The sequence below is a fragment of the Beta vulgaris genome, chromosome 5 (assembly GCF_026745355.1).
Source record: "Beta vulgaris subsp. vulgaris cultivar EL10 chromosome 5, EL10.2, whole genome shotgun sequence".
In the NCBI taxonomy this organism is placed as follows: domain Eukaryota; kingdom Viridiplantae; phylum Streptophyta; class Magnoliopsida; order Caryophyllales; family Amaranthaceae; genus Beta; species Beta vulgaris.
This window is the reverse complement of record NC_079206.1, coordinates 28,452,881-28,524,969: the sequence shown is the minus strand read 5'-3', so window position 1 is coordinate 28,524,969 and position 72,089 is coordinate 28,452,881. Positions and strand designations below refer to the sequence as shown.

At 37.1% G+C, this 72,089-nt stretch overlaps 2 protein-coding genes and 1 long non-coding RNA gene across 4 annotated transcripts; 1 reads left to right on the top strand and 2 right to left on the bottom strand.

Moving 5' to 3' along the window:
* The first annotated feature begins 46,478 nt into the window (after positions 1 to 46,478).
* Positions 46,479 to 64,602, top strand: LOC104893386 (probable zinc metalloprotease EGY1, chloroplastic). Of its 2 annotated transcripts, XM_010679488.4 has the most exons (10): positions 46,481 to 47,140; positions 52,692 to 53,156; positions 53,609 to 53,749; positions 54,279 to 54,380; positions 60,450 to 60,661; positions 62,523 to 62,573; positions 62,668 to 62,737; positions 63,854 to 63,922; positions 64,008 to 64,058; positions 64,133 to 64,602. In XM_010679488.4, the coding sequence occupies exons 1-10, from the start codon at positions 46,730 to 46,732 to the stop codon at positions 64,289 to 64,291; spliced, it is 1,731 nt and encodes a 576-aa protein (XP_010677790.1). In that variant the 5' UTR covers positions 46,481 to 46,729; the 3' UTR covers positions 64,292 to 64,602. The 2 variants fall into 2 exon arrangements, with proteins under 2 accessions (XP_048500611.1, XP_010677790.1); XM_048644654.2 differs by lacking the exon at positions 52,692 to 53,156 and having other exon boundaries at positions 46,479 to 47,140.
* On the bottom strand, positions 46,907 to 52,122 carry LOC125497522 (uncharacterized). Its single transcript, XR_007274383.1, has 2 exons — positions 50,551 to 52,122; positions 46,907 to 50,243 (listed from the first exon to the last, which is right to left on the bottom strand). It is a non-coding gene; the product is annotated as an uncharacterized LOC125497522 (long non-coding RNA).
* A 729-nt stretch (positions 64,603 to 65,331) lies between the features above and the next one.
* LOC104893387 (DNA-directed RNA polymerases II, IV and V subunit 12) lies at positions 65,332 to 68,157 on the bottom strand. The gene is made up of 4 exons (XM_019249589.3): positions 67,927 to 68,157; positions 67,671 to 67,718; positions 67,451 to 67,543; positions 65,332 to 65,669 (listed from the first exon to the last, which is right to left on the bottom strand). Exons 2-4 carry the CDS (start codon positions 67,708 to 67,710, stop codon positions 65,647 to 65,649), a joined length of 156 nt encoding a protein of 51 aa, XP_019105134.1. The 5' UTR covers positions 67,711 to 67,718; positions 67,927 to 68,157; the 3' UTR covers positions 65,332 to 65,646.
* Between the last annotated feature and the right edge of the window lie 3,932 nt (positions 68,158 to 72,089).

Sequence of the window (72,089 nt, the reverse complement as noted above, 5' to 3'; positions counted from 1 at the left end):
AGCATGAAGATAACAGTCTAATAAACTAGACTTGATAGGAAGATAAGAGACCGACACCTCCCAAGCACTCGGGATTATTCCCTCGTCCTCTTCCTATAAGATGCTCGAGCTGGATAGAAGGAATGCCTCGGGGACAGAAAGAGGGTCCAGATAGGGGATTTGAGTACTTAATAAGATGCCATCAACTCCATAAACCTCCTCGAAAATTTTGCACTGAGGAGGCATGGCAGAGGAAGCATTCGATACTGACCACGAGTCCATCTAATAGGGGAGTCGGTCAGGAATAACCCACATTAAAAAGAATAAGAAAGAAAAGGAAAACGGAGCATATCTCTTCGAGGTTGGTCTTCAAACTCGGACTTGCTAGAAGGAGGGAGGTTAAGAGAGAGATAAAGAGTTCTTGAGAGAAGTTGGAGAAAATGAGTGGTACAAAGAAAATGACAAGATGAGTGATCACATATTGGATCTCTCTCTCTCCTCCAACGCAAACTCCTCCGCGCCTCATAATCGGCCATGCCAGAAGTCCTACTAAGTGGGCCTTGGCCTATACAATGATCCATTTATAGGAGAAGCCTAGTCCAACTACGTATCCGAAAAGTTGACTCAAATAAACTCAAATCGCTACTTCATCACAGCTCGGTAAATCTCGAACCTGTTCGAGTACAGGTAATCTCACCCATAGTCCTCGGTCTGGCTGGGACTCATTAGCCTCACCACGATTCAGATCTATCTCTCCCCCTTCCTCGGGGTTGGAGGGATCTCCCACTTGGCGAAAAAGACAAGTTGGCTATTCGAGAATCAGTCGGAGACGAGTAATCTCACCCATGGTCCTCGATCTGGTTGGGGATCATTAGCCCCATCTCCCAATCAGGTCTATCTCTCTCCCACTCCCTTGGGGTTGGAGGGATCTCCCACTTGGCTAAAAAGCCAATTTGACTATTCGAGAATCACTCGAGGATGAGTGATCTCACCCATGGTCCTCGGCCTGTCTAGGGCTCATTGAACCAACCCGAGTCAAATTTATCTATCTCCCCTACATCGGGATTAGAGGGATCTCTCTCTTGGCTAAAAAGCCAACTTTGCTATTCGAGAATCACTCGGGGACGAGTAGTGTCACCCGTGGTCCTCGGCCTGGCTGGGGCTCATTAGCCCCACCTCCAAGTTAGATCTATCTCTCTCTCCCTACCTCGGGGTTGGAGGGATGTCCCTCTTGGCTAAAACGCCAAGTTGGCTATTCGAAAATCACTTGGGAGAGATTGATCTCACTCATGGTCCTCAGTCTGGAAGAGGCTCATTAGCCCCACCCCCGATCAAGATCCATCTCTCTCCCCCTACCTCGGGGTTGGAGGGATCTCCCACTTGGCAAAAAATCCAAGTTGGCGATTCGAGAATCACTCGAGGACGAGCGATATCACCCATGGTCCTCGGCCTGGCTGTGGCTCATAGCCCCACCCACGAGTTCAATATATCTCTCTCCCCCTACCTCGGGATTAAGGGATCTCCCACTTGGCTAAAAAGCCAAGTTGACTATTCGAGAACCAATTAGTGACGAGCGATATCACCTATGGTACTGAGTATACCTGGGGCTCATTAACCCTGTTATTTCCCTAGGAACACTACAAGAGGGGGTGAATTGTATGTGTAGAAATAAACGTAACTTTTTGCGGAAATTTAAACTTAAACGAATAAACAAGCTAGAGGAACACAAGGGATGTTTACGAGGAAAAACTTCTTGGGCCCAACAAGAGGAAATAACCTCGACCACTAAGGATTTTAAACTCAACTCTTTCACTAATTAGGCCAAACAACTTTGTTACAACCTAATTCTATTCTCGAGTCACACCTTGAGTTCCTAAACTCAAGTTCCTGAGCCACTGTTCCCTTAACAGTAGTTCCTCTCAACTTCACTCGAAGTTTTTCTCACTCTTACTAGCTTTACTCAAAGCTTCTCTTTTACAGAACTTCAATCAAAGTCCCTTACCCCAAAAACCAAAATACAATTGATCGAAATAAGCTTAGAAGAATTAGAGTAAGAAAGCAAAGAACAAATGGCTATTATGAGAGAATGAAGGCACTGACACTTAATTAGTTAAACTCACTTAATTACTTAGTCAGACACACTTTGGAACTTATTTAGACTTCAATATTTATAGTGACAAACACATAGAACGTGGGAGTTAAAATCCAGTTCATGTTAAATCCATTATCCCATGATGTTCCTTCCCTTAAGGAACACATTCCTTATCATGTCCCATGATCCCATGATCTCTTTTTGGACGTGGATATGTTTTGGCCACTGCTCCTAAAGATAAGGAGTTTCTTGAGCTTTATCCGAAAATTAGTTAACCTTAAGACAGATTTGATATTAAAACTGAATTTTAATCTTTAAGAAAATATTATCTTTTAAATAAAATCTTCTTATAAACCGGATAAATATTTTCTTATCTTTTTCGAAAAACAAAATCTTTTCCTTAAAAGATTTTCTATTAAAACTGATTTTCACTTAGATAGAACTGGTTTCCTAATATTTAGGCATGAGTTACTCAACTTCATAACTGTACCGTTATACTATTTCACGCCTAAGTCTAGTTCCTTTTATATATCAAGTTCCTTTAACATATTCGTTTAGTGCCATTTAGTTTGTTCCTTAGAAAGGAACAAACTCTCATTATCAAATAAGACTACCAATGTTCCTTACCATCCTTACTTGTTCCTTTTACAATGGAACTAGAAAATAAAACGCCTTGCTGCTCCAGTATCAACTTCTAGAAACATCTTTACTTAGTCTTTGAAATCCTCTCTTGACTTCTTCCTTGACTTCGTATTCTCCTAGTTCCTTTCACTGATACCTTAAAAATCATACACTTAAATAACTCATTAGTTCACTACTTAGTTTGCATCTTTGTTTCTTTGTCATCATCAAAACTAGGGTTCAACAATTTCCCCCTTTTTGATGATGACAAACAAAGGTACAAACTAAGGAAATAACAAATAATATAAGTGAATGAAAAAGATAAAACAATAAAGCAGAAAATGAAAAATAAAACAAAATTTTGATTTTTCACTTACCTTAACCTATTTTTGATTTTTCATTTTTAACCTATTTTTGATTTTTCATTTACCTTAACTTATTTTATGTACAGTTTGTTCCTTAAATCTTTTTCCCCCTTTGTCATCCTCAAAAAGAATAGACTCTGCGTGAAGTTATAAATTGGTTGTAAGACCTTAAGACCAAAAGCAAGCACCAATTTTTGGCTAAGTTAGAATTGCAAAGGCTAAACTTGCTCAAACATCAATCACAGAATACTAGCCATTCCAAGGAAGAAATTATGCATAAATAATCACAAACACAGACAAAATAACAAAAGTCATTGTTATATAGCACTTGTTCCAAAAAAATCAAAGAAAGAAAAAGAAAAGAAACTAAACAACAGTCTTGTTCCTTGTAAGAGAAACATGAACTAAGAACTAAGAAAGGGAAGGGGAATTGTGTTCCACAACAACTTCTTCTTCAACCACATCCTCTAGTTCTTCATCACTTCACCATGATTGACACCAACTCTCTCCTTCAAATCCTCCAAGGCTAGGGCCATTGATTCCATCTTCTTTTGTTGCTCAATCACCGTATCACTTAGAATTTTCATAAGACCCAGCATGTTGTCAGTTTTAGCATCTAATGTCCAGTGTAGGTGATTATAGAATTTTATCATATGTTGTGCAGGAAGACAGACAGCATTTATCCAACCACGGTCATCCGGAGAAGCTTGTTCCTCACCTTTGGAACCAGAGGCAGTAGGAGGTTTTGGTGGAGGAACTGAAGTATGGTGGGTTGAATGGTCATTGGTTCCGGGAATGGAAACAGATGGAGAAGTGTTATAGATGGAAGGAAGAAAAGGTGGTGTTGGTGGAAGAGATGTAGAAGTGGAGGCAAAGGGGTGAGGTCCAGTCAACTCATCCTTAATCTGTTCAAAACTGGAAGAAACAGAAAAGGATGAGGGAGAGATAGAGGTAGTTTGGTGAAGGAACAGAAAGCTTTGGAGATGTTGGTGGAGTGGGTTCCTTGAGAGTGGGGTGTTCCTTTTCCTCCGCATCAGAAAGGACTAAAGGTGAGTCCTTGTTGGAAAGAACAGAGGCAGAACGAGCTATTTTCAATCTAGTGCTCTGCCTCACTCTCTTAGAAACAAGAGGGGTAGGCTTTTTGGCAATGTGTTTACACCTCTTTGGTTTAGGTTCCTCCGGTGTAGGAATTGGTTCCTCCAGAATAACATCACCAGTTCCTCCATAACTCCCTTAGGCAGTTTCCTCTTGCTAGAGGAACTGGGAGTTGTGCTCCCTTGAGTGAGTACTCCCTCTTGGACAGAAAGATCCAATCCATTAAGAGTTTCTCATTCAAGATGTTTCCCTACTTAACTCCTAAAGTGGGCCATCCAGTAAGTCTCACTTCAAAATGATGAAGGAGAGATGTAATCAAGGCTCCATAACCAGTAACACAGTTTTTCTCGATACAGTGGGTAAGATGTTGTATAAAGAGAGAAGGAAAGTTGATTTGTATGTGGTGGTCTAAACAGAACATGTAGCACATGTCTAAGAGACCCACTTCATTCCTCTTTTCAGTGCGAGGAATGAGTGCTCTCCATACTAAGTTGAACAGGACTTTGTGAAGAGGAGAGAGTAGGTTATGGTTTATTTTGTTCTGACCAGCAGTTCCTCCAAAATATTCAACAATTTTGATCCGAGGAAAATTAGGAAAGAAACAGTTCCTTTCCTTTTAAAATACAAATTGTTCCTTTGCAAGGAACTTCCCAAACTCTTCCCAATGTTTCTGATTAAACTTAATTTTCTTCCCCTAACTCAGTTGTGCAAAGACCATTAGTATTGTAAAAATTCGCACAAATTCATCCATTGCTAAAGGAACAAGTGCATTGTTAAACGCAATTCAAAAAGAATTCCATACCCTGTTCCTTTAGAATGTTGTTAATTCATGAAATTTACTTATTTGCCCATTCTAGATCTACGCAAAAACCTAGCACATACCTGATTCGCTTCTTTCAACCCGTTTCTTGAAGAAGAAGAACAGTTCCTTTGGAAGGAACAGGTGATTTCTTCTTCCCCCTGAGTTTGTTCCGGGGTTCTTCTTCATCATCTTCCCCAATTAATTTCTTCTACATACTCCTTCTTGGAGATTCTAATTTTTCTCTTATGGGGTTTCTTGATTTTGGTCGATTTCAGGGTTTTGGTAGGAGAAGGAGATTTTCCATTTTAGAGGAGTTGGAGTTTTTGATGTTGGAAAAGGAGATTTCGTGAGGTTTTTGCCATGATTTGAAGTAGATTGGGGTTTTTATGGTTGTGAAGAGGTGTGATGAGGTTCGTTAATGGCGAAGATGAAGAGTTAAGGAACACGGTTTCTAGAGAGATGAATTAAAGAGGGAAGGATTGCATGTAAACAGTGTTTTGACACGCGGGAAAAAATAAAAACAATAAAAAGAAAAAGAAAAAAACGAAAAGAAGATAAATGAGAATCAAGATTTAATTAAATCTGATTCCTATATTTTTGGGATTTTTCGGATTTTTTTGAATTTTTATGAGTTTTAATTTTTGGAAAGAAAATAAATGCTAAGGAACTTGTGCTATAGGAACAACTAATGCTACATATCAATGTCCTTCATATCATGCATGTTTCTTTACCTTAGGAACAGTAAGGGGAGTATTATGTGACATTTGTGAGTTGTTTAATTCCTTTGAATTCATGTTTATGTTTTGTAACATTCCAATTTGCAATGGTCTTAGGCAATTAAACACAATTATTTTTAGCACACAAAGTCACTCAAATTGATTCAGACATGGGGGAATGAAATAGGAACAATCACTTAATTTTTATTAACCTAACTCAAGCCTTAATTTTTCATATCTATCTCTTTGCAAAGGCTTAGTTAGTATATCAGCAATCTGTATTCCTGTTTGACAAAACTCAAGTTTAATCAAACCTTTTTCAACATTTTCTTTAAAAGTGATGTCTGATATGTATATGTTTACTCTGAATGATGCACTGGATCTTTAGAAATACTATAGCACTAGTATTATCACAATAAATAGGAACACAATCAAAGTTTATTCCATAGTCACTAAGTTGTTGTTTTATCCAAAGCATTTGAGAGCAACATGCAGCAGCTGCTACATATTCTGCTTCAGCAGTGGATAAAGCAACTGTGTTTTTTTTCTTGGTACTCCAAGAAACTAAACTATGACCAAGGAATTGTCCATACCTGAGGTGCTTTTCCTATTTACAAGATCTCCAGCATAATCTGCATCTGCATATCCTTTTAGCTCAAATGTATCACTTCTTGGATAGTAGAGTCCAAGATCATCTGTTCCTTTAAGATATCTAAGAATTCTCTTCAAGCATTAGGTGAGACTCTTTTGGATTTGCTTGAAATCTAGCACACAAACCAACACTGAAAGCTATGTCTGGACGACTAGCAGTTAGATACAAAAGTGAACCAATCATTCCTCTATATTTTGTTTGATCAACACTTGTTCCTATGGAGTCTTCATCTAATCTAGTTGAAGTTCCCATAGGAGTGTGATTTATCTTTGAGTTTTCGAGGCCATATTTCTTAATAGTTCCTTTATGTATTTTTGTTGGTGAACAATTATTCCCTTTTCAGTTTGTTTGATTTGTAATCCAAGAAAGAAATTTAACTCACCCATCATACTCATTTCAAATTCATTACTCATGAGACTTGAGAATTCTTTGCACAATGTTTCATTTGTAGCTCCGAATATGATGTCATCAACATATATTTGAACAAGCAAAATGTCAGTTCCTTTGATTTTAGGAACAAGGTTTTATCAACCTTTCCTCTTTTAAAATTGTTTTCTAAAAGGAACTTTGATAATCTCTCATACCATGATCTAGGCTTGTTTTAACCCATAAAGAGCTTTATCAAGCTTGTAGACATGATTGTGGGAGATTATTGTTTTCAAAGCCTGGGGGTTGTTCAACATATACATCTTCATTTAGATAGCCATTTAAAAATGCACACTTAACATCCATTTGATATAATTTAAATCCCATGTAAGCAGCAAATGCAATTAAAATTCTAATGGCTTCTAATCTAGCTACAGGAGCAAAGGTTTCTTCATAATCTATTCCTTCTTGTTGATTATAACCTTTTACTACAAGTCTAGCTTTGTTCCTTACAATGGTTCCATATTCATCTAGTTTGTTTCTAAACACCCACTTTAAGCCAATTACTTTTTGTTGTTTAGATGAGGGAACTAGATGCCATACCTTGTTTCTTTCAAACTCATTTAATTCAGCTTGCATAGCAGTAATCCAATCAGAGTCAGTTAAGGCTTCTTCATGATTTCTTGGTTCCATCATTGATAGGAACGCATGAAATGCACAAAAGTTCCTTAACTGAGATCTAGTTTGCGTACCTTTGGATATGTCGCTGATTATGAGTTCCATTGGATGTGACTTTTGTTGTCTCCAAGGTTTTGGTTGAAACTCTCTTATAGGAACATGTTGTTCCTCATGAGTTCCTTGAGTAGATGAGGAACTCTGATCAGTTGTTCCTCTTTAGCCTCGGTGGACTCATGTTCCTTCATTTAGGAACAGAACATCTTCTCCTCCTTGAGGAACAGGAACATCATGATGTATTATTCCAATTTCTCGTTCCTTTCCTCTTTACTTCTTCTTCTTCATTTGAATCTGCATTTTTCTCACTTGGTTGTACCAACCCAATCTCATAGTCATCAACATGTATGCTTGGATTGTACTTGTCAGATTCATCAAAGATTACGTGAATACTTTCTTCAACACACACTAGTAGAATAAATGCTATTTGCTGCGGTGGTATTGCTGCGGTTTTACCCATACGCAGCAATATATCACGTAAAAATAAACATAAAATATAAAATAAAGATATTGCTGCGGTTTCTGCTTAAAACCGCAGCAATATAGTATTAACAGAAAAAAATTTGAAAAAAATTGACTATTTGACAAGACATATTGCTGCGATTTTTGTCAAGAACCGCAGCAATATACTGAAATATTATTAAAAAATAATATTTTAATATATTGTTGCGGTTCTTATAAGGAACCGCAGCAATACTATTTTAAAAAAATATAAAACGCGCATCATTTCCCACGCCTCACTCATCAGGGTTATTTCCCACTCCTCACTTCTTAACCTCCTCTCAGCCTCTCAACCTCTTCTCTCTCTCTCAACCTCCTCTCTCTCTCTCAACCTCTCTTCTCTCTCTGTCTCTCAACGTCCCTTCTCTCTCAACTTTCACCGGCAATCTGTCCACCGGACTCCACTCCTCCTGACCCGAGCGACAATTTCACCGGCTTTCTGGCACCGGATGCGTTCTCTCTCAGCCTCGACTGCAACGAAGCCGCGTTGCTTCGAACGGACGTCGCGACAAAGCCGCGTCGCTTCGAACGGAGCGACAATTTCACCGACGTTCGCGCACCGGACGCGTTCTCTCTCAGCCTCGACTGCAACCTTCGAACGGACGACGCGACGAAGCCGCGTCGCTTCGAACGGAGTGACAATTTCACCGGCGTTCTATTTTCAGATCTGAATTTCACCGTTGTTGTGTCTTTTTTTCGTTTTTATGGATCTGAATTTCTTTTCTTTTTTCTCCTCCTCTACTGTAATGGAATTCTTAGTGGTGATGTTTTTATTTTTTTATTTTTTATTTTCAGATTTTTGTTTGTAATATATTTTCTGCTCTTTTGTTTAATTTTGTAATTTCACCGTTGTTGTGTCTTTTTTTCGTTTTTATGGATCTGAATTTCTTTTCTTTTTTCTCCTCCTCTACTGTAATGGAATTCTTAGTGGTGATGTTTTTATTTTTTTACTTTTTATTTCCAGATTTTTGTTTGTAATATATTTTCTGCTCTTTTGTTTAATTTTGTAATTATAATTTTATTACAGTGAATTTTTAATATATTTTCTGCCTTTTAGTTTCTTTTTATATTGAGTTTTTATAACATTGTTGTTGCTAATATAACATATTATAATAATGTTTCTATAACCACAAAAATTTAGGCCTTGAAAAATTAAAAAAGAAAAAAAAAAATTTACCTGCTTGGCGCCTATTGCTGCGTTTTTGGGCCAAAAACCGCAGTAATATTACGTTTTAACCAGATAATAAATGATAATATTGCTGCGGTTTGGCCTAAAAAACCGCAGCAATATTACGTTTTAACCAGATAATAAATAATAATATTGCTGCGGTTTGGCCTAAAATACCGCAGCAATATTGGTATATATTGCTGCGGTTTAAAACCGCAGCAATATTATTAATACCTATTGCTGCGCCCTTAATTGCTGCGCGCCCAAAACCGCAGCAATAGGGCACTTTTTAACCGCAGCAAATAGCATTTATTCTACTAGTGATACATAGTTCTCTTGTTATATACTCTATAAGCTTTACTGTGTGATAAGTATCCTAAAAATATTGCTTCATCACTCCTTGCATCAAATTTCCAAAGTTTATCTTTTCCATTATTATGCACAAAACACTTGCAACCAAATGTTCTAAAATAAGTGATATTGGGTTTCTTTCCAAAATAAAGTTCATAAGGAGTTTTGTTAATGATAGGTCTCATCATGGCACGATTAATTATGTGACAAGCAGTATTAACAGCTTCAGCCCAAAAGTTTCTGGGAAGCTCACTAGCAATTAACATTGTTCTAGACATTTCCTCAAAAGTTCTATTAATCCTTTCTACAACACCATTTTGTTGTGGTGTTCTAGGGGCAGAAAAATTATGATCTAGGCCATTATCTCTGCTTAAGTCATCAAATTTATAATTCTCAAATTCATTGCCATGATCTGATCTAATGTGCATTATTTTATGACCACTCAAGTGTTCAACTCTTTTAGCAAAGACAAGGAACTCATCATAGTCTCATCTTTACTAGTGAGAAAAATAACCCAAGTATACCTAGAGTAGTCATCTACAATAACTAGTACATACCTCTTTCCACTTCTACTTTGAATTCTCATAGGTCCACATAAGTCCATATGAATTAGTTCTAATGGTTTAGTGGTACTTACTATCGTTTTAGATTTGAAAGAGGATCTTGCTTGCTTACCTCGTGCACATGCATCACAAACTTGATCAATATGAAATTTTATGGATGGTAATCCTAAAACAAGATCTTTTGATCTAAGTTTCTCAAGTAATGAAAAGCTAGCATGTCCTAGACGCTTGTGCCAAAGAAGAGAATCATCTTTAATAACACTAAGACAAGTTAAATTGATTTGAGGAACAAGGTCAAGATCCACAATGTATGTGTTCCATTTCCTTGTTCCTTCCAAGATAACCTTCTTAGTTTTAATGTTGATGATCAAGCATTTTTCTTTATCAAATTTTACAGTATTTCCCTTGCCACAGAATTGAGAAATACTCAATAGATTATGTTTTAGACCTTCAACTAAAAATACATTTTCAATGGAGTGTAGTGGTGACTTACCAACCTTGCCCATGGCAACTATGTTACCTTTCTTATTGTCACCAAAAGTTACACTACCACCTTCATAGGTTGTGGGTGATAAAAACTTAGTTTTGTCTCCTGTCATGTGCTTGGAACAACCACTATCGAGATACCATGTGTTATTCCCCCTCACTCCAACCTGTAAAAATCAACTAATTGTTAGTTGTAGGAACCCCTTCTTTACTGGGTTCCTGTTCTTGACTAGGACTTGATTTGACAACACATTTCTTGTTACTTATCTTCACATTCTTGCCAATCATTTCAGTTTTTAGTTTGCATTGATTTATGTAGTGACCTACCTTTCCACAGTACATACAAAATTTGTCACTAGGTAGATCTACATATTTTTTGTCTTGTTCCTTTTCTTGTAGTTCTCAAAACCAAGACCTTCTTTTCTTTTGGTCTGTGGTTTCTCAATCCACTTAGGAATAGCCATCATTTTGCCTCTGTTCCTTGCAACAACCAGTTCCTTTTTAAGATTGCAGATCTGTTCCTTTAAAGAAATTTTTTCTTTATTTAAATTTTCAATCTCAGATCTGTAACCTTTCAAAGGCGTTGATCTTATATCAAAGGAACTTAGAACAGGGACAAACTCCTTCAAGTGTGAAATCTCTAAATTGATTAGATAATTTTCATTTTTCAAACTTTCATAGCATTCTTTGATTTTTAAGTTTTTATCAAATAAGTCAAAGAATCTTGTTTCAACATCTGTTCTCATTTTCTTAAGCCATTCTATGTGTTCTTTGCAGACCTTTATGTGTTCAGTTTGTTTATGTTTTTCACGTTCATCTCTACATTCAAGAATTGCATTATAAAGAAGATCATATATTTCAGACCTAGTTTTACAATCTAAGTCTGACTCAAGACCATGTTGGCTTACCTCAACCTTTTCTTCATCTTCTTTTTCATCAATGTTTGCCATGAGGCAAAGGTTTGCTGTTTCTTCAGTTTGTTGTTCCTCTTCTTCTTCCGTCTCTAAGTCTCCCCAAGCAGCTATCATTGCTTTGCAAACGTTTGCTTTAGAGAAGGGTGCCTTGGATTCTTTGTTCCTTTCAGCAAAGCGTTCCTTGTTCCTTTCTTTGGTTTTGTCATTTTCCCAAAGTGGACATTCCTTGATGAAGTGATATGTACTACCACATTTATGACAAGCAGTTTTGTTAGAAAATTTCTTAGTTTTACCTTTGAAGTTCCCGTTCTTCATGTTCCTATACATCTTTCGAAATTTTCGAACCATGAGGGCTGCTTCTTCTTCTTCTAAGTCTGAATCATCTTCGTCATCTGCTTTGAGAGTAATGGATTTTGATTTGGAGCTTTCACCATATTTAGTATCAAGGTGAAGCTCATGAGTCATAAGTGACCCTGCCAGCTGTTCTAAGTTGAACTTAGTGAAGTCTTTTGTTTCTTGAAGAGCAGTGACTTTAGCCATCCATCTATCCTTAGGAAGACTCCTAAGAACCTTTCGAACCTGTTCGTCAGATGAAATAAACTTTCCAAGAGAAGCTAACTCATTAATAATGTTAGTAAAACAAGTAAACATATCTCAAATGCTTTCCTTAGATTTCATGGAGAACAGTTCATATTGATTCATAAGTAAATCAATTTTGGATCTTTTGACTTCATTAGTTCCTTCATGGGTTACTTCTAGTAAATCCCATATTTGCTTTGCGAATTTGCATCCCATGATCCTATTATGTTCATGGGGTCCAAGTCCACAATGCAACAGTTTAATAGCCATGGCATTTACTTCCATCTTTTCAAAATCAGATTTGTCATAATCAGAGAGGGGTTTTGGAGTTACCTCATTTTTGTCATTTGTAGTTATGACTTCAAAATCACCAACTTCAATGACTCTCCATACCTGATAGTTTTCAGCTTTGATGAATATCTCCATGCGGTTCTTTCAGTAGTTGTAGTACTTCCCATTGAACATAGGAGGCATTTGAGTAGAGTAACCTTCCTCAAGTTTCTCGGTGGTATTCATTGTTCCTTGGATCTTTTTCTCAATAGGGTTTCCTATCTATCGTGAGTTCTAGCTCTGATACCAATTGTTATTTCCCTAGGAACACTACAAGAGGGGGGTGAATTGTATGTGTAGAAATAAACGTAACTTTTTGCGGAAATTTAAACTTAAACGAATAAACAAGCTAGAGGAACACAAGGGATTTTTACGAGGAAAAACTTCTTGGGCCCAACAAGAAGAAACAACCTCGATCACTAGGGATTTTAAACTCAACTCTTTCACTAATTAGGCCAAACAACTTTGTTACAACCTAATTCTATTTCGAGCCACACCTTGAGTTCCTAAACTCAAGTTCCTGAGCCACTGTTCCCTAAACAGTAGTTCCTCTCAACTTCACTCGAAGTTTTTCTCACTCTTACTAGCTTTACTCAAAGCTTCTCTCTTACAGAACTTCACTCAAAGTCCCTTACCCCAAAAACCAAAATACAATTGATCGAAATAAGCTTAGAGGAATTAGAGTAAGAAAGCAAAGAACAAATGGCTATTATGAGAGAATGAAGGCACTGACACTTAATTAGTTAAACTCACTTAATTACTTAGTCAGACACACTTTGGAACTTATTTAGACTTCAATATTTATAGTGACAAACACATAGAACTTGGGAGTTAAAATCGAGTTCATATTAAATCCATTATCCCATGATGTTTCTTCCCTTAAGGAACACGTTCCTTATCATGTCCCATGATCCCATGATCTCTTTTTGGACGTGGATATGTTTTAGCCACTGCTCCTAAAGATAAGGAGTTTCTTGAGCTTTATCCGAAAATCAGTTAACCTGAAAACAGATTTAATATTAAAACTGAATTTTAATCTTTAAGAAAATATTATCTTTTAAATAAAATCTTCTTATAAACCGGATAAATATTTTCTTACCTTTTTCGAAAAACAAAATCTTTTCCTTAAAAGATTTTCTATTAAAACTGATTTTCACTTAGATAGAACTGGTTTCCTAATATTTAGGCATGACTTACTCAACTTCATAATTGTACCGTTATACTATTTCACGCCTAAGTCTAGTTCCTTTTATATATCAAGTTCCTTTAACAGATTCGTTTAGTGCCATTTAGTTTGTTCCTTAGAAAGGAACAAACTGTCATTCTCAAATAAGACTACCAGTGTTCCTTACCATCCTTACTTGTTCCTTTTACAATGGAACTAGAAAATAAAACGCCTTGCTTTTATTCTTCTTGATCCAATGCTGCTTCAGTATCAACTTCTAGAAACATCTTTACTTAGTCTTTGAAATCTTCTCTTGACTTCTTCCTTGACTTCGTATTCTCCTAGTTCCTTTCACTGATACCTTAAAAATCATACACTTAAATAACTCATTAGTTCACTACTTAGTTTGCATCTTTGTTTCTTTGTCATCATCAAAACTAGGGTTCAACAAACCCCACCCTCGAGTCTGATCTACCTCTCTTGGCCTTCCTCGGGGTTAGAATGACCTCCTACTTGGCTGAAAAAGCTAACTGTTTTTTCCGAACATCACTCATCCACGTGTTCTCTCGTTCATGTTCCTCGGCCTTGTTAAAGCTCACTGGCCAAATCCGTATTGCGAACAACACTCGATCCCAAGTAATTTCATACACGGCCGAGTATTTAGTTCAAATGTCACTCGAGCCGTAGTTCATATGTCGTCGAGGCTAAATATATGTACCTGGTACCCTGGTCGGATCACGTTAGGGGCCATGTCACCCCAACTGGGGATGGGAGGGCTGACGAGTAGTTCTGCCACAGGTTTGGATTTAGTGGACCTATTCCCTCTGACGTGGGGTTAATTGTTTGGGGACTTTGTCCACGGTGGCCAGCTAACATGAATGGGTTGGCTAGGTCTACAAAAGAGATGTGGGTCCCACAACCGATCTCTTGATGGGACCTCATAAAGGTTTCCTTGCCCAAAGTCAACAAAGGCCCATCTCAAAAAGGGAAATATCCCATAATTTCCCTAATACAAGGGAGGCCACCTAACCAATGGGGAACATCCTTTTAAGGTTAGCTTTCTAAGGATCCTCAATCCTATAAATAGGACCAGTCTTATCAATTACACACTTTCTCTCTCTACCTCAACTGACTTGAGCATCGGAGAGGTTTTCCTGGGAAAACCCCCAGGTCGCTCTACTATTTTGCAGGATCTTTGTCAATGCTCGGGATTACATTCCAACTCGGGAATCAGATCTCTCCAATCACACATCACTTGTTTTATCAGTTTCTAGACTGAAAAAATAATATGCATCAAAATGAATCTAACAAGATCACACTTGACTATGTTTTTCTTTATATAATAACGATAAATTGGATTCAAAAATGATTAATGAATAATGTTATTTCACCCAATGTTTCATTTAAAACATACACGGAGAAAGTACATAATTTTTCCCTTGTTTTTATTAATCCATTTGCCGATATATAAGTTTAGAACCCATTTTTTCCATGATAATCGGGTCATAGTTTGGTATCCATAATTTCATGTAAAGTTCCTTTTTCAATTTACTACCTGTTAATATTGTAAACTAGTACTTACTCCGTAAGTTAGATTTAGCCTTAAGACAATAATATATAATATTTCCTATATTCTTTACTAGTTTGAAGCCCGCCGTTGCACGAGTTGTTGTTTAATTTATATTTTTGAATTTTTTTGTTAATATTGTTGATTTTGTGCTGTTGTAAAATAAAAATTTTCAACACCATCTTATGTTCTTTTTATATTGCAACAATTGCCACACTTTGGGTAGTTTTATCCATTGGGAGCACTCGACTTTTGGTAAAAAAAATATTGCCTTTACTTTATATTAATAAAACCATCATTAATTACTCAAATTGCCTTATAAAGCTGTGTTACTTTATTAAGGATTTATTTATCCCCTACTCTAGTTAATTAAAAAGGTACCTCTATGCTAAACTATCTATTTTGCATTTCCTCAAAAACCATGACCAAACCAATTTTTGCAGTAGAAAAAGAACGAAGAAAGTATTTGTCATTAACATAAATTTATATTTTTTGATATTCAATTGGATATTGCAACTATGTCTATTTTAAAATGGTATCCCAATAATTGGCAACATAGCTATAGCATGAAGAATACCCGAATGATGCTAGAAGAAAGTAGAGGGCAATAATTTAATAGATGCATGACGAAAATAATAGAGAAAAACATGAGTGTCAGCCACAACTTCAACTTCTAATATAGCACATAAACACTAGTGCATATACAATGGAAGATGGAAAAGCCAAAAAAATATCATAATGATGGTATCATGTATAAAATTAATTAAATATAAAACTAACATCTACCAATAATCGAAAATACTTTAATTTTTATGAGAAAAATATACCTATTCGCCAATCATGACATATCAAGAATTATGAAACTTTCTCCTTTTTTATGATTCGTGACCTCAAATCGTCTAGAAACGCGAACCTTGATTTTCCAATTAGTTTTAGTAGAATTAAGTTTATGAAAAAAGGAATCAAATTTGACATACATATTTATGGAAAAGGCAAATATAAATAATTATATATCCAATAAATATTCTAAGAATAAAATAATTAGTCGATTGCAAAATACCTCTGCAGTGTCGTAGACAAACTTTCATTTGATTCTTCATGCAATGACACCATGGTATTCTATAGGTTCAAAATTATAGATATTTAATTTTTATCTTTATATAACTTAATTTTTAAAAGTATGATTTTGAAATATATAATTGCTATTGTCACATATAATACGCTATTTTTATAATTATTTTTAGGATTGTTTTTGTCCCAAACTACTTTTAACTTTCAAATTTTTGCGAGAAACTACCTCATAAAAAAGTTGTTGTCCCAAACTACCTTACTTTTTACCATTTTGTTGTTGACAACTACCTTATGCATGTTTTCGGACTTTATTTTTTCCATTATTTTCATTATTTTAATGTCATGTAATATCACTTGACCTCTTCAAACTCTTTTTTCATTCTCCCCCCCCCCCCTATTATTTTCATTTCCCTTTACACTCTCATATCTATGTCGACACTTTGTATCACCAATCCACCCTCAAATTCCTCTTCTATTTCAAGTTAAATTGAAACAATCACCTCCTGAGTCTCCTCTTCATAAGGGTAATTTTTTTTTCTCCCACAATTTTAAACTAAAAAAAAATTAATGCGGAAAATAGGCATAAAGTGGATGTCAACGCCGAAAATTAGTAAAACTAAGGTAGTTTGGGACAACAAATTTGTTATAAGGTAGTTTCTCGCAAAACTTTAAAGAGAACGGTAGTTTGGGACAAAAAAGTCCTTATTTTTATATGTATTTAACATAAAGAATAAATAATATGTTATTGTTCATCTAAGTAAATAAATTTTCATAAGTTGTAAAGCTGTATTGTATATGAAACTCATTTTGAACCATATTTCGAGCAGTCTACAATAATAAAAAAAAAAATTATATTATTCCAAAGTTGTAGCAAAAGTTACAGTTCATTCATCATATAACCAAGATTAATTTTTACTCGTTTGCTCATTTCGATTATTTCAAATACGCAATTACACTAAAAGAAAGATCCCCACTATGATGGATTTTTGCGATCAATCACAAATATGTTGCTAATTAACTACGGATATGGTATCCATCACTTAGTTGATATTGATGAAATTTTAGTCGTAGATTAGCTACTAACACATATTCAGTCGCAAATATCAGTCACAAAGTAACTACTGAAAAATGATTGGTCTCAAATTAGCCACCAAAAATTACTCAGTCCCTAATTTGATACTAACACAATTTCCGTTGCAAATTTCAGTCGCAAATTAAATACTACTCAAGATCCGTCCTTAATGAGCCATTGAAAATTATTCAATCCTTAAATTGATACTACCACAATTTCAGTCGCAAGTGCTCCATTACAAATCAACTACCCAAACAAATCTGACACTAAGTAACGACTAATTTTTCTGTCGCTAAAAACCAATCCCTTTGTAGTGGAGCAAAAAATTAACCTGGGTGTACCATGCTCACGGTGCACTCGAGTCTATGATAAAAGTTGTACAAATGTTATATTCAATTTACATAGTATAATAATTTAGGTTGTTTATTTAAAATCAGACTGGAATCTTCACTTATACAAAACACCTTATATGTATTTATATCTATGTTGAACACTATTTTTTTAAAAATAAAATAAAAGGAATGAAATGGTGTGCTTAGGTGAAACTTTATATAACATTCTAAGGTTGTTTTTTTGAAATCAAACTCTAATTTTTTCGTCATCCAAAATTCTAATATATATGTAATTTTATCGCTATAGATTTTAGTTTTTGTTGTAATAACAAAGTTTCCTTAATAAATTTTATTGCAATACTTAGTTGTTTTGATTTAAGTGAGTAAGACTTATATTTTTTAAAAGATAATACGTTTAATCTTGTAAATTGGAACTATGATAAAATGTTGTAATCACATACAATACACTATACTTATATTTATTATTATATTTATCTAAAAGAAAGACTAAATAATGCCTTACCATTCATATAATAAATATATTTTCATGAGTTTTAAAACTGTATTGTAAATGGATCTTATTTTGAAACATATTTTAAGCACTCTTCAATGGTAAAAAATTATAATGTATTGAATTATGTAGCAAAAGTTATATTCAATTTATATAATATCATAATTTAGGTTGTTTATTCAAAACCAAACTCTAAGTTCTCCTTATCGAAAACTCCTTTTATGCATTTAAATATATGCAAAACCCTATTTTTAAAAATATTAATCCTACATGGCGCTCTTTATTTCATAAGTTGTAGAACTATATTGTAAATGCATCTTCTTTCGGAGCATATTTCGAGCACTTTCCATGATACAAAAATTATAATATATAGTACAAATTACGTAGCACAAATAATACACAATTTACATAATATAATAATTTAGGTAGTTCTTTATAAAAAAAAACTCTAATTTTCGTTTATCTAAAGCTCCTTATATGTATCTAATTCTATGTAGAACTCTATTTTTTTGAAAAAAAATAAAAATAAAAATTAATGATATGGCAATTCTATGTGGCACATTTATGCTCTCGAAATCTTGAGGAGCTCCCTTACATGAGAAATGAGAATGAATCTCAACCACACGATTGGATTAGAGATATAACACTTGTTCATTAGAGTTATACCCCCTAAAAAGTTTAGAGACCAAAAGAAATATTTTTTTCTAATATTCTTTTTTTTAAGAGTTAGATCACTTTGTCCTTAGAGTTACATCAGTTATCATAAGAGTTATAGCGCGTAGAATTCATTCTCATTTCTCATGTAAGTATGCATTCTCATATGAACTTATATATATCGAGATTAGTTTATTCCTTTAGTTTTTAACAATTGGTAAGAAGAAATCCTCAGGGATGTGTTGGCGTGTTTTTCTTTTGCCTACGCGGGATGAGCGCGTATTAGATTTGACAACCCCACTGTAATGGTTTTATTGAATTTTTTTTCTTGAAAGAAGTCGCCAATAGTTCTTTTTAGGAAGAAGCATAAACCTAATTGGATATGGAAAAATCGTAGGGAAAAATTAAGGACTTCTAGAATGTAGATTTTCCCGTCATGACTCCATAGAAAGGTCAGAGTGAACCAATGATTGAGTTCGGGGGTGAAGGTACAACACAGTCATGAACTATATTACCCATTGCTGACCTTTACTAAATTTTGATTCATGTCAATTTTTATGCAAAAGAATAACCACAAAATGTTTTAAGCATCCTAAAAATAATTAGTCTAAGTTGGTTCAGGAAACACATTAAAAGTCTATTTTTAGTTAACGTAGCTAGTTGTCCAAATTAATTTTATTAATATTAGAACAATTCTTTAGGCCTTTGATTAGCAAAAATAACACATGGGTCATATATAAAAGCAATAATACAGGACAATCATATAATATGCATAAAATAATCAATCAAGTATATGATAATGTATGAAAATAAATAAATAAGAAAGAAAAAGGGTTTAGAATATACAGTAGGACGATTAATTCTATATTCAAGATCTACATCAGGAAAGAAAACAGTTAGTAACTTCCATATAAAAATAATTAATTTAATGACCCTCAGGAGTTATACCGAGGCTTGGGTCTGCGAGATAAACAACCTTTGGGACGAGCAATCTTGAAGCCTCAAAATCTGAATGTGTATGTATGTAGATTGAATGTATTTGTGTTGGAAGATATGAGTTTTTGTAGGCAGGTTTTGTAGTTCGTATAAAGGTTCGTAATATATTCGTCGAGTGTTATATGGAAAATCTGTTCTGAAATCTGTTCGTAAATCAGACCTATTTATAGGGAAAACGACACCGAACCTGCTGCACCTAACGTGTCAAGCGCATGACGCGACATGCCTAGCAAAAAGTGTACAAGGGGCATGCGTTTCGAAAAACATAAGAAAGAAGCTCTGCGCATCATGCAGAGAATTGCGCTTGACGCAAAACTCTATATAACACATAAGTCTACATGGCACATCTGTACGCCTGGCACGGGCTTACATGCAAATATGTGGCTGGACACGTGTGCTTATCTATGCACTCAGCACAATCCGCTGCACTCAGCACAGTCAGTTGCGCTCAGCAGACGTTGGTGCACTCAGCGCAAGGCTTATTTTTAACACGTTTTGCCTGTTTGTTGATAAAAGCGCATTCTAAAAGATTTTCTTTTATCTTATTATCTGATTTTACGGGATAAAATCTGATCTTAACTTATAAAAAATATCTTTTAAAAACTTAATTTTCTTAAATTAACTATTATTAAATAATTAATTGGGCTTTTTAAAGGATTGGGCTCCAAATACAATTAGTTATCATGACAAACTAATTGGGCTTTAAAATAGGACTTTAACACTTTTTAAAATAGTTTTGAATGGCTTTTCAGACTGCTCTGCCCTTGGGTCGGACCAATTAAGATCACGATATGTTTCATTATCGGATCCTTAAATGGGGAGACACGATTATATGTCTACAGAAGCCCCCACTTTGACTGAGGTTCAGGAATTTTAAAGTTAAAGTATACGGTGTCGGGGAGGAGAACGATTCTAAATGCTCTGCGGTTTAGAACTGGTCTATACACGCCGATCTCTACAAAGCAAAGTTAGTATGTAGGACAATAACTACAAGCAATCTGATTACTTGCAGAAGAAGATGTTAGCCGATAGGTGCAAACAACTCAGATAAAGCACATAATGATGCAAAGATGCAAACTTAGACTCTCTAAGAATGCATGAGACGCTATGCAAGGATTAAGTTCATTTTCTAGAAAGTCAAATCATTAAACCTTGACTAATTTTATTTTCTTGAAGCGGTCGGACCTCGAGATGAGGATTCCTACGTATCCTTGCAATCATACCATTCGTAGTTCTGGATCTGATTTATTTATTATATTTTTTTGTGCCCTAAGTTTTGCCTAGGTCGCCCTTTCGGGATTTCACCCTAGCTGGCATGGACATACCTTGTGTAATAGCCCGCTCCTCCGAGTTGCTAGCGAAACACACTACTCATTCATAAACTAAAATTAACTCTTAAATAAATTACTTCGCAGCGAAAAAATATCCTTAAATACACAAATAACTCGACTAAATTCTCAAATATAAAGAATCAAAACAAAAGATTGGTAACTAACTATTAGAAAGTCAAGCGTCCTCACTTTGATATCAAATAGTATATTGCACATTGTTGGCCTCTACTAATTACCGATTCAATACATATTTTATGTAAAATAATAATCATATAACGTTTTAATATACCCTAAAAATATTTAGTCTAAGTTGGTTCAGGAAACACATAAAAGACTAATTTTTAGTGGTATGTTATTTGACAATCAATATTACAGGGAATCTAACAGGTTGTTCATGTTATCTAAATTAGTTATAAAATCTATTTAGGTCTTGATTAACAATAAATACAAGGTGATAAATGTTGCAATCAGGCATGCATAGAACAACCATATAATAGCATGAATATTATATACAGAAATAAAAGAAAAAAAGGTTAGAATTTACAAAGAGACACGATTATTAATTAAATATATACATCATGACAAGAAATGGTTAGTAACTTCAATAAACTAAAATATAATTATTCAAGGATCCTCAGGATTATACCTATGTGGTTTAGATCGGAGAGCGTAACGACCTTTAGGCGAAGCAATCTTGGAACCATGAATATAGTATTAGGAACACAAATTGATTTGAAAGATTGAAAGTGCTTGAGTATTTTAGTATTCGAAGTGTACGTGGTAGTATTTGAGAAAGTTTGTGTTCGTAAAATAATCATTCAAATTAGCCTCTGATTCAAGAAATCATCCCGTATTTCTCGGCGAAAAAACGTGTGCGCTCCACACAAGCCCTGCGCCAGGCGGAGGCCTATGTGGCAGGCGCAAAGACACGCGTCAGGCACAGATTGGAGCAGATTGGCGCACTAACGTGGTCCACCCAGTTGAAACCGTACACGTGGTAACGCATTTTTGAAAAGATAAAAGATTATCTTGTGTCTCACACAAGAGTAGCGTCAGGCGTAAGACTCTGTGTTAGTCACAAGTACACATGTGAGGCATTGGATGAAAGTGGCGAGCTGAGCGCAGCCGCCGCGTCCGACGCATAATCCGCAATATTAGCTTTTTTTATTCTACGCTTGCTTTTGAGATGTCATTTTTATCCCTAAAAATCCGGAGATCAAATTTTTCTGGTTGAAAATCCGATTTATGTTCTAAAGATAATAAAATTTTTTACGAAAATATTTATTAAAAGAATAAATATTCCACTGGACTATAAAAATGGACTTAAAACATTTTACGGGTTTAATAAGCAATTAATCATCATGGATAATTAATTGAGCTCATATATAATATTATTTCAAACACATATGGCATGGTTATTCGGACTACTCGTCCATTGGCTCGTGCCAACTAATACCGCAATATTTCATCATTGGACCCTTAAATAGGGAGACATAATTATGTGTATACTGTAGGTTATAATTTTTCATCTTTCACTAGCAATTTAGGGGTGAAAGTTATTCGGATAAAATTCGAAATCCAGTCCAATCTGAATTAGTAATTCATATGGGATTCGAACTGTGTTTGGACTAGATTTAGAACGGGATATTTTGAAACTTGGATTTTTTGGATCGGATTGGATAATTGGATCCAAAAATCCAATCTATAACCAGATAGTAATATGCTTTGTTTTATGTATCTGTATTGGGTTTAAGTTCTTAACTAATTTTTTCTCAAAATAAGCCTAGTCCACAGCCCAGTAGGCATAACACTTCAACCCTTCCTGCCCTAAAACCCCAACAACACTTAATTCCTCACTTCCAAAATCTACTAGGTTGTTGTTGTGCATAATTTATTTCATCTAAAATCTATCGGTTTTTTGGATCGGATCCAATCTAGAGTATCAAAACTCGGATTGGATTGAATCGGATTCAAACTCTAATTTGTGTGGATTCCGACTGGAAAATTGAAATCCAAACTTTCATCGGATCGGTTTGGATTGGGCCTTAATCCAAACCGTACATCGAACTCGCACCTCTACCGACAATTATGTTTGGATGAAGCTTGCAGCTTTAATAGCGAAAAGTTGTAATGGAGCAGCTCCTGTGGTATATATCTCAGGTGAAGAGGTTAGTGTCACTTAAAGCCGCCTGATGTCCTCTATAGACTATTGTTGGTGCAAAATCAGTTGGTTGACTTTGCACACAAGTCAATGCACACCCAATAGTTTGATACTTAATGCCACAAGAGTCTTAGTCCCTGGGGGTTGCCAGTTTTAATTTGATAAAACCTTGTTAAACGTACTTTGTTGTAATCTAATTGGTTAAACTACAACGCCTAAAAATCCAGGCAAAAAGCATTAAATAGAACAAGATGCAAACTTTAATCTATTTATTAGAGCCAGATATTCCCATTCACATCACAAACTTTTAGAATAAGTTATATAACACATATGAGGATTATCCAAGCTGGACATTTAAAAAGAAAACACAAAGATTATTACCTCCAATAGTTCCTGCTTAAACTGGAAAATGAACAACCCCGTCATTAGTACATGCTCTAAGTCTAAGAACTAAACTATAACCCTAGAAGAGGGTTGGCTAGGCTAGGCTAAGGCTACGCTAGAAAGTAAGTTACAAGTTGTCGTGTGTTATGATTGTTATCATTGGCTTGATCATCTCCTTTTTATTTATACACCAATATGCTACGTAACTTCCATGCATCTTTGAAGGGAAAAGATTTGAATCATCTTTGATTCAAATCATAAATTCATTCTAGCGTTGAAAGGCACACGTTCCTGCTCACGTAGCTTATCCCATGATCATCTTGTTAACTGCTCATACCGTTGTCTTTGCTTGACTTTCATGTCTTGAAGACTTTAGTTAATCCTTGACTTTCTTTCATGGGCTTCACAATATGATTGGGCCTTTATATTAAAATAAGTATTAAACCTTTTGAGTCCTAATACAATGTACCATCTAAATGTTTATTTAGGTTTTAAAAATGGTAGTAAGAAATCGCCCCCTTGATTTCTGGAGTGATGAGCTCAGAACCCAAAAATTATTAGTGTAGATAGACCTTCAATGGTTATAGCCCATATCGTCGAGCAATATTCTGAATGTGACTTCTTCCATTGCTCTAAGTTTGTCGACATATATTTCTCTAGGATGGCTGAACTTGGTTGAGAAGAACAATGATTCATGTATTCCTTCACCTTTCTTTCTAGCCATTATGAACTTGGTTGAGAAGAACAATGATTCATGTACGAAGAGACATCATAGGGAGTTATCGAATGTAAATTTCGGGGACATCATAGATGGTCAGGAACTAAAAATTAAGTTCAGGGATGAGCATATAACATAGGCAGTAACTATATTGCCCATTGCTGGCCTCTACTAAATATCAATTCATTACAGACTTTATGAAAAAGAATAATCATATAAAGTTTCAAAATACCCTAATAATATTTAGTCTAAGTTAGTTCAGGTTACACATAAAAGACTAACGGTTTTTCCACCAGGTACCCTTGAGGTTTCACGAAATGCACCAGGTACCCTCGTTCTTTTGGAAATGCATCAAATGCCCTTGTCATTTTCATAAAATGCACCAAATACCCTTAATAACTTACGGTGTTAAGTTTCCATTAGCTTTTAGGGTTAATTAACCCCTCTAAATCCTAATCAAACCCTAATGAAATCCTAATTAGCCCTAATTAACTAACTAAATCCTATCTTCTAACCCTACCCTAATACTATAACCCTATAAATTCAAATCCTAACCTAACCTTAACTCCTTAACTTCAAACTCAAACCCCACCACCAAACTACCTCCTATCCCCCTCCCCCTCCCCCGCAATAGCCCCTACCCCCCTCCTGCATCCCTTTCCCCACCCCAACACTTCCAGCACCCGCCCTCCCCAACCCCCACAGCCCACCGTCGACCATCCTCCAGCTCTCCCCCACCCTTGTCGAATCCCCCCCTCCCCACCCCTGTCGAATTCCCGTCCCCCAATTTCGCTCTTTCTCTCGACTCCAATGGCATTTACCTCTTTAAACGTTCACTTCTTTTTCTCTCTCCTCCCCAAACCCCTAATCTAAATTACCCAACGATCTTAATTCATGGGTCATCAAAATCGAAGAAAAAACCCCCGTTTTTTTAGATTCATGGATATCTCTAATATCCGAATTCGTGAACTGGGTTGTGAGTATTGCTAATGGAGGAGGGTGATTCGACAAGGGTAGGAGAGGGTTGGGGAGATTCGATGAGGGTGGGGGGAACTATGGGAGGGTGAGCTGCTGATAAGGGTGGGGGAGGAGGGGGGTTGCTGTTGTGGTGGGGGATGGTTAGAGGGCTGCTGGTGTGGGCCGGGGGGTTAGGGTTTAAGGGTTAATAATGGCAAAATAGTAAATAAAGTTAACGGAAACTTAACATTGTTAGTCATTAAGGGTATTTGATGCATTTTATGCAAATGAAAAAGGCAATCTGGAGCATTTCCAAAACAATGAGAGTACCTGGTGCATTTCGTGAAACCTCAGGGGTACCTGGTGAAAAAACTGAAAGGACTAATTTTTAGTGGTATGTTATTCGACAATAAAAAATTACACGGAACCTAACAGGTTGTCCAGGTTATCTGAATTAGTTAGAACATTTATTCACGTCTTAATTAACAATTAATACAAAGTGATAAATATTGCAATAAGGCATGCGTAGAACAATCATATAATAACATGAATATTATATACAAAAATAAAAGAAAAAGTGGCTAGAATTTACAAAGAGACGCGATTATTAATTGAAAATCTACATCATGACAAGAAACGGTTAATAACTTCAATGAAATAAAATGTAATTATAGAAGGATCCTCAGGAGAGCGTAACGACCATCAAGCGAAGCAATCTTGGAACCAGGGGTATAATATGAGTAGGAATAGGAATTGATTTAAAATATTGAAAGTTCTTGAGTGTCTTAGTATTCGAAGTGTATTTTCAAGTATTATTCAACAAAATTTGTGTTCGTAAAATAATAATTCAAATCTGTCTCTAATTCGGGAAATCAACCCGTATTTATAGGTAAACAAACGTGTGCACTCCACATAAGCCCTGCGCCAGGCGCAGGCCTACGTTACAGATGCAAAGACATGCGTCAGGCGCATATTGGCGCATTGACATAGTCCACTCAGTTAAAACGCGTTTTTGAAAAGATATAAAAGTATCTTTCGTCTCACACAAGACTTGCGACAGGCGCATGACTCTAGTAAGTCAGAAATACATGTGTCAGGTACTCATTGGCGCACCTGACGCTATCTAGCCAATGTGTTGGACGCACGTGGCACGCTGAGTGCAGCCGCCGCGTCCAGCGCATAATCCGAAATATTCGTTTTTTTATTCTACACATGCTTTTAAGATGCCATTTTTATCCCTAGAAATCCGGACGTCAAATTTTACCGGTTGAAAATCTGATTTATTTTCTAAAGATAATAAAAACTTTTACGAAAATAATTGTTAAAACAATAAATATATTCAATTGGGCTTTAAATGGACTTAAAACATCTTACGGGTTAAATTTGAAATGAATCATCATGAATAATTAACTGGGCTCTTATAATATTATTTCAAAATGCATATGGCCTGGTTATTCGGATTGCTCCTCCATTGGGTCGTGCCAACTAATACTGTAATATATTTCATCATTGGACCCTTAAATGGGGAGAAACGATTATGTGTCTACAGAAGCCCCCATTTTAACAGAGCTTTGCAAAATCGAAAGTCAAAGTACACGTGTCGAGTCGGAGAATGATTGCAGATGCTCTACAATCCAAATTCACTCTTTTACGCTAGTACCTGCAAGAGAAGCAAAAGCTTCAGGAATTGACATACGTGAAATAAATTTGCAAAAATGAGATGATATGTGGAAAATGGAATAATGAGCTATTATGGCCCGGCTCATGTCGGGTTAGAGCTCCAGAATTGTGCTTATTATGATGTAGAGTTGCATCTTACTCTAGGGTTGTGCTTATGTAGAGCTGCATCCCGCTCCAAGGTTGTGGTTATGTAGAGCTGCATTCCGCTCCAAGGTTGTGCTTATGTAGAGTTGCATCCCGCTCCAGGGCTGTGGTGTTGTAGAGCTGCATCCCGCTCCAGGGTTGTGCTGTTGTAGAGCTGCATCCCACTCTAGGGTTGTGGTGTGTAGCTGAAGGCTAGCGCTTGTTTTCCTTTGTTGTTGATTTGAAATGGTCCGCAGACCTCACGATTTGTGTGCCTTTAATGACAGTTTGTGACCCGTCATTGATTTGAAATAGTCCATAGACCTAACGTTTTGTGTTCCATTATTGACGGTTTGTGTTTCGTCGTTAATTTGAAATGGTCCGCAGACTTAATGGTTTATGTTTTGTTATTGACGGTTTGTGTTCAGTCATTGATTTTTCTGAGTATTGGTTATCTCCGCAGCAATGTATGCTGAAAATTCATAGAGTGGTAATATTGTAAACTTTTGAAAGTTCGTTGACTTTTCGCACGTAATGTCGTTACGAACATTTGAATTCATATTGGGTAAAGCGCGTGGGATCCACTTGTCTTAGAAGCCCCCAAGCGTGTTGTACAAGACTGTGCACGAGAGGCACAGGCCCGCGCTTGGCGTGGGATGCTGCGCTGGACGCAGTTTGCTAAGACGGATGTTGTAATGAACATTTAGATTCATAAGTAGTTGAGCAATTGGACCCCACTTAGCTAAGAAACCCCCAAGAGTTTGTAGAGGCTTATGTGCAGGGCGCAGAAGCCTGCACTTGGCGCAACATATTGTGCTTGACGCAATTTGCTATGTGTGGCATAACATTATCAATGTGCTGGACGCAACATGTATATTGTGTTTGTCTTTTGTTGTTAAATTGTGATGGTCCAAAGACCTTGGCAAAATATAACTCGTATAAAGTCGTTTAATGTTGGGTACCTGTGAATAAAAATAACACACAGATATACAGACAAACAACTAGGGGACATGCATGTGTCCCGTGATATGGGTGCTAGTGTATGGATAGGAAAATACTTGACCTATAAAGAGTGACCTATACTACTCTAGGATTACAGGTGCTATTGTGTGTGCATACATGCGTGTGCGTGTGTGTGTGTGTGTGTGACTCGATGATCAACGCTAGAATCCTATGGCTAAGGACGAAGGATGCAATGCTTCACACAATGTTTGGACGATGTAGATTTGTAATACAAATGTAGAGGTATGGCACTAATGCAGAGGTATAACATGTAAATGATCTGACACTAAAGCATATTATATGATTTGATCGTTCCATTAGAAGATCCAATTTTTGTTCAAAAAAATGTTTTTGAAAGAGGATAAAGGGGAAGCCCCAAAGGATGATCCATGTAAGCTATGTTTGATTCAAAATTTGTCGTAGTTGTTACGAGTGTAAGTGAGCCCATAAAACAGTTAGGATTCGTATGGGTCTAAAGCCCATAATCTTTTGTATGGACTCGTAATGAAGTCCTAATAAAGGTACACATGGAGCCTAACGATGATCTATTCAGATCGTAGACTATGTTGGATTTGAAATATGTTATAGACCGAGCTTTTGTAGCGCTTGAGTTGTATATGCTTCGAGGTTTGTATGTGAAGGCCTAAGTGAGCCCATAAAGTAGGTTTGATCTTGTACCAGTGTGTTTTTAAAACCCAAGATGTCATGTATGAATCCGCAATGAAGTCCTTATATTAATAGGCTTGGACTTGGATCCCATGAAATTCTGGGTGAACCAGTGATGAAGTCCCCAATAAGATGTAGTTGATGAAGTTCTAAGCTTGATTACTTGATTGCTTTATATTGACTATATCTCGTCATGTTTAGTGGAATTTTCGACCGAAGATTCCATATAGGGTTCCTAAGGTGAAAAAGACAAGAAAGGCTAAATAAAACAACACCCGAAAGATGAGGCGGGATCATAGCGCTAAATGTTGACTGGTTATGCTAAGGTTGACTTAGAAGCGATAATGTAGTTAAGAAAAATGAAGTGATTAGAATAAATAGAAGGCGGAGTCATAATGAATCGACTCACTAAATGTGGTAGGCTAATGATGCAAGTTTGAATCCAAGTCTATGTTCTAAGGGTAGAGATGAGCATTTAAAATTCATGATTTAGGAGATCACACTTTTCTCATGAGCCTACGTGAGCCTCAAAAATATGTTTTAAAAATAAAATGGTTGGGCCTCAAAAGAGGTTGCTTACATATCCATGTTGGAATTAGCCGGTCATAGCTTTTAACATTTTAATTGGTGGGCGAGCGTATTGCTTTGGAGCCATTTGCAATGAATTAGGCATTGAATTAAGCATTGATTTGGAAGAGGTCTTTGGCAAGGGTGGATAATGATGTAGCTTTGGTTTGGTTTAAAGCGGTCGGGCCTCATGGTAAGGTTTCCTAAGCATCTTTAGCATAATCAGACCATTCGTAGTTCAGGCTAGTGAATGAAAAGGTGCCCTGATTTTTGCCTAAGTCTCCCTTATGGGTTTTCGACCCAGCGAGCTTTGGTTTTTCTTTTATGGCTTGTTGGAATGCGATATGGATGGTTGTCCTTATTTATGAAAAAGTTTATTAGAGGTATGATTTGACTTGTAATGGTCTTTGGTTGTGAAGGTCAAGGCCTTTCATGAAATGGGAGGTTTATGAACAACAGTTGAAGCTTTTGAAAAGAAAGTATATTTGACAAAACAATCTATGGGCTTATTTGAAACACTTCTTCTTTTTTCATGTTTTGCGCTTTTTGTATCATTTTCTTTTTTTGCTTCTTTTTTTTCTTTCATTTTTCTTGTTACTCTTTTTTTCCCTTTATATTTAGTTTATGTCAAATATACCTTTCACGAGGTAGGTTAAAGGGGGAGGGGTGTTATGTTTGGAAGAATGGTTGTAGTGAAGGGAGGAATGCCTCTTTTATATTTGGCAGTTGTTCATTCCCTTTATTAGAATAGTGATGAGAATTAGAAATTCAGTTCTTTTAAAACAATAATCGTGATTTATTAATTGAAAATTATGAGTACAGGCAATAGGTGTGGAAAATCCTATATTAGACTCGGTAAAATAAGACGGATGAAACGAACAACGAAATCCTAAGTCTAAACTCCTACATCACATGATAAGTGATCTTAAATCCGAGGCCTTTTGTAGTAGGAGAAATTGGGAGTCTCCCATCATCAATCATGTTCTGAATAAGGCCTCACAATGGGTAGCAATTGTCAGTCATATGTCAATGGCCTATATGGTACTTGCAATAAGCATCTTTGTCCCAATTTGGCCCCCTTGTATCTTCATCTGGATTTGGAGTAGGTCCACGAGGGGAAAGTGCGCCTGTTGCGCGAAGGCGGTCAAAAACTGTTCCAGAACTTATTCCCGGTGAGGTATATTCTCTCTCGTGTTTTCTTCGACGCCTGGTGGCATTATGTGTAAGTCCATGTGAGACAATGACATGCACGCGCTTAGAAGATATTCTAATCGGAGTAACAGTGAAGTCGGACTTGATCGAAGGCCTGAGAATTGAGCTATGTGGTATGATGTTATTAAGTTCATTGATCCTTTGTGGGTCATCTACCATTGGATCGAAACTATCTATTGCCTTGTAATCTGCACTACAATTCCCTTGAAGAACAATGTAGTTTTCCTCTAGTTTGCCAACACGTGCTATAAGATCCACTAGCATACCCTTCAACTCATCGACTTGTTCTTGAAATGTGTTTGTCATATTGTATGTTTCCCGTAATGGATCATCCATCGGGAGATTAGAAACGGAGTGATGATGGAGAGAGACGATAAATAGAATAAAAGAATGTATGTTTGTTTAAAAGTTGAGCTTCTGGGAACAAATCTGAATATCCTACATGCATGATAATTTTTTTTGTTTTTTGGACGCACTTAGACCTAATGTATGCATGAATTTTTGGATGCACCTAGACCTAATGAATGTATGGATGACTCAATCTATGTGTACCAACCTGTAAAGTCTTCCTATATATCCCAAAATAGGGAATCAGATCGCTTGTAGTTCAGGACTACTGAATGCGGAATGCATGAAATGAAATGAAGAGTATAGATGCAATGAGACTCGTAAATGCTTAATAACTGTAGTTCTACATGAAGTGTGTGAACAATGGACTATGCAATTCAGAGGGACTCTTGTATGAATGCAAACCTAATTGGCATGAGACTCTAGACTTGATAGACTTCTAACGACGTTAGAATTCTAGATTTGACGGACTTTCAAGGATGCTAGACTCCTAATGTGCATGAAATTCTAGTGGACCTAGACTCATAAAGTGAATGAAAATCTAGTGACCTGAACTCCTAAAATGGATGTAATCCTAATGGACCTAGACTCCTAGAATAGACGGAATTATAATGGATTTAAACTCCTAAGATGAATGGAACTCTAATGGGTTTAGACTCCCAATGATGTACAGAATTCTAATGAATTTAGACTCTTAATTATGGACAAAATTCTAATGTTTTAGGACTCTTATTTATGCATGGACCTTCTATGGATTATGGACATCTAAGATGGATAGAACTCAGGCGAATAAACACCTCTAACATGGATAGACTTAGACGGGGTTAAGAACTCTAAATGGAGTAAAACTGGATGAACCTAGACATATGAGCTAGATTGACTTCTAATGGAGTTAGAATTCCTAGGTGGATGAGACTTTTACAATAAGATGGACGCTAAAATAAACCCTAAATGATGTATACAAAAAGGATGGATGATATACATAGTTTGATAGGATAGAGAAAAGCGATGAATTTTCGAGAAAAAGATATGTGATAGGAAAAAAAAAAAAAAAGAGAATTTTTGAAAAAGGTGGAGATAGATTTTTTTTTTTTTTTGAAGTAGATAGGAGATTAAAGATGGGATGAGATTTCGAAAAAGATAGGAGAATGATTTATTTGAAAAAAAAGATGGGAGATCAATTTTTTTTAATATGATGTCTCAGGCTAATGAATTGCGTGCATCTAGTGAGCCAATGTTTGGTTGGTTATTTCCAAGCTTAGTACGAGATAACAGTTGCTTAAATAACAAAAAGGAGGTGAAAGACTATCTCAAGTCTTCTTTGAAAACATGTTCTCGTCTTGGACATAAGATCGTTCTTCTTCCTTACATTGAATAGTATGCTTCTTAAACTCACTTTCCTTTAATTAAATTGACCTATTAGTTGTTCTACGATTAAATAATAACTATATTTTATTGTTGTAAGAATCATTGGACACTGATTGCAATATGTTTGTCACGTAACGAAGCCTACCACTTTGATTCTTTGCGTAAAGAAACAATGCGGCCCTTACTAGTCAAATCATTGTTAATAGGTAGCCTAATAAAAACTCATAATATTGCGCACTTATTAATATTAAATGTACATCTAATCTTATAATAATGTATTGATGTAGTGTGATGAAGGAGGTTAATGCATAGGAATTCGAACCCAAAATCTCCTGTTTGGCATTCAGTCGAGGTAACATGACTTTATTTTTTTTGCTATATAAAACATAATACACATCTAACATGAAACTTGGTGAATTTACTGTCCGCTACAAGAAGGTGACTTGCGTGTGGTATTACGTCATGAGGTTCATGCTCGATATCGTCAACCGTTGCAAACATGTTGATGATCTTCAAAATGTATGTACTTATTAATTAATTATTAGTATATGTTAGTTTCTGCCTATTTTGGCCTTTTCGCTCCCAAAATGTACTTATCAAGTGATTTAACCCCAAATTTTCTTTGAACATGATTATATGAGGCATAATATAACTAGTATGTAGATTCTTAGGCTTTAATTTGTGTTGGTTGCATTTCGGGAACGAAAAGGTCAATTCCGGCCTATTTTGGCCTTTTCGCTCCCAAAATGTACTTATCAAGTCATTTAACCCCAAAATTTCTTTGAACATCATTATATGAGGCATAATATAACTAGTATGTAGATTCTTAGAGTTGCATATGTTGTTGGTTGCATTTCGGGAACGAAAAGGCCATTTCCGGCCTATTTTGGCCTTTTCGCTCCCAAAAATTTTCTTTGAACATGATTATATGATGCATAATATAACTAGTATGTAGATTCTTAGGCTTTAATATGTTGTTGGTTGCATTTCGGGAACGAAAAGGCCATTTCCGGCCTATTTTGGCCTTTTCGCTCCCAAAATGTACTTATCAAGTCATTTAACCCCAAATTTTTCTTTGAACATGATTATATGAGATATATTATAACTAGTGTGTAGACTTTTAGGCTTGCATTTGTTTTTGATTGAATTTCGGGAAGGTATATGTCATTTTAGAACTACTAACTACGGTAAAATGATTGAATTCTTATATATGTGTTTATTCCTTGGTTATTTTGCAAGGTTATGAGAATTCCACACCATGTTCGAGGAACTTCACCAAAGAAATAAATAGATGAAGTTCGGGATAAGTTGGCGTCCACATTACCGATGATTGCATATGATACATTTTAGCTCGAATGTACTAGTTTCTATCAATTCTATGTACACTTTTTACATTATTAAATATATTTGAAGTTAATTATTACCTTTCTCCACTTGTCATATATTATTGCATTTTTTTGTCCAATGGAGTTTTGGGTGGGGGTGGGGGCTGCGGGTGGCTGGGAGGGGGTGCAAGGCTGGTTGTAGGGGTGTGGCTGGGGTGTGGCAGAGGGGTGTGGCTGGGGTGTGGCAGAGGGGTGGGCTGGGGGCTGTGCAGGGTGGCAGGGGGTGGGCAGGGTGGGCAGCAATTCTGGTGGGTGTGGGGGTGGGTAGGTGTGGGGTGGGTAGGGGTGTGGGCTGGGTGGGCGAGGCAGGGGTGGGCTGGGGGCTGGGCAGGGGTGGGCAGGGGTGGGCTGGGGTGGGAAGGGTGGGAAGGGGTGGCAGCAGGTCTGGTGGTGTGGGCTCGGGTGGGCAGAGGCAGGGGGTGGGAAGGGCTGCATGCTGCAGGGCTGTATTAATTTACAAAAAAAAAAAAAAAAAAAAACAAAAGGGATGCGCTAGTTTTCAAAAAGCGCAGCCCTTCTTCTTAGAAGGGCTGCGCTTTTTCAACTAGCACAGCCCTTCATAGTAGGAGGGCTGCTGAAGGCTGCAGCCCTTCAAGCTTAGAAGGGTTGCGCTTGTTTAAAAAGCGCAGCCCTTCAAGCTTAGATGGGTTGCGCTTGTTAAAAAAAGCGCAGCCCTTCAAGCTTAGAAGGGCTGCGCTTTTAGCTGCGCGTTTTACTGAAGGGCTGCACTTGTAAAGCGCAGCCCTACTTAAAAAGTGAAGGACTGCTATTGAAAGGGCTGCTGTCAAAAAGCGCAGCCCTACATGCCATTTTCAGCGCAGCCCTTCTTCATTTTTCCACTAGTGGATCCATTTATTTTTTCGGCAGATTCATGTATTGCGCCTGGCGCATGCCAATGCATGGCATGCATAGGCATCGCGTCTAACGTACTGCATTGCGTCCAGCGCCTTGCGTTACGCGCCACGCAATGAGCTCAATCAACATCCATGCATTTTTTTTCTTTTAATGAAAATTTTCCATTAGGGGATATTTAAGGTTTGTATATGGGAGAATTAATCGCTGAAAAATCAGGTTTTTTCCTTAATTTAGAAGCAAAGCAAAATCAAAAGAGAATAAGAATAAGTGGATAGAAAATCAGATAAACCCTAGTTCATCACCCCATTTCCTCTATAAATACACCCTTTAGGAGCTACGAAAACAACACTTCATCCGCACTAAACACAATAAAAAAACACACTATACAAGAGAAGAAGAGGGCATTAGAAAAAAGAGAAAGTTTCAAAGCATTGAAATTTTAAGAGTAATTAAAAAGAAATTCTAAGTAGTAAAGAGTTTAAGTAAGTTCATAAAAGACAAAAAAAAAATAATTCTAAGTTAGAAGTTAAGTGCACTTAAAGACCACTTAGGAAAAAAAAAATAGAAACATTTGCAAATGAATTGCACCATTGAGCTTGCAAGGTAAATTATTGTTCTTTTTAATATCTTGATTATCTTGTTAATCATTTAGTAACTCTCTTTTTTGTTCCCTCTTTTCGTTTTTTTTAAACTTTGAGTGATTTACGTCTGTAGAAGTTTCAATGGGTTTCCAATCTAGAAGTTACCCCACCTAGATAGTCAACTCTATTGAGGAGACTCTTAGGAATTATATGATCAGAGTAAAAACAATAATATATACATCGATAGCTTTCCATCCATGTAAACATCATTGTCATCTGTTAACTTTGTACAATTTGATAGCAATTTTACAAAAACGTTCAAATCTCATAACATTAATTATTTTCTTCAATCAAAGATTAAAATGAAAAAGGGTCTTAATGATTTTCAATAATCATGAAATTTTTCAGTCTAGTTCTTCAATTTGTCTATAATACTCATGCAAAATTTCAAAGCAAACTCATTTTTCGTTAAGTTGAGTTTGTCCAGTTTGGTATTAAAATCACAATAATTTGAATTATCACTGAAAACTTGTCAAATGTTGACAAAACATAGAGGACTTGTAGACCTATTCATAGGTGTATCACATGCTCGATATCACGCTTTATTTAGAAAGTTATTGAATTTACATGTTAGTGGCAGAACAAAAGTATAATCTGGAAAGTTCAAATAAAATGATTAACTCAATTTCATGTAAAAATAAATAAATTCTTCACACGGAAAAGATAATTACAAATTATAAAAGTTTTAAGTTTCTCGTAAAATGTATCATTTTCATTACATAACAAAAAGAGAAATTCTCATTGATAACCTTGTAGTTTTTCGGTTTCTCAATGGTAACCATTTGGTTTTCAAATTCCTAAAAATGACCTTGTACTCTTGGTGAATTCCCAAACTTTGATTTTTTTTTCTGGTTAAAACTAACTATTAAATCAATGCACGCAAATTGAGATGTTTCTGGAATGCAAATGAGGCGAATTTGATCATTTTTTGCAAATTTCGACTTCAAATTTAACCCATAAAGGGCGAAGATGACCCTCAAAATCTTGACAAGGCCATTTTTTTGGAATAAATGCGTTCCAGTAATATCTCGATTTGCATGCATTATTTTGTGAACTGAAAAATAGCTCAGTCATGGTTTTGGAGGTCAAATTTGAGGTCGAAATTTACAAAAAAAAGATTAGATGCCCCTCAATTTGCATTTCACAAACATTTCGATATGCGTTTATTGATTTAAAGGTTAGATATAACGGAAATTTAACGGAAAACGTCATGTTTGGGAATTCAACAAGAGTATAAGGTATTTTCAGGAATTTGAAAACCATAGGGTTACCATTGGAAAACCAAAGAATACAAGGTCACCATTGGAAAACCGAAAAACTACAGGGCCAATTTTTGTTTTAATATGTACACTTTTTTACATTATTAATATTATAATCAAGATAATTGCTTTGAAAAACATGTGATATGCATTATAGTGTTTTATACACGGAGCACACCAAGTGCAAAAGGATCTAGCTACCATAAATGAGACACGAGGCGACAGGGGAGGCTATGCAAGGGGGATAGGAACGGAGCTACTGCTGGCAGGGGCTGCTACATGGAGTGCTAGCAGGGGGCTGGTAGGGGCTGCTGGCAAGGGGGCTGGCAGGGGGACTGATGACAGGGGGTGCTGGCAGGGGGTCTGGCGAGGGGGGTGGGATGGGATATTTTTAAAAAAAGAAATAAAAGGGATGCGATTTTGACCCAAAACTGCAGCCCTTCCAATATGTCAAAGGTTGCGGTAAAAAAAAGCATCCCTTAGGCCACTTTTGACCACAGCCCTTGGTCTTTTTTCATGTATTGTTGCATGGTCTTACGCTGATACGTCAATTGTTTATAGAGAAATCGCGAAACATCGAATTTTGTTACATGAAGAAAGCAAGACTAAATAGTAGAAACTTTGTAGAACGAAAACAAAGGTTTGTCTAAAAATGAAAGAAGAAATCCATGAACAACTTGATGTCAAGTTCATTCAAACATGAAGCACTCGACCTGGCTCGCCAATATAATGGTTATACCTAAAAAGGACGAAAGGCTTTGGGTGTGCATTGATTTTCTTGACTTGGATGATGCATCTCCAAAAGATTGCTTCCCTTTACCTCATATCGGTGTCCTAGTTGATAGTACGGCCTGGTCATACAATATTTTCATTCATGGACGGATTCTTAGGGTTCAATTAGATACTCGATCATAGCCTTAGAAGACATGACGAAAACATCTTTCATCACTCTGTGGGGAGCTTTATGTTATAGAGCTATGCCTTTTAGTCTCAAGAATGTCGGCGCCGCGTATTAGAAAGTTATGACTACTATTATTCATGACCTCATCTTTGATATAGTGGAAATTTATGTAGATGACATGATAGTGAAAAATGAAGATCACAGAAAAGGAGATAAGAGGATTCCTTAGCAATTCAATATATCAAGGTTCATCTTACAACTCACTATAAGATGTGAACCTATATTTAAGCTACTTAGAAAAAGGGCATCCTATGAGTGGAATGAGGGATATTAAATGGCTTTTGATTCAATGAATGAGTAATACCTTTCTAATCTACCTGTTCTAATGCCATCCAGGCCAGGGGAACCCTTGATTTTTTCCTCACTATTACATAAACTGCTAGGGGAGCTCTTTTAGCTCAATATCAAGAGGGTACGAAGAAGGAAGGCTATATATTATCTGCGAAAGAAATTCCTGGAGTATGAAACAAGATATACGCCACTAGAAAAATCATGTGTCTCTTTGATCTATGCAACAAATTAAAGAAGCTGAGGCATCATCTCCAAGCTAACACCACTTATCTGATTTCGAGACTTGGTCCAATCAAGTAATTTTTCTAAATCTTAGTGAAAAATTGGCAAGATGGCACGATATGCTTTCTGAGTTTGATATTCAATGTGTCAACCAGAAATCTGTTAAAGGAAGAGCCCTATCTAAAGTTTTAGCAGAAGGACCGATATCGGGGGATAAATATGATGACACATTTCCTAATGGGTACTTATCACTTATTGACAACCCATAATGGTGTATGTTTTATGACGGAGATTATAATAGAAGAGGTAATAGAGCTGGGGTTTTGTTAGTAGATCCTAAAGGAGTTAATATTTCGTTTGATGGCAAGTTGGATTTCCCAACAACAGACGATAAAACTGAGTATAAAGCATGTATATATGGAGTAAAAGTCGCTCTTGTAACAGGGGCAAGACATCTCATTGTAAATGGAGACTCTAATCTCATCACATTGCAAACAGTAGGGGTATGGAGACTCAGAGACGAGAGACTTCAGTTGTTTACAGAATATCTTCAAGAGTTGATCCCTTATTCTGATGAACTTAACTTCAAACATCTTCCTCGGGTGCAAAATAGCTTCACGGATGCTTTAGCCAATCTCGCTGTTAATTTGACATGGGAGAATGGTACAAACATCCAGTCGGTACTGATTGAAGAAAAGAAAGGGGCAACTGTGACGGTGGCGCATATTATTTTTGCACTGACTTAACAAGCTGTTGATGATGTCTTATACCAGGATATCTAGACCTTTCTAGAAACTTACAGTATCCAGAGGGAAGTGGTAAGAAGGATCGTATAGCCATCAGAAGATTAGCTTATCATTTCCTCATATTGAAGGACAAAGGGTTTGATGGTACTCTACAACTCTACGTGAATGATAATGAGTAGCAAGCAATCATGGAAGAAGTCCTTGGAGGAGAATGTGGACCCATATGAACGGGAGGATGTTGGCTCGTAAAATTTTGCTAGCAGGTTTATATTGGAGTACCCTAGAAAGTGAATGCATTAATTTTGTTCATGCTTACAAGCCATTTTAGATATTTTCCAATATCAACCATGTGGCACCCGTGTCATTTCATAATATGACCTCTCCTTAGCCATTCTCGAGTTGGAGCATACACATAATCGGGTAAATTTATCCGAAAGCTTCAAACAGACATCAATATATCCTCGTGGCAATTGATTACTTTTCATAGTGGGTCGAAGCTGCATCATTTTCAAAACCAGGGGTAAAACAAGTCTCGAAGTTTGTCATCCGCGACATTATCTCACTACAAGGAATTGTACCATGTTAATGAAGGAGCCAACCTAGTTGGGTTGTTTATTGCTGAAGTTGTTGTTAGGTTGTAAATCTGTTTTGGCGTTATTTTACTTATCTTACTTAGCAAAAAAAAAAAAAGGAATTGTACCATTAAAAATGGGAAATTTCATCGTTAAAGGCCAATAGTGACGGATATCCTATGGCAAAGCCTTTATGAAGGGGGGTCGTCATTTATGGAAAATGCCGACATTAACCTATCACAAAAGGCCTTTGCGATGGATATTCGTGTCATTTTTTGATTGTTATCCCCGTTTCAAAAGGCATTTACGAAGGAAATTTTGGCCCGTCACTATTGGGTTGTCAATAATTACCATGTTCTAGTAGTGTGAGAATTCTTTTCTGCCATCACTTCTAAACAATCCCTTTCTTTTCCTAATTGTTTGATGAGTCAGACAGGTTCACTCTTCTTTATAAATAGATTACTTTGAATAAGGATCATGGGTTTTTAAAGATTAAAATATGCAAGTTCAACACTAATGGGTGAATTATTGGCTATAAATGAGTTTCTTAAAGTGGTTGAACCAAAAATTTGGGTCAACAAAATCATTCCAACAGATCGTTCATAAGAGGTTTATAGCATTTAAAGGACAAATCTAACAAAAGAAGCTAACTATAACAACATTTTGCAATGCATAAAGTTAAAGGGAGTTGACATGGTTTGAAGATTAAATTCTAAGGAAGAGAAACAAATAAAGTAGCAATTGAAAAAATATATCGTAAAACTGCTAGCGACCCTATAGACACATAATTGTGCCTTTCCATTTTATCACCCAATGATGAAACATGTCATCATTCTAATTGGTACGGTCCAAAGAAATAGCAATCCAACAAACTAAGTCCAAAATCCTTTTAAAAACATAAAGTCTATTTATTTAATCCAAGCCCAATTATGATTGTCATTCTATGATTTGAAAAGTTTCAACTATTGACTATCTCACCCTTAGATATTTTTTTCTCCTTCATGGATTAGGCTAGGAAAGTTGCATTTTTGTTGCATGATTATCCATCAATGTTAATGGACTTGAAAAATAACATCATTTCTACTAGTCCATAAGGCCCGCTATAAGGGAGGGTGACAGGCCTACAGTGAAATAAGTCAATAGTTGAAACTTTTCATAATTGGCACTAGAGTTGTACATGACTCGGGCCGGTAATTGGGCAATCGTGGCCCTTGACGACTTTGGCGCAGCTCAACACAAGCCTAGCCCTGTCTGGCACTAAAGACTCGATGGTCAATGTTGGCCCGAGTCCTGCATGAGTAATTGAGTACAATAACAAAAACAAATCCAAAAAAATAGGAAACTCTTAAAGAGGGCCCACTGACATGACACATGAACAAAGCCGTGCATAGCGTACGAACATAATTTTTCGTTGGCCCAACCCGATGCGGCAAAAAGGCCCTATGACCCACAAAATGGGGCTCATCGGGATGGACTATGGAGCTTAGCTCTCGTATCTTGGCTGAAAATTCTATTGTGCTCCCGGGAGCACGGTGCACACCATACACCCAGTAAATTTGTTCCATTTCCTATAAGTAAATGTTCTATTTTAACAAATGTTCATTTTAAGCATATTTTTCAGCAAAAAAATATGTTCTAATTTTCGTAAAAAATGTTCTATTTTCAATAAACAGATGTTCTATTTCAACAAATGTTCGTTTTAAGCTTATTTTTTAGCAAAAATTTATGCTTTATATTTTGTGAATCCGTTTTATTTTCGATAAGCAAATGTTCAATTTTAAAAAATATTTTTTTAAAACTTATTTTCCACCAAAAAATATGTTCTATTTTCACTGAGAATATGTTCTATATTTGATAAGCATATGTTTCTATTTAAGTAATTGAATTCTAGTAATGTTCCACTTTAACAAAAAATGTTCACTTTCGTATTTGGATTATGGTAATGTTCCACTTCAACAGTAAAATGTTATTTTTCATAAATGAATTCTGGTAATGTTCTATTTCAACAATAAAATGTACGTTTCCATAAATAAATTTTGTAATGTTCCACTTCAACAGTAAAATGTTCGTTTTCGTATTCGTAAATGTTCTATCTTGTATTGTGGGAGCACAGTTCTCATTGTGCTCCCAGGAGCACAATGCACGCATTATATCTTGGCACCGTTCTAATTGTTGTAAATAAACAGAAGAGAGAATCGTGTTGTATATCTTATTCCATATAGTCCGGGGTATATATATACAATACAATAGTTAGGGTTTGCTTGGAGAACAAAACCCTAGAATATCCCGGATATATTAACGGGGTATAATGGGCATCCATATTATATTTCATAACACTCCCCCTTGGATGTCCATTATACAAAATAAAAGTTCTCTCTTAAAATAAAATATTTCCTAATGCGCGTAAGATGCTGCCTCATTAAAAACCTTACCAGGAAAACCCAGTGGGAAAAACCATGCTTAAGGGAAAAAGAGTGCAGCACACATCTACTCCCCCTCATGATTACATAACTTGAGATTTTTGAGACGACGTAATCCAATATGGTAAACTAATTTCTTGAAAGTAGCAGTTCGAAGTGCCTTGGTAAATAGGTCTGCCAAATTTTCACTTGAACGAATCCGTAGAACCTGTACATCACCATTCTTCTGCAGTTCATGGGTGAAGAAGAATTTTGGTAAAGTGTGTTTTGTTCTATCACCCTTGATGTATCCTTCCTTGAGCTGTGCAATGCATGCTGCATTATCCTCATACATAACTGTTGGAGCTTCTTTCCCTATAGATATGCCACAATCTTCTCGTATATGTTGAATTACGGACCTTAACCATACACATTCACGACTAGCTTCGTGGATAGCTAAAATCTCTGCATGGTTGGAAGAAGTGGCTGCAATGGTTTTCTTCATGGAACGCCAAGAAATGGCAGTACCAGCACTTGTGAACACATATCCTGTTTGTGATCGAGCATTATGGGGATCAGACAAATACCCTGCATCTGCAAAACCAATTAAGTCTTCTTTGGGTTGGTTAGAAAAGAATAAACCCATATCTTCGTTCCTTGGAGGTAACGAAGTACATGTTTTATTCCATTCCAATGCCTTCGAGTTGGACATGAGCTAAACCTTGCTAGCAAGTTCACAGGAAATATATGTCAGGTCTTTATGGCTAGCAAGATAACATCAATGCCCCTATTGCACTTAAGTATGGTATTCAGGACCAAGGATTTCTTATTGATTTCTCGAGGACGGAATGGGTCTTTATCAACATCAAGTGATCTTACAACCATTGGGCTACTCAACGGATGTGCTTGATCCAAATAAAACCTTTTTAACACCTTTTCCGTATATGTTGTTTGATGTACAAGGATTCCATTCTTTAGATGCTCAATTTGTAGCCCCAAGAAAATTTTGTCTTTCCAAGATCTTTCATCTCAAATTCTTTCTTCAAATATTCCACATGTGTGTAAATCTCTTCAGGGTCCAAATATTTAAATCATAACATACACTGCAATTATTACAAATCCTGCCCCAAATCTCTTTATAAAATGCATGGACTGATAGGGTCATTCTCATAGCCTTCATGTAATAAGTACTCACTGAGGCGATTATACCACATACGCCCTGATTGCTTCAATCCATAAAGAGATCTGTTTAATTTTATGCAGTAATGTTCTCGAGAATTAGAATTTGCTGCTTCTGGCAGTTTAAATCCTTCTGGACTTTCATATAAATGTCATTGTCCAGTGGCCCATATAAGTAGGCTGTGACTACATCCATTAAACGTAAATCAAGTCCTTCTCTTATTGCCAGACTGATAAGAAATTGAAAGTAGTTGCATTCACCACAGGGGAGTATGTTTCTTCATAATCAATTCAGGTCTTTGTGAGAATCCTTGTGCAACTAAACGTGCTTTGTATCTCACAATTTCACCATCTTCATTCTTCTTTCGCACAAAGACCCATTTATGTCCCACTGGTTTTACACCTTTAGGTGTACGGACTACTGGTCCAAATACTTCTCTCTTTGCAAGAGATTTTAATTCTGCCTCAATTGCTTCCTTCCATTTTGGCCAATCATCTCTTTGTGCACACTCTTCAATAGACTTTGGTTCATGATCCTCATTTTCTTCCATAACATCAACTGCTACATTGCATGCAAAAATTTCATCGACGTCGATTTGATTTCGTTCCATTTTATTCCAGACATGACATAATCAGTTGAGATCTCTTCATTGTCAGGTACCTGAATTTCTTCCTTTGCCATGTCTAAAGTCTCTCCGGAGATCCTTCAAAATTCTTTGTTTCCTCGGTCGGCCATTATCAATTCCTGCTCCTTTTCTTTTCCGAGGATTCTTATCTTTGGAACCAATAGGTCTACCACGCTTCAGGCGTGCTGTAGACTCACTAGCAGTTTGATGTTTTCCTTCTGGGACATCAATTTTAATTGGAGCATTCACAGCTGGTATATGCGACTTGGTTACTCTATTTGGGTCAGTAAATGCGTCTGGCAATCGATTTGCTAAGCTTTGTAAATGAATTATCTTTTGGACTTCTAATTCACATTGTTTATTACGAGGATCAAGATGAGATAATGATAATTCATTCCAACTGATTTCCTTCTCCAGCTGTTTATTCTCTCCCCTTAATGTTGGAAAAACTGACTCATTAAAGTGAAGTCTGCAAATCGAGCCTTAAATAGATTCCCTGTGGATGGCTCTAGATATTTAATTATTGATGGAGATTCATATCCAACATATATTCCTAACCTCCTTTGAGGACCCATCTTAGAACGATGTGGTGGAGCAATTGGAACATATACAGCACATCCAAAAACTTTTAGATGGGAAATATTTGGTTCCTGACCAAAAACCAATTGTGATGGGGAGAACTTTTGATTACTCGTTGGCCTGATGCGAATTAATGCTGCTGCATGTAATATAGCATGTCCCCAAGAGATTGGGAGTTTGGACTTCATAAGTAGTGGTCTAGCAATCAACTGGAGACGCTTTATTAATGATTCAGCTAGACCATTTTGTTTGTGAACATGTGCTACAGGATGTTCAACACTTATCCCAATAGACATGCAATAATCATCAAAGGCTTGAGAAGTGAATTCACCAGCATTATCAAGGCGGATTGCCTTCATAGGGAAATCTGGAAAATGTGCTCGTAATCTAATCAATGAGAAGTAGTCTCGCAAACGCCAGGTTGCGAGTTGATAACAAGGATACATGTGACCATCTACTCGATGCGTCAATTAAAACCATAAAATATCTAAATGTTCCACATGGTGGGTGAATTAGCCCACAAATATCTCCTTGTATACGTTCCAAAAATTGATAGATTCAAAATCTATTTTGGTTGGTGAAGGTCGTATTATCAACTTACCTTGTGAGCAAGCAACACATGAGAAATCATTAGGAAGAATCTTCTGGTTCTTCAATGAATGTCCACATGAATTTTCAATTATTTTCCGCATCATTATTGAACCAGGGTGGCCCAACCGGTCATGCCAAATAGTGAAATTATCTGCAAACTTGTTGTTTACTATGGCATATGTTTCAATTGTGTTGATTTTAGTGTAGTACAGACCAGTGGAAAATGCAGGTAATTTCTCCAAAATATTCTTAGTGCCTTGGGTAATACTCGTGATATGAAGGTATTCAACATTTCCTTCACTTATTGTCTCAATATGATATCCATTATGGCGAATATCTTTAAAGCTCAATAAATTTCTTTGAGATTTGGGAGAATATAATGCATCAATGATTTCAAATTTCGTTCCCATAGGCAATTTTAATATTTGCTCTTCCGGAGCCTTCAATTATCTTTGTACTACCTGATATAGTACTCACACTAGTTTCTTTCATTGTCAAATAAGAGAAATATCTCTTGCTTTTTAGTATGGTATGAGTAGTTGCACGTCTGCTAGGCATAAATCTTCACCATTCATTGCTAACTGAACTTGAGGGGTATTCATATTCTTCAAATGAATAAAATAACAATAATATATAAGAATAACTAAATAACCAAAATTTAACAATGTCATATAAAATCATGTACTAACAAATAAAATCTAAATAAAATAACATAATCCAAACAAAATCCATAGTAATAACTTAATAAACGAAAACGAATTTTATTTTTAAATGACCATAATCTAATCTAAGGATTATTATTCCCTTCAGGGGTGGTGAAGAAATCAGCAACTTCCAGGTGAGTTGTATTGCCACAATCAAAGTCACCTTCGCCATCTTCGTACACAAGATTTGTTTCTACTTTCTTTCCCTTTTGCTTCAATGATTGTTGATAAAGTCAACCAAGTGTTTTGGTGTACGACACCTACGAGACAAATGACCTTTTCCTCCACATCTGTAACATACATTTGTCACGTTCTCATTTTTATCTTTCTCTTGTTTGTTATCATCTTTATTGTCCCTCTTCTGGTGGGAATATGAATTTTTGAAATAACCACCTCGGCCTCGACCTCGACCATATCCGTATCCACGTCCACGACCTCGACCACTATTGTTATGTAACCAGTCATAACGAGCTTTGGGTAATATTACAGTTTTCTGGTGGTCATACCTTTCCTTTAGATTACTCCAAAGGACTTGTGGATCTTTCACAGTCAAGTACTCAATCTTAAGACCCTCATGGAGGTGGTGGCGAAAAAAATATCATAGCCTTAGCTTTGTTTTGACTTGTTGCTTTATTTCCTGCTCTGATTGTATCACCAAGGTCTTTTGCATCTAGGTGAATTTCAGCATCTAACACCCAAGACAAATAGTTCTTTCCAGTAATATCAAGGGCCGCAAATTCAAGTTTTGTAAGTTCGACATAGTTCACTCAACCAGTACTGCAGTACCAGTAGGGTTCTCCGTTCTTAGACCTGAGTTACGGGCTCCGGCAAAGTGGCGACAAAAGTAAAACGCTCCGGCAAGGCGGCAATTGTGGCGAAAAGGAAATTTCACGCACGGCACCGGCGAGATGAAGGCGAGACAAAGAGCCGCCGTAATTAGCGACCGGAAACTGGTGTTGGGATTGTCGTGTGATAATATGCGAGTCTAAATGATTTCCCGGCAATTGGCTACGACTGCTCAGTTGGCTAGGGCTTGGTGCTGATAACATGTTGTAAATAAACAGAAGAGAGAAGAGAGAATCGTGTTGTATATCTTATTCCATATAGTCCGGGGTATATATATACAATACAATACAATAGTTAGGGTTTGCTTGGAGAACAAAACCATAGAATATCCTGGATATATTAACGGGGGTATAATGGGCATCCATATTATATTTCATTACACTAATCAATTTTTTCCAAATAAAAAAGCAAAACGAGGAGAAAGAAGATAAAACTATCCCAATTCCCAGCCGGCAGCTCAGGCCTCAGCCAACGGCCAACAAGAACCAAATTCAATCTCACGTATCTCAAGTCTCAACCTTTGGACGCTGCTGAAAACAAATCCTGCTTGTCTTTACTCTACTATTTATATCTCTTCTTTGCACTTATCAGTTATCTCAATTCTGAAAAGTATATAATGTTAACAACACCATTATATTGATACATTCTTAATTACTCTATTATCTCATCTTCATCTATGAGCTTGGAATCAATGTTAACTCTTACTGGGTGCAGCAGCAGCAACCTTATAACCCTTAATTTCAGAACCACCATTAATGGGGTTTCCTCATTATCTTCCTCCATACACAAGAAACCTCCAATATTTAGTGAGAGTTTTGGGTTTAAGTCTAATAATAGTTGTTACTTTTGCCAAAAAGGGTGGAGAAGGGAGTTCTTAAGTACCCACAAAAATGGGGGTTTATTTGATCGATTACTGTGTTTCAGTAAAGATAGTGATGAAGATGCTGATGCTGGAAGCTCGTCCAAAGACTCGAATTTGGCCACGAAAGAAAAAGAGAAAGAGATAGTAGTGGAAGAAAGAGAAGATGGTATTGGTGCTGGTGAATTCATGTCTGAAAATAAGCCCACTTCCTTTTCCTCTTCTGAGGTCAGTTGGTATCTTATCATTTTTATTAGTAGGTCGACAAAAATACCGTCTTACCTTACTAGATAAAGGAATCATGTAAAAAGTAGCGCAAACAAAAAGTGACCTTTCGAGATAAATAGTGATAAAGTATCAATTGAGAACTTGCCTATTTGTATTGCTTTTGTTTTCATTCTGTCGAATTATTTGCCTGCTTGATGAACTTGCGTGTGTGGGTTGTGTGCTAAATAACGTGCTTGCATTCTGTTTTAGTCTACTATTTGATTTCTGTTGAAAACCAAAGCCTACTAAAGTCACTCAAATGCTTCTCATGGTTAGACAAATAGACTGTCTTTGAGAGTTTGTGAAAACAATCAGTTGGTATGTCAATACACCACAAATATTGCAATCATCTTAATTACATAGGTCAATCATCTTAGAGGATTTGAACCTTGGATATTATTTGTAGTTATGAAGAAAAGTAAAGTGATATTTCTAAATGAAGTTACCTTTGTGGAAGAGGCGATGTTGATGCTTGTGGGCATGATTGGGTTGCTCTATGCCGCCCTTTGATAAATTTTTGGCTACAGAATAACTCTATTGGGAAATAATAACTAGTTTCCTAAACCAAAATAAACTTCCCAAAAAAAAAAAAAACAGATTTACAATACTCCCCCTCTCAAGTGGGAGCGTAAAGGTCACAAACGCCCAACTTGGAGAGTAGAAAAGTGAAGGCCGGAACGCCAAGGGCCTTAGTAAACAAATCTGCCAACTGAAACTTTGTCTGTACATGAGCTGTTGAAATGACCCCCTGCATCAGTAACTCGCGTACATGAGGAAGTCAATGACTCTGGTGAAGTGGACATGGGGTGTTTAGTATGTGCCGAGTGACAAATATAACCTGATAACCAACATGGTGGACGCCGAACACGAGGCTGATCACTTGGAACTGTGACATTTTCAGGCTCACGAGTGGAAGGGATTGCATTCTCTACTGGAGAACTGGGTGCAGTAGCTACATTCTCGTTCAATAAAGAACATGGTGGGCTCGCAGGTGGTGAGACCTGGCACAAGTGTTTGCCACCTGCTTGGATAAAGTGCTCCTTGGGCAGCGTGTAAAACACGCATAGTTGGCGCAGGGGCTGTCGTAGCAGGAGGGATTGCGTTCTCTACTGAAGAATTGGATGCAGTAGCAACTAGCAAGCACAGGTCCATTCTCGCTTAATATATGACATGGTGGGTTGTCTGAGACCTGGCACTAGCGTCTGCCACCTGGTTGGATGAAGTCTTCCTTTGGTGGTGTGTATAAACACGCATAGTTGGAGCAGGAGCAGCTTCTTGAGGTGGCTTAATACTCTCCCTCTCGGCGGAAATGGAGGATGTTGGCATGGTTGTAGAAGGCGACGTAGGAGGTTTTGAGGAGGCGTACGTTGCAAAATCTAAGTCTGCATAAATGGCATTATGTGATCCATGAAGTTCCTTTATCTGCACATTCGCAAAACGAAAAGAATCCTCCTAAAACCCAACATCACATGATACAAAAATCTTCTTGGTTTCCAAATCCATGACCTTCCACCCTTTTGTACCGAATGGCTAAGCCAAGAAAACACATTTATGACTTCGGGGACCAAACTTATCCTTCTTTCTAGGCTTGTTGTGAGCATAACAAAGACATCCAACTACTCGAAGTAACTCCAAATTGGGAGAAGAACCAAATAAATTTTCATATGGACACTTCCTTCAAGTAGTTTTGTGGGTGTTCTGTGAATGATATGTACTGCTGCCTGACAGAAGTTCTAGGGCTAAACCCCCGAGTTCACCCAAAAACGAATAGGAAGAGAAGCGTGAAACATTAATGCTCTTGCAACCTCCACAATATTACGGTATTTTCGTTCACCCTGAGCGTTCTGTTGACGAGTACTTACACATGATGTTTGAAATAAAATGCCATTTTCAAGATAAAACTGTAGAAGGGAACCCTTGGTGAATTATGTATCATTATCCGATCGAAATACTTATATAGTTTTATCAAATTGTGTTTTCACCATGGCAGAAAAATTTCTTAAACATGAAGGAAAGTCACTTTTCTCCTTAATTAAATAAATCCAAACACCACGAGAATGATCATCCACAATTGTCAAAAACTAGTGAGATCCTGAGGATGTAAACTTAGTATATGGTCCCCATAAATCACAGTAATTTAAACCAAACAAACTAGCTGCATCATTCTCACTTAAAGGAAACACCATACGAGCTTGTTCGAAAGCATACATCACAAGAATCTAAATGCTTCTTTATATTGCTCTTACGACTTTAACTGGAGACATAAGAAAGATGCTTGACTCGAGGAATGTCCGAGTCGTTGATGCAAAAGAGATATGGTGTCTACAGTTGCAGAATTAGACAATATTTGCTGAGTCACCGGCATAAGACATAAAGACGTACACCCCATTCCGAAGTTCACCTAGGTCAATCGTCCTTCTCCACGTGCGGTCTTGTACAATACACAAATGATCAGTAAATGTCACAAAACACTGTGAGTCAAGTATAAGATGGCCAACAACAATCAAATTGCACTTTAAATTATGGACATAAAGAATGCTCCGAAGCACCAATCCGGAACTTAAACGGATGCTTCCTTTTGATACCACCGTAGTTTGCACCATCTGGCAAACTTACAGGACAAGGTGGCAGGCTGAACAATCATATAAATTGTCCAAGTTTCCTGTCATATGGTGCGAGGCACCACTGTCAAGGAGGCATAAACAAACATTATTAATTTCCTTACCAAACATCTTATCAGAGGCTGAAGAAGACTCGTTATAATATGCTGCATTTGCTCGGTGGTGAAGCCCGTAGGTGCAGAGTCGCTGTTGGCAGGGTGCGAGGTGAGGTGCTAGAAGTTGCTGCATCATCGGATGGCTGTTGGTGTGGGACACGAGCACCATTGGCTGATGCTTGTGCCTGCCTTACTCGGTTCCAGTGGCTCCCTCTCAACGACGGCCTCCATGACCACCACAACCACCCGTAGGAGGAAGCCCACTCGTTGATAACACCGGTCATAATCATGTCCAAACTGCCCATAGAATGAGCACGCTGGAGTGTCCAAGTTGGTAGCGGTAGTCACCTGTGTAGATGAATGTTGTGGCAGGGGCATTAGCATCTTGTACAGCAAAACTGACAACATCTATTACGTCCTTAACAAAACCAAATTTATTACGTCCTTCATAAGCACTAATTATAACCTTTTCCCAAACATTAAAGTTCTCACCCTTTAACATATACTTAGTGAGTGAATTGCTAGTCCCTTCAGAAGGATGTAAATAATAAAGTGAAGATGCATCATGAATAAGTTGCACCTTCTTACCGTTTTTTCCCGTTTCTTTCACCCATAATATCAACAGATCACAAAGCATAATACAGAAAACACTTACCCTTGTGACTAAGAACAGAACAAACCATCCAACCTTTGAGGTGCACGAACAACCACCACTCGACCAGTAGCTGCTGCCTTCCAGAATAAACCACCAGAATTAACGCCTGCTGCAGGGCTGCTGGATGGAGAGGCATGCTGAATAAACTTGAAGGGGTGAGGAAAAAAAATTAACAGGGTCGAATTACCTTGATAAACTTTTTGCTACAGAATAACTCTACTGGTAAAGAAATAACTGGTTTCCTAAACCAAAATAAACTACCATAAAATAACAGATTTACAATACCCTTGCATGTAGCCATGTACGCTAAACCCCTAGTAGTCTCTTATGCTCAAGAAATTGAGTTTTCTTTCTTCTATATCTCCAATTGGAATTATAGATTAAACGCTTAGCAATGGCATCAAAACTGAATCACAGTGTGGCCACACTTTGTAGTTTGCATATGAGAGGGTGGGATATGAGGGGATTATCCTGTCCATATAGTTAGACTAACAAATAACTATTATGAGTATTTTGTTAACCTTGGAAATGGTGGCTTGATTTGTATAGTACTTTATGGTTTGGGGCAATACGTCCTTTCCATAGCTTATAATGTTGTCTAACCCCCTTCTCAATCGTATCACAAGCTTTCACGTCTTATAAACTTATTGTATCCATAACAAATGTAATCCACTTTGAGCATGAAAACTTGTATGCAGTTACTTATTGTATCAGTCTTTAATCTAGTACGCATAAGTAACTAATTGTAGGAGGTAACTGGAAGAGAATCAGCAACAACTATACAACAATACAACAAAAAAAACCTAGTGGATGAGGCTCCAATTCTCGCCATTTGCCATACTGAGATAGAGGGAGGTCAATTATACTTAGCTGATATTACAAAGGTTATTTTTGGCGGATCCTTAGCTTCTGCTAGATTATAGATAACAAGTATACATCAATTTATGAAGATGTTTGGTTTAGTCAATTAATATATAAGGTGCAAAAAATCCCGCCTATCAGTGATGCATTCAGCTGATGCTAGAAATGGGCGCAGAATGAATACTCTCTAAAGAAGTAGCATCTTTAGTCACGCCGTCCTTTTCCACTACTTTTGGTTGCATAAAGCTGGCTGGTGAAAATGTTTAGAACCAGAATTTGGAAACTACGTTGCAGGTGTCATGTTCCCTGGATTTTATTCCTTTCTCCATGAGGTTTTGACATACCTCGATTTCTTCTAATTTGGAAATGGGCGCAGAATGAATACTCTCTAAAGAAGTAGCATCTTTAGTCACACCGTCCTTGTCCACTACTTTTGGTTGCATAAAGCTGGCTGGTGAATGTTTAGAAATGTCTTTACTCTATAATTTGTTCCAGAATTTGGAAACTACGTTGCAGGTGTCATGTTCCCTGAATTTCATTCCTTTCTCCATGAGGTTTTGACATGCCTCGATTTCTTCTAATTTTCATCTCATTATACTAGAAATTGCGAGGAGTTTAGCTTTGACGGAAATTCTTTTTGATGGTGGCCTAATCATCTTCTTTGTTAATATATTATTTTGACTTATTTCAATCAGCCTGTTATAACTTATATGAAACAAGCGCGGCCACTATTTCTTCTAAGTTATTTATCCAATACTTCCTCCATCGTCGTAGTTACAGCACAGTGTTATTGATGTTTATAGTTGCAAAATACCTTTTTTAGCATATGGGTTCTCTATCTATTTCTCATCACTTGGTTACCTTTTCCATCTCTCTCTATCCCTCTCTTATTAACAGGTCTCGTAAAGTATCATATCCCCTTCCCCCAATGCCACAACATAACTATAAAAACGCAGAGGAAACATTTACTTTAAGAGAATGATATCATTTCTTGTCATTTCATATGTGATAGGTGATGAATTTTTTTCTAATGTGGAGAGGGTTTTGGAGATGTAGGGATTATGGAGTCTCACTTAAGCATTTTGGTATAAGCATTAGTGGGACAGGTTAATTTTTGTTAGACATCCTATTTAGATAATGGTTCTTCATGCACTTGATGGAGATAAAATTTGTGATTTCAGAAAAGAATATAACACCCTCTCCCAAAGTTGAATCCTCTGCAATAGAGAGTTTCCAAGCTTGGGATGTATACTACTCCACTGATCCTATTATTTTTTCAGCCACCGCCAATGTCTCCTGCAGGAACACCATACAACAATTTCCAAGTCGACTCTTTTAAATTGTTGGAACTTCTGGGACCTGAAAAGGTTGATCCAGCTGATGTGAAGCTGATCAAGGAAACATTATTTGGATATTCTACTTTCTGGGTGACAAAAGAAGAGCCATTTGGTGATCTTGGTGAAGGAATTCTTTTCCTGGGGAACTTGAGGGGGAAAAGAGAGGAAGTGTTTGAGAAACTTCAAAAGCTGCTAGCAGAACTCATGGGTGACAAATACAATCTTTTTATGGTGGAGGAACCTAATTCGGAGGATCCTGATCCTCGGGGTGGACCTCGTGTCAGTTTTGGTATGCTGCGTAAAGAGGTCTCAGAACCAGGGCCTACGACACTTTGGCAGTATGTAATTGCTCTACTTCTTTTCGTTCTGACCATTGGTTCCTCGGTTGAGCTAGGCATAGCATCTCAGGTATGTGAATTAACCATATGTATTCAAGTTTCCTCTCTGTGCTTAGTGCTTACTATATGAGTATATGGTGTATCTTATGACTTGCATTCTTATTTTCATTCTATTTTCTTTGGAAAAATATGATTTTCCCAGATTGTATACAACCTTTCTGCTTGAGGACTTACTGAGGATTGATTTATCACATCAATAATTCGTGTTGAAAAATCACTTGCATCTCAATTTTCTCTGTATGTGCTCCTGTTCAAAAAAATCTCTTCTGTTTTGAACAAATGTCATAAGAATTATGCACCCATCTTTGCTTTCCTTTTCATAGTTCACAAAGTCAATTTTTATGGGGACAGAAAAGATTAACTTGAAGTTGGTAATTTGGTGGTTGATTAGTTACTGGATAGTGCGTAAGCTGTAAATTGGCTATCATTTACCTTGACTGTCACAATTGTGGTCATTGACAGATTAATCGTCTTCCACCGGGGGTGGTGAAGTACTTCACAGATCCTGATGCAATTGAACCTCCAGATATGCAATTGTTGCTCCCATTTGTGGATGCTGCTCTGCCTCTAGCTTACGGTGTCTTGGGAGTTCAGATGTTCCATGTAAAGAAGTTATTTACCTTTATCGAAACTTTACCTGATTAATTCAAGAGTAATTCCTTTTCAGTATTTTATTGGCAATTTATGTTTGATCTTTAAGACAGTTAATTTTTAAATCTGGAATTCAGGGTTTTATGTTTATCTTTCATGGGATCTTTTGTCAATGAGATAATTCTGAAGTAAAGAGGTGTTCCACAACTCTTACTCTTTTGGGGTGGGTAGAGACAGATCATGCATACTTTAAGCAGCTTAGCTGATGCTCACCTTGTAAACTAGAACAAGTATCTATATAATGGATTTTATTGCTCAAGCCTCACTCATAGGATAACTATGTTTTGGTTGGTACAGTTAACAGTCATACCATTTGTTGCACTAAGATGGTAAACTAAAAGTGAGTTACTAATTTTTTTCTTTGACTTAGTGGCAATTGTATCTTAGGGAGAAGGTAAATAGGATAAAGGAGAGCTGTTAATCATTTTGTTGACCTTCTGGCCTTTTGTCTTGTATCTGAATGTAGACTTAATTCCTGCAGGAAATTGGGCATTTTCTGGCAGCTTTTCCAAAAAATGTGAAGCTTAGCATTCCATATTTCATCCCCAACATAACTCTTGGTAGCTTTGGTGCAATCACGCAGGTAAGAACATGTGCATTTTATGAGTCTACTTTTCTATTGTCAACAATTACTCTGCAGTGAATAAACATCTTTTACTTGAAATATCGACAGTTTCACTGATTTTTCTTAGACCTTTCCTATTATTTGCTGTTTGTTCATTCCCAAAGGAGCACTGAGCTGCAAAAAACATGTATAATTATATAAGATGACAAAGATAAGACTTGAGAGAAAGGTTTCTTTTTTAAAAAAGAAACTTGACAAGTTTGATTAGGTTTAATTTTGCTTGCCTCATTTCATTCATCCTTTGGCAATATATAGTACATCAAGTTTAGCAACTAAATATTCTGCTTACAAGGCAATTATCACATAATAAATCATTCCTAAAATATATGGCTCAATACCCCCCCTCAAGTTGGAGCATGGGGATCATAAATGCCCAACTTGGCGAGAAGAGTAGTAAACTGAAGCTTCCCGAGAGCTTTGGTAAAAATATCAGCAAGTTGCTCCGTAGTGTGCACATAAGAAGGAGCAATGAGACCGTCAGTAATAGCATCCCGAACAAAGTGACAGTCAACCTCAATATGCTTAGTACGCTCATGGAACACCGGATTTTTGGCGAGATGAAGAGCAGATTGACTGTCACAAAACAATCGAATAGCAGTAGGATGATGAATGCCCAAGCTTAACAAAAGGCCCTTTAACCACTTCAACTCACAAGTGATGGCCGCCATGGAGCGGTATTCGGCTTCAGCCGAGGAACGAGACACAGTGGGTTGTTTCTTGGTCTTCCAAGCAATAGGAGAAGCACCAAGAAAAACAAGCCATCCAGTGAGAGATCGTCTGGTAATAGGACAAGCAGCCCAATCAGAATCACACCAACCTGCTAGTGTGAGATCACTATCAGCACGAAGAAGGATACCCTGGCCAGGAGTACCCTTCAAATAACGGATGACTCGCAAAGCGGCCTCCCAATGATCAACACGAGGCGCCTGCATGAACTGAGATAAAATATGGACCGAGTAGGCCAAATCCGGACGAGTGACAGAAAGATAAATAAGTTGACCAACAAGGCGTCGATAAGGTTCGGGATCATCAAGCAAAGAACCTGTAGCAGTAGCAAGTTTGTGATTTTGCTCAATAGGAAAGTCAGCAGGCTTAGAGCCTAAAAGACCTGCTTCAGAAATAATATCCAAAGTATACTTCCGCTGGCAAAGAAATAAGCCAGAAGAGCTGCGAGCCACCTCAATACCAAGAAAATACTTCAAAGGACCCAAGTCCTTCATTTTGAAACAAGCACACAAGTAGGCCTTAAAGGCCTCCAAAGCAGCAGATGCATTACCAGCTACAATAAGATCGTCCACATACACTAACACATTTATCTGAATAGATCCCTGAGTAAAGGTGAAGAGAGAATAATCAGAGTAAGACTGAAGGAAGCCATACCCTTTCAAAGCAGTGATAAGCTTTGCAAACCAACACCGGGGAGCTTGTTTAAGACCATATAAAGATTTGCGGAGGCGGCAGACCATGTTGGGTTTGGTTGACTCAAAACCAGGAGGAAGCTTCATGTAAACTTCCTCATCTAAGTCACCATGTAAAAAGGCGTTGTGAACATCCATTTGATGAAGCTCCCAATTCTTAGCAGCAGCAATGGCTAAGAAAGCACGAACAGTGACCATCTTAGCAACAGGAGCGAATGTCTCAGTGTAGTCAATACCCTCTTTCTGATGATTGCCAAGTACCACTAAGCGGGATTTTTGGCGATCCAATTTACCGGCAGAATCAAATTTGTTGCGGTAGACCCATTGACTACCCAGTGCACGCTTGCCCGGAGGTAAAGGCTCCATAGTCCAAGTACCATTTTCTTCCAAGGCCCGAATCTCATCATTCATAGACTTACGCCATCCTGCATCCTGCATAGCCTCTGTAAAATTTTTGGGCTCTGAAACAGATGTGAGAGCAATAATAAACTTTCTATATTTCACAGAAAAACTTTGACAATTAATGTAATGTGCAATAGGATAAGGATTACCTGAGGAATGGAGAGGAGCAGAGGATGCGGAAGATGGACTTTCAACTTGAATGGTGTTTGTCACATAGTCACGTAAAAACACGGAAGGAGTTTTAAGACGCTGGCCATGGCCCAAATCGGTGCTGGGTGGAGTTGGACCAGCAGAATTTTCGAAAGAATTTTCGGGAATATGTGGAGGAGAAGGGGGTGCAGATGGGGGCCCAGATGAGTCAGCGAGAGAGGAGGATGGGGCTGTAGAGGAACACGGGACAGGAGAAGCATTGTCTGGATTAGTTGGAGGAGAAGCCGGTTGGGCTTGGGAGTGAGGGCCAGCAGGAGGAGGTATAGCGCTATCATGATGGGCTGAATTTTGGGGGACTTGAGGTCCAGATGTAGAGGGAGAATGCGGAGGAGAAGGCACGCGGGTCTGGGTAGGGACGCGGGTTCCAGGAAGCTGAGGAGAGATTGGGCCGGGCGTGATTAAAGAGGGCTGGGCCAAATTTTGTGGAGGAGATGTATTTGTGGGCAGAGGAGGGGAAGTTGGAATTTGGGGAGGAGATGAAAAAGAGTCATAATCAGAAAAGTCGAGATGAATATCATCAGTATGAGGAACAATGGTATATGGGTCAATGTTTGCTGCTTCAGGGTCACAAAAGGGAAAAGTTTCTTCGAAAAATTTAACATCCTGGGAAACCAAAAATTCCTGAGTATCAAGATCAAACAACTTCCAGCCCTTTTTACCCAAAGGATACCCTATAAACATGCATTTGCGATTACGACTGGCAAACTTATCCCCTTTAGACTTGAGGTTATGAGCAAAACACAAGGAACCAAAGACTTTGATAGCAGAATAGGAGGGGGGATGCCCAAATAAGAGTTCATAGGGTGTTTTGTTATCAAGCAAGGGAGTAGGAGTGCGATTAATGAGATGTGCAGCAGTAAGGATACTCTCACCCCAAAAGAAAATAGGGAGATTAGCATGAAAACGAAGAGCCCTACCCACATTCAATATATGTTGATGTTTGCGCTCAACCCTCCCATTTTGTTGTGGAGTAGCAACACAAGAAGTTTGGAAAAGAATCCCAGAAGCAGTGAAATAATCATGAAGACAATGAAATTCAGTGCCATTATCACTTTGCACAATTTTAATGGACTGAGAAAACTGACGTTCAATCATATCAATGAAAGCCATAAACATAGAAAAAACTTCAGTTTTATCAACTAACAAATAAACCCAAACAGCACGGGAATAATCATCTACCAAAGTTAAGAAATAACGAGCACCACAAGATGATACATGTTTATATGGGCCCCACAAATCACAATGGATTTTCTCAAAAATTCTACTAGCTTTGTGATCACTAATAGGAAATGAAGTGCGAGGATGCTTAGCACGAAAACACACCTCACAACCCTTATTTAAACTACCCGGCATATGAATAACAGGAGGAAGTAATTTCAAAATCTTCTCAGATGGATGACCCATGCGATGATGCCATAGAGTCAAGGAGGATGTGGCAGCACTGACAGAAACATGATGTATATGACTCCCACCACCAAAGAAGTAAAGTCCATCCCGTCTAATCGCCGCTCCAATCAGATTCCTCAACGGGTCCTGAATAGCACAAACATCAGAATTGAAGTGAACACTACAATTCAAAGTCGCAGTTAATTGTGATACAGAGAGTAAATTGCAATGTAAATGAGGTACAAAGAGGACATGAGTGAGAGTAAGAGCACGAGAAAGGCGAACTGAACCCTCTTGTTGAGCCATAACAACAGTACCATTTGGAAGACCAACAGGACAATTAGGAATACTCGTAACATCAAAGAGTAAAGATACATCACCAGTGACATGATTAGAAGCACTAGTATCAACAATCCAGTCAGTAGTAGTAAACATACCATGTAAACGATCATCAGATAATTTTGTATTACCCAAGAGGCCGGCTAATGCTTTCCACTGATCAGCAGTGAATAGAGTGGAAGGGGCGGCAGCAACCCCGGCAACAGCGGCAGGGACCACGGCAGCTGCTGTGGTGGCGACGTTGGCTCGGACAGGGGCTCGGCCACGAGCAGCAGCAGATGGTGGGTTGGAACGCGTGCTGCCACGGCCAGCAGTGGCTTGTTGACGTTCTTCCCACCATTCGGGATAGCCCACAATTTCAAAACATGAGCCTACTTCATGCCCCTTCTTGTGACAGTGAGTACATAAAAGATGAGATTTATCCTCTTTGATCCGGGGCTGAGAGTTAGAAGAGGATGAAGCAGTGGAACGAGGGGCAGCTCGCAGTGCATAGCTAACAACATCCGGAGAGGGGTCGGGCATGGTTTGAGAGAGCCGAACCCGCTCCGCTTGGACTACCAATTGATAGGCCCTATCAAGAGTAGGCAAGGGATCTTGGGAAAGAATATTAGTACGAATAGCACCATAAAAATCATGATCAAGTCCCATTAAAAACTGATGAAGTTTACGACCAGCCCGACGAGCCTCATGAAGAGGACCGGCAGAGCATGAGGGACAGCAAGTACAATGAATAATAGGTTCATGATTATGCAATTCTTCCCACGAGACATTTAATTTTCCATAATAAGCAGCCACACTCATAGATTTAGATTGTTGACAATGAGCAAGGGAGGAAGTAAGTTGTTGAATACGTGGTCCGTTAGCCATAGCGAAACGGGATTGTAAAGAGTCCCACAAACGTTTTGCATCACGATATTTTGAAAGCGTACCTTTGATTTCGGGAGAAATAGTATTCATTATCCAAGAGATAAGCATAGCATGAATAGTACTCCAGTCAGAGGCGGTACAAGGTGGAGAATAAGTTGTGATCGTGCCATCAAGAAAATCGAATTTTCGGCGAGCTTCGAGCGCCATTTGTATGTCGGCTGCCCAGTGATCATAATTGGTTGCGTTAAGATGGGTGGGTGTGATAAAATCACCCGGACGGTCTTGAGGACCAAGAAAGAAGGGAGAGGTGGAGGTGATAGTAAGCTCTGATACCATGTTAAATATGGGCCTGGGCCGCACCCATCACAAGGAGAGAGAGTCCACTTCACAACACAAAGGAGGTTCCACCTTAAAACCATATGGCGGTAAGGGGATTAACCTTTTTGCATTATAAAGTGAACCCATCTCTCTCTTATTTAATCAATGTGGGACACTCACATGTGGTGTGCGCTATACATCATAGCTTCAACACTCCCCCTCACATATGAGGTCCCTTTTTCAATTGGCCCAGAGTAATTAACGGTCCCAGTCGTGGGCCTGGCTCTGATACCATGACAAGTTTGATTAGGTTTAATTTTGCTTGCCTCATTTCATTCATCCTTTGGCAATATATAGTACATCAAGTTTAGCAACTAAATATTCTGCTTACAAGGCAATATATCACATAATAAATCATTCCTAAAATATATGGCTCAATAAAACTTAAATGAAATGAAGAAGGTGGAGGAGTCAGTCTCCAGAATCCCTGCTCAGAGAAGACTTGAGAGAAAGGTTTGTTTTTTTTTTTAAAAAAAAAAAAAAAAGACTTATATGAAAAGGAAGAAGGTGAAGGAGCTAAACCTGTCAGATTATGATGGACCTTGTCACAAGTGTAACTTAAGTGTGATCTACTTTTATTAGCTGAGTATCCACCCCAGTTAATGATGTTTTAATTAAAAGTTAAACAGAAATAACCTCTCAGGGATATGGTACTTTGCTTTTTGAGATACGCTAGGTTAATTGAATAAGAATTTGCCTCTGTTTTGCTTTCCTAATGTTTAATGTTTTGGATACTGTGTCTTTGATGTAGTGGTTTGATTCGGTGCTGTAAAAATAGCTCATTGTTTTTGACAAATCTTAAAACTGTAGTGAAATTGGTTGTTGATTTCTGAGATCCAAAGGGAAGACTGATATTATTAAGAAATGTGCTAGCTTCATAGTATTACTTTTGCTGTATCTAGTTGTGATGTTAATTGTTTTTTTTTTTTTTTTTTTTTTTTGAATTTGTTCATCTTTATGAGCTATATCTGCGTTGTGGATTGTTCCATCAAAGTGCTGAATGCTGATGCTCTTTTTAATATTTTAGTTCAAATCTATCCTTCCTGATAGAAAGACTCAAGTTGACATTTCACTGGCTGGTCCCTTTGCTGGTGCTGCACTCTCTTTGTCCATGTTTGCCGTTGGCCTGCTGTTATCTTCAAATCCTGATGTTGCAGGAGATTTTGTACAAGTGCCTAGCACGCTATTTCAAGGTTCTCTGCTTCTTGGACTCATAAGTCGAGCCACTCTTGGTTATACGTATGTCTTCCCCTGACGTGCTTTTCTGAACACCTTTTTTTAATGATTTGCTACTTGTTTGGTTCTAAATTCTCCAACATATTAATAGCAATATTCACTCGATTCAGTTTATTCAGTCAACTTAAGGTATTACAAATCAGTGTAAATCTATGTTACTCCTACATGGATACGGGTGTCGTATCCGAGTATGGATTGGAGGATCTGACACTCTACTCCAAAAATTTGGCCGATACTCCGACACGGTCAAGAGAGTGTCTTAGACCAATTTTTCCGACACGTCTATCAATTAAAGTGGCGGAAAAAAATTACACACTTTATTTTTTTCATAAAAAAAGGAAAAGAAATTATTATTTTCTTATAAGTATCAAGTTTAGAAGAAAAAAATACTAAGAATCAGTTTCTTTCTATAAAATGTAAATAATGTTGAAACATTTATTATTTTCTTTTCTTTGTGACTTTCTTGTTTTTTTTTTTACCTTGGACCTACACTTGTACTTTCTTGAAAATCAACCTATAACTTAGGCTGCAAAAGTTAAAGGACTGAGACTATGTTTAGTTCACCTGAAATTTTCTGATTTGAACTTATCTAATCTGATCTGATATTAACTTATTTTTTTCTGATTTGATTTGATCTGATCTGAACTAATCTGATTTACAAGATCTTATCTTTTAGATTTTTCTCAATATATAAGAAAAAATATAGTCTTGTGGAGTCTTGTTTGATTCGTGTCAATGAGTACTTTATTAATATTCAATTATTATATTTTTTACTAATATGTAATGATAATATGTAATGAAAGATATTTAATGGTAATAATGATTTTTAAATATAAGCATGATTGAACTGATCTGATCTGAACTTATTTTTTCTGATTTGATCTGATCTGATCTGAACTTATTTTTTCTGATTTGATCTGATCTGATTAGATCTGAAATAAGCAAAAATAAGGTGAACTGAACATAGCCTGAGTCAAGAAGTCAAAAAAGCAAGAAAGAGGAAGTTGAAAAGTGTAACTTTATTTCACCCACTAACTTTTATTTATAAAAAAAAAAAAATCGCCCACCAACTCACTACTCAATCACTTGAGAAACACAAAATATGGAGGAGTGAAGACTGAAGATGCATGACCAGTGGCACCGTTGCCACCGTCTGCTCTCGCCGGAAAAAATTTCCAGCAGCCCAACACTTAGAAATCACACCAACCGACTCGCCTCATCCTCCTCAATAAAAGCCCCAACACTTTAGCTCTTGATTTGGTGAATTATATATCCAATTTCCAGATCTAGGGTTTACCTTTGAACCCTAGATCCGAAACTTTCTCTCCTCCTTTGCCTAACTCGACCCTTGATTGCCGACACTTTATGGATACGTGTATCGACACCCATTCCCAGGCGTGTCACACGTCGTGTCGAGTAGACACTCGACAATCGAGATGGAAATGGTGTCGGAGTAACATAGGTTTAAATAATCAAAACTCATATCCATGTAGTAAAATTAGTTTCAACTTTTAATACGTAACTTTATATTAACAAATTATTCAATAAAGAAAGTAAAAATCAGTTTAAACGGTGAAGCAATAAAAATCAGTAAAATTAATCTTAATTGAGTATAACTTATGCGAAGAGAACAGGGCATAGTCCCCAGAATAACTGGAAAAACTTCTTATTGTGCCTAATTTATGTTCTATTTCCTATGGAGAAGTAACTAAGTGATTGTATAGATGAGATGCTGAACTATTTAGAATTTCAGCATAGTATCACCTCCTTGTGCAACTCATGATAAAATTTGAGAAGTTAATGTAAAGTTCCTGTGTGATACTCTCATTAATAATTAATGCTGACTTTCTGTATGATAATGCAGAGCAATGCATGCTGCCTCGGTGTCAATTCATCCGCTTGTGATTGCTGGCTGGTCAACCTCTCTGTTCGATTATCTATATTATGCTTTGCACAGATGTTTATTTTGTTGAAACTATTACTTAAAGAATCCTCTTTGTACTCTGCAGGTGTGGTTTGACAAGCACTGCTTTCAACTTGCTTCCAGTTGGGTGCCTTGATGGTGGGAGAGCAGTGCAGGTATTCTACACCTTGGTCTCTTCTCTTAGCTGAAGTATGTGAATAAATGACAGTATAAGCAAGTTATGTTACCTGGATCATCCTGCACTTAACCTGAAAGTCCTTGTTAATTTGAATGACAACGTGTTTTTGAGCTTCATCCAAGTTTTTAAGGGTCAGTGTGAAATGATGATATCATGTGCAGCTTTCCTTAACTATCCTTGAAGAGTTATTGGATTTATTGTTCTTCTTTTTCGTCGGTAACACTTACCGATATAGGCACCCGCATTTGGCATAAGAAGGGGAGTTGAATATTTCACAGCCTTTGTATCAGAGAGGCTGTTTTCTATTGACCCCTATCTAATATGCAATGGCCTTATTGTATCTCACAACTAATAAGTTCTGTGACGTACCTGTAAAATATTAGAAATTCACTGTTATAGAAGATAGGTGATCTACGAGGTTTCTTTACGTGTCTTGTTATTTGAATTGATCATGTATCGTTCATAGTAAAGAGTTGAATGACTGGTATTTCATGTACTACAAATCAATTCAGTTTCGTATCCACATTGAAAGTGTTGGATGGAAAACAAGTTTCTAGAAAAATAAGTTTCCTATTTTCTTTTGTATGATTTGCAACTGGTGGAGAATACTTCTCCCCAAGTGGAAAAATAGTTCTCCCAATATGGAAAATATTTTCCTTTTTAAAACAAAAAAAAATGCCACATTCCCCAACCCTTTCTTCCTTACCTTCCTTAAATTGTTCTCCTATCTAGCTTCTCACCATTTTTACCTTTCCTTTTCTCACTAATTTTTATTACGAGTAACCAAATAAAGGGAATCTGCCTCTGAACTTTGAATTTTCCCATGGAAGATGTTTTTTCTGGATAAATGTTCTTCATCCAACCAAATAAAGCTTGTATCAGACAGCGATGTGAAAGACGAGGGTTTTCAGAAGTGTTAGATATACTCAACGATCGTGGTTTTGTCATATTAGAATTGTATTTATTTCATTTTGATATGTATTTGTTTAGTTTCTACTCCTATTGTAGATGTCGTATGACTAGTCCAGTATCTATGTCATGTGGAAAAGTGCAAAACTTGTAAAAATAATTTTTTTTTTTGTGATTTTAATAGGGTGCTTATGGGAAGAATGCCCTTATTGCATTTGGGTTGACGACTTATGCATTGCTTGGATTAGGAGTTGTGAGCCTCTTCTCCCGCTATTTGTTGGATAATGATTTATTACGTCTTTTTTTTTCCTGCAATTATCACAATTATGCTATTTCAGCTAGGAGGACCTTTGTCACTTCCTTGGGGACTATATGTACTGATTTGTCAGGTATAAGCGTCGACTTAATTTATAATGTATTATGCAGTGTTTTGCGTAGCTAATACTTTCCTAACGTATTTTAGAGAACTCCGGAGAAGCCATGTTTAAATGATGTTACAGAGGTCGGAAGTTGGAGGAAAGCTGTGGTAGTAGGAGCTATCTTTATGGTTGTAATGACATTGCTCCCTGTTTGGGATGAGCTAGCGGAGGAACTAGGGATAGGTCTTGTGACCACATTCTGATTATATATATGTGACGAACTAAATTCTTTACAGGCTCAAAAGCATAGCTAAAAAGGAAAATTATCCACTTTTTGATTATGGAAATGTGTATACATTAGCTTACACACACTTTGTTCATGTACGTAGTTATAGAATAAGTGAGCATGTTTTTTGGGCAAAAACTTGTACGCAATGAGTATTGTGTATTCATGGCTACCCAAAATTACACATTATCAATATCACAAAGGCTGATTTGTATGACATTCTTGGTGACTGAACTTGGTAACACACGTATACAAGATCTCTTGTTTTATTTGATTTTTATTAATTTATCTACTTTTCTTTTGGATTATCCTTTGTTTGTTTATCCACATCTTTCTTTTTTGTTTTTAAAATAGTCTCGCAAATTGTTTATTATTATCTTTACCTTCGCACTTTACTTAGATGGACCATAACATTAACTTCAATACAATATATCGATAAATTCATACTTTTTCTTTTCATCTATAACCTGCATACCTATTTCTCCTTAAATTCTGTCTCCAAAAAATTGAGTAAAATGATAAAAACCAGAGAAATTATAATAAAACACTCATGAGCTTCATTAAAGTACTTTAAGACCAGCTTCAGCTGTGCATTCGTACTAATTTTTGTTGTCCGGACAAAAAAAAGCTTTCAGATTTCCTACACGATAACCTTGTGGCTTGGCATTTCTAATTGGAGAATAGAGAAAAACTTCATTTCTTGAAATCGCTAGTCCCACCAAATCACACCCCCCCCCCCCTTTAAGACCCACAGCCATCCTTGACTCCGGTGACCATTTGCTACCACAGAACCCACCTGCCACTAAAGACCACTGTCCGCACAGACCTCCAGCCACCATAGACCACTTGACCCAATCAACCCAATAGCCATCATAATCCCCCGACCCAAGCAACCCGCACTAGAACAAATAGCCACTTCACTAGCACATTTTCATGTTTCGCCAATGAATGCAAAATTAGAAGAAGGATGGGAAAGCAGTGCAGACAACTAAGGAAATAAGAAAGAGAAAGCAGCAATGACGCAAGATGTGAATCTTATCACCTTTCAAAGATAGAGCATGTGGCACCAACTAGGCAACTACAATAATAGAATAGTAATAGTTTCTACTTGGTAATTCCCCAAAAACTAGCTGATTAGGCTGTCAATCATTCCATTTCCTCCAGGTAATGTCCAGACAAGATAAACATTAAAACAGGACTGACCCACATCTTAAGACTCCCACAACCACAATCACAATCAGAATCACATTTTTGACCAACTAAACATATAGCATTTCCATCAGACAGAATCCATATTACATCTCCACTTCTGTTTGAACCTCAGCATCTCATTTAGCGTGCTTCATATTGGACAACTGCAATATACATTCACACAGTCAGTGCCTTACATACACGCCAACTAGCTCAACACAACACCAAAAAAGATGCATGTCAAAGATACAGAATAGTGGTCACTATAACAAGAAACTGGATATGATAATAGTAGTATCCAGCATCCAACATTATTCTGTTTTCAGAAAAAACTACAAAGTTTCTTGAGATCTAACTTTTGTGATTAAGATTACACGAATGCTACGTTCTTCCACAATTGAAGTTATGAGATCAACTAATACAGCCCATCTTTCAATAATAAATCTAATTGTTTATCTCAAATTCCTAATATTAACTAGATACAATTAATATAATGTAGTCATGTACATAGGCATGCAAAATGGACAAGAAAGCTTATACAATTCAAATCTGAGAGCAAGAGAACAAAGTGACTCGTACTTCCCAAGTTGTGTTCAAACATATGTCAAAAAGGCCAAAAAACATCCCCAAAATATATGGCCCCTTGATACTTCCTCTTACTAAGTAGAAAATCAAGTTTGCTATTTCTGATTTGCATGAAGTCAGTAAACAATGTACTAACCTCTCAAAAACAACATAAGATTTACTTTAAGCTTCAACGCTTAAGGGGACAGGGGTGTTTATATTTCAAATGTGTAATACACAAAGAATATAAGGGTGAGTGTTCCATACTTCCATAGTCTATGATACTTGCACTTTATTTGGATAACAATCACGGAGGGGAAGGTAGGAGAGAGAAAAGTGAGCTTGCATTTTCCTTCCAAATTTTCCAACTTCGGCAGGATTTGGTTTATTATAAGGGGAAAGAACATAAATACAATTACCTTCTTTTCCCTTCTCCCATGTTATATCCAAACAAGAAAAAACAAATCTCTCCCTTTCTCTCTACGTTTCCTATTCAAACTTGGCAAGCTTATTGCTAACAAAGGATTGTAGCACAAAAACTCAATGCAAAATATATGATAAAAGAGATTGCCAAATATACTGTTTAAAGAAAAGAATAAATCGAGAGAACAACTTCCTGAAGCAAAATTTGGTAAATTCATCGAGCACATCTGAAAAATGTACCTGCCGAACTATGTTACTCAAACTTGGATAAAGCGTCCTTAGATTCAGGTGTCCAGATTTCAGACTAGGCAATTTGTAGGGAAAAGACAAGTTTTTTATTGCAAATGAAGTGTCCAGGTGTCTTGTCATGTCAGACATGACACCAGTCAGGCAGTCAACAAACAACACCTAAGGTAAATGAAGTTGTCAAAGTTACAAAGCTGCCCAGTACTTTGAAAAACTCTGAACAGGATGAAGATCCTTATACCATCATAGACATCACATATTCACAGCTTTCATCAAACTTGTGAAGATCATAGCTCAAAATTCGCCACATAACATCAACACAGAGAAACTTAAAAGCATTTATTTAACACCAATTCCTAATTTTAGTATATTAACCAACTAGGTCCTTAATAAAATCAACCAAACTGCTCAAATCAAAGGAAAACCATACCTAAGGGATACACCAAAACAAACCATAAAAACCCTTGAAAATACTCAAACAATGAGTCAATGACACCAGTCTTCAGATCCCAATAAACACAAACTCCCACCTAAAACTCCCCCTTAGGAACTCGAAAAGTAACACTCATAACCTCAAACCAGACTACCAAAAAAAATTAGCCGAGTTGAAAAATCATGAATTCCTGATATTAACATGACAGGAAGGCAGAAGATAATACAATTACGAAAAGACAATGATCAATCAAAAAGAGAAAATAGAAAAGTTCCGTACTTCTTCGAGTTCTTTTCTTGTAAAGAATACGGTAGCCGCACTCTCTACACTGAATAACATCACCAGGCTTCAGTGTGTTCTCTTGCCCACAATCTATACATCCAAAAACAATAAAAAACTTTACAGACTTTAATCCATCCATGAGAAGTGGAAACAAATGATTAAATAAATAAACAAGATTACGAAAAAGAACAAAGAGAGAGAAAATAAAAGAAAGGACCTCCGCAAATGTAGCTCACGGGTTCAGGTTGAGGATCCATCACTGATACTGAAAATAAGAAACTCTAACAAATCAGAGAATCCAATTTACTGTTTTTTGTAAGCTAAAACTTCAATATTGTATGAACTATTAATTATGAAACCCTAAAAACAACAAATTAAAAAGTTCAAGGTATAAACTAAGTATTAATTACATGAAATTATTACCATAGAATCCGAATTGTACTGTAAAAAAGATGAAGGAACAGAGTTTTTACCTGCGATTTCGAATTTCCACTCAAAAAAAGGGCAGTTGAGCAGAGGACGGCAAGGTTTGAAGAGAAAGATTAGCGAAAGGGTTTGGTTCGCTGCTGTGAGACTTCTGTGTTCTGTCTACTGGTTCTTCGTCCTTTGTGCTCCGTGCTCAATGCTGCGTTCTTCTCTTTTTCTTAGGTTTAGGCTCCCTTTTTCTTTTCTTTTTTATTGTTGCCGTCTTGTTTTTTGTTTTTTGTTTTTTTTTTTTTTTTCCTTCTGTGGCTCCCCTCTTTGCTGTTGATCTTTTAGGGCCAAGAAAAGGTTTTTTTCCTTTTCTTTTAGAAATTCAACTCCATTTTGTTTTACTCTTGGTCTTATTTCCTTAGTGGGATTCATACATAATTCTTCTCTACTTTCTTTCTTTCTCTTTTTTTTCTTTTCCTACAAAGCAAACTAATAGGATTATGAATAGATGGGCTCTTAAAACAAAGTATTTATATAGTAAATACATACTACTATTATAAATAAATATTAAATAAGCGCAATTAACATGTATAAGTAGTACTAGAATAACAAGTAATTTATCGAGCAAATGTTTCATTTTAAAACAACTTTATTACTTCAGTAACATAACTCTTAAAACGTCAAAATATGAGAAGAAAACATATCATAAGTCTCTAAACTTATACTAAAAAGTAATATATCAGGCAAAAATCATCTATAAAATAGAGCATGATCATGAGAAACTCACTAGTAGCAAGGGCAAGAGTCTGATTTTGCTCAATAGGAAAAGCAACAGGCTTTGTCCCTAGGAGACCGACCTTTGTAAGAATATCCAACGTGTATTTCCGTTGACACGGGAAGATGCCATCAGAACTACGAGCAACCTCAATGCCAAGAAAATACTTAAGCACACCCAAGTCCTTCATATGAAAGTAAGAACTGAGATACGCTTTTAAAGAAGTGATGGCAGCAGCGTCATTACCTAAAATAATCAAGTCATCCACATAGATAAGCACAAATAGATGCACATAGCCCCTAGTCAGAGTGAACAGGGAATAATCCGAGTAAGATTGAGAAAAACCATAAGACAAGAGAGAGGTAGTAAGCTTAGAGAACCAACACCGAGGAGCTTGACGAAGGCCATAGAGAGACTTCTTCAAGCGATAAATTAAGCTAGGTCGAGGAGGGATAAAACCTGGAGGAGGACGCATACACTTCATCATATAAGTCACCGTGCAGGAAGGTATTATGAACATCCATTTGATGTAATTCCCAATTTTCCGCTGCATCAATGGCTAAAAAAGCATGAACAGTGACTATTATAGCAAGAGGAGCAAAAGTCTCGGTATAGTTAATATCCTTTACCTGATGATTCCCAAAAATAACAAGACGAACCTTGAGACATTCAACAGTCCCATCAGAATGATGTTTGACCTTATAAACCCACTTGCAACCAAGAGCCTTCTTCCCGGGAGGAAGAGTTTCCATGACCCAAGTACCATTATCTTTAAGAGAACTAATCTTCTTCTGCATAACATCCTACCAACCAGGAGTTTGCATAGCTTCCGTAGAATTGCAAGGTTCAATAGTTTCTGAAATAGCTGCAAGAAAAGCACGGTGGCGTAGAGAAAATTTATCACAAGTTACAAAGTGTGCTAAGGGGTAAGGAGTACCTGGAGAGCCAGTGGAGTCAGATGAACTAGGTGATGGACTTATTTTTACGAACGGAGTGCGTGACAAAATTGCGAAGCAATGTAGAGGGACGCTTGCTTCTGTGACCAAGCCCAAGAGAAACCAACGAGCCAAAGGAAGAAGAATCACAGGACTCAGCGGGCCCAAGGGAGCTACTTGGCTCAAAGGATACCGAAGATGTGTTGGGCGCATCACCCAGCAAGGGCTCAACGGAGGGTAAAGGACTGGGCTCAGCGCCTGGCGTGGGATCAGCATGTGTGGGAGGACTGGGCTCAGCACCCAGCGTGTTCGCAACCGGGGTCTCCAGCGCATGACCCACATCCAAAGTCCCGACACAGGAGGGGGAAGTGGGATGCGAGGCCGAGGGAAGAAGCGGACCAAGAGCAATAGTGGGCCCAGCACAACCCCCATCATCAATTAAAATGGACTCCAAATCGTCCAAAAATACTAAATCAATGCCAAGGAAACCATTAGGAGCAACATCAGTGTGAGGAGTAAAATTAGCAAAAGGAAATTCGATTTCATAAAATCGCACATCACGAAAAACAAAGAAGACAATGTTCTCCAAATCATACAGTTTCCACCCCTTTTTACCACTAGAGTAGCCCATAAAAACACAACTACGACTACGAGGAGCAAACTTATTTCCTTTAGATTTTTGGTTATTAGCAAAGCACAAACATCCAAAAATGCATAAAACATCAAAATCAGGCTCATGACCATAAATCATCTCATGGGGGTATGGTTTTGTAATAAACCCTAGGGAGTCTTATTAATTAGGTGAACTGCAGTGAGAATACATTCCCCCCAAAAAGTAACAGGTTGATGAGCTTGAAACATCAAAGCACGAGCAACATTAAAAATATGTTGATGTTCACGCTCAGCTCGACCATTTAGTTGAGGGGTGCCCACACAAGAGATCTGAAATAAAATGCCACATGAAGAAAAATAGTCAAGCATGCAATTGAACTCAGTTTCATTATCACTAGGGTGTTAGTGGATTGGACTTTGCCAAATCCGAATCCAGTCCAAAGTTTTTTGGCCTCGAGAAATTGAGTCCAGGTCCGATCCAAATAATTTTGGAGTCCAGTCTGATTATTATATTTTTTTCTGCGATTTAGATTCAATGATTCACACTGTTTTCTCATAATTGAATTTGAAAATTAAGCTTATAATATCTATTTCATAAAATAAGTCACATGCATCTTTTATATAATATATATAAATATTAAATATATATGGATTTTATATATAAATATTAAATATATATAATATATAAAACTATTTTTTAGAGTGGACTGGATTTATTGGACTCCAAAGGGGTGAGTCCAAATCCAGTCCAAAAATATTTGGACTCGAAAATTTGAGTCCGAGTCCAGTCCAAAAAAATTTCATTCCAGTCCACTTCGACAAATTTGGACTTGACTGCATCAGACTCTGGACTTTTTGCATTCCGCTTACACCCCTAGTTATCACTAAGCACAATTTTTACAAGTTTATCAATTTAACACTCAACCATAGCAAATAAACTGTGAAAAGCTTTGTGAACTTCAGTTTTATCACAAAGCGAATAAACCCAAACGTCTCTAGAAAAATCATTCACAAAGTTAAAAAATAAATGACATCACAAGTAGAAGGCGTAGAATAGCACTAGTAGAATAATGATTAATTGCGGTGGTTTCTAAGTGGCCTATTGTTGTGGATTTCGCGCCACTGCAAATCAAGGCACAACAATAGGTAAAAATCTATTGTTGCGGTTCTGTAACTGCAGCAATAGGTTTGACTTATTGCTGCGGTTGTAGACCATAATCGCAACAATAGATACTGGTATAGATGATTATTTTTTTTTGCCTTTTACCATCAAATTTGAAAGAAAAAGATGTAGGAAAAAAAATAAAACACAACAAATTAGAAGTAATGACAAAGAATGCTTATACAAAAATATATCATATACACAAAATCCAACAGATAAAAAATATATAAAATCAAATAAAATTAAAATTAGAAACCCTAACATCATATTGATTCTAAATAAAATAAAAATGAAAAAAATCCCAAAAAATATAACCACCCTAACGTCAAATCTGGATATTAACAATCACAAAATCCTGATCTTCTTCTTCTTCTATTGGTTCATAAAATCTTGCGTCATATATACATTGATCATTTACCTTGATCCAACAACACTTCAAATTTCACAATCAAAAAATTAACAAATCAAGTAAATTTAATTTAAATAAAACAAAATTCGGTAAATTACGAAAAGCTAAAAACCTGAAGAAGCTTCCTGAATTTGCTGAAACCAGCATTTTTAGCATCAGAGGCGACGAAAGGATACACAACCCTTCTATCCGGATGCCATTTCTTCAACCATTTAAAAAAAGGATATAGAAATTTTTTTCGGACTAGTACTAGAACAAATAGCATGAACTAACTTGACAACACGATCAATAGGATGTCCTAATCTATGATGACATAACTCAAACTTTGT

Excerpts from the sequence above, each read along its gene's own strand:
- LOC104893386 (XM_010679488.4), top strand. The coding sequence starts at position 46,730 with ATGAGCTTGGAATCAATGTTAACTCTTACTGGGTGCAGCAGCAGCAAC. Across the intron at positions 53,157-53,608 it reads AGCTAGGCATAGCATCTCAG|ATTAATCGTCTTCCACCGGG; the intron begins GTATGTGAATTA and ends GGTCATTGACAG. Across the intron at positions 62,574-62,667 it reads CCGCTTGTGATTGCTGGCTG|GTGTGGTTTGACAAGCACTG; the intron begins GTCAACCTCTCT and ends TGTACTCTGCAG.
- LOC104893387 (XM_019249589.3), bottom strand. The coding sequence starts at position 67,710 with ATGGATCCTCAACCTGAACCCGTGAGCTACATTTGCGGAG. Across the intron at positions 67,544-67,670 it reads CGTGAGCTACATTTGCGGAG|ATTGTGGGCAAGAGAACACA; the intron begins GTCCTTTCTTTT and ends TTGGATGTATAG. Across the intron at positions 65,670-67,450 it reads CAAGAAAAGAACTCGAAGAA|TTGTCCAATATGAAGCACGC; the intron begins GTACGGAACTTT and ends TGTATATTGCAG.